This window comes from Micropterus salmoides, unplaced genomic scaffold, assembly GCF_014851395.1.
Source record: "Micropterus salmoides isolate LMB-PRFRI ecotype aquatic unplaced genomic scaffold, ASM1485139v1 Ms_hic_scaffold_8, whole genome shotgun sequence".
NCBI classification, from domain to species: domain Eukaryota; kingdom Metazoa; phylum Chordata; class Actinopteri; order Centrarchiformes; family Centrarchidae; genus Micropterus; species Micropterus salmoides.
In genome coordinates this window covers 11,682,065-11,748,296 of record NW_024044570.1, presented here as the reverse complement: position 1 = coordinate 11,748,296, position 66,232 = coordinate 11,682,065, and the positions used below count along the sequence as shown (strand labels likewise).

General features: G+C 40.4%; 1 protein-coding gene across 2 annotated transcripts; it reads left to right on the top strand.

The window, feature by feature from the left end:
• The first annotated feature begins 14,629 nt into the window (after positions 1-14,629).
• On the top strand, positions 14,630-48,070 carry wnt7bb (wingless-type MMTV integration site family, member 7Bb). 2 transcript variants are annotated; one of them, XM_038707105.1, is made up of 4 exons: positions 14,630-15,186; positions 22,312-22,538; positions 38,615-38,886; positions 46,397-48,070. In XM_038707105.1, exons 1-4 carry the CDS (start codon positions 15,116-15,118, stop codon positions 46,874-46,876), a joined length of 1,050 nt encoding a protein of 349 aa, XP_038563033.1. In that variant the 5' UTR covers positions 14,630-15,115; the 3' UTR covers positions 46,877-48,070. The 2 variants fall into 2 exon arrangements, with proteins under 2 accessions (XP_038563033.1, XP_038563032.1); XM_038707104.1 differs by lacking the exon at positions 14,630-15,186 and adding an exon at positions 17,232-17,715.
• Positions 48,071-66,232: the final 18,162 nt, after the last annotated feature.

The window sequence follows — 66,232 nt, the reverse complement described above, 5'->3', positions numbered from 1 at the left end:
GGGTGAGTCACATTCATGTGGAGAGGGGTCATCTCAGGTAAAGTGATCACGTGGGCTCCCAGGCACATCATCCTATCATTATTGAAAAAAGCTGGCCCATATGTTCTGCAAGAAAGTAAACCTGGCACTCACACAAGGCTAGATGTGCTGTGACACAAACAAGACATGAGACTCCCCTCAATTTACCTGTGACCTGCTTTTTAAGGACAAGCCTGCCCTGCAAGGATGAGTGCATGCTGCCAAGAGTTTTTGTAGGTGTATGTATGTGGGTCTTGTTTGTTCTCCCTCGGAGCACAGTGATAGGCTTAGATAGACTGGCAGACGTGCCTTAACAAGATTGTGGGGCAGGCCCTGATAACACACTCAAATAAGCTGCCTATTTTCGGTCATAGGACTCAACTTACTCACCCCAGCCAGTGCAAATGAAAAACAGTTGGCTGCAGATTCAAATATCAAAATATAGCAGGAATCCTGTTTTGTTGCTGCTGTACTGATACAAATGCATGCAGTGTGAATAAAATTGTGGCTCAAACACATGTACATTTGTGTTTTGCCGTCATATATGCATATATTTGTCTGGGCCGTGCGTTTGCATGTGACAGCGCACAAGTGATTTTTGCAAGTGCCATCTAATGCATACCTCATGTGACTTGGTCCTGTTGTTTGATTGGGCATTACTGCATAAGACTCCTGTCAGTGCTCTTGGATTGTCTCTACTTGAGGGTTTTATCTGTCCAGCTTCCCCAGAAGATCTTTGCTGTTTCAGACTGTCTGTTGAGCCATCCCCACAGCCCTGCTGCGGTTCTCTTACTCAACACGGCATGTGTTATTCATCAAATGCTGTCATGAGCTGTCAAAAGCAGCCATGACAAATGCTGCTTTTCTGTTTATGAAACGATCATGTTGGCCTCACACTTCAAACCACCATTATCATCCACACTCGACTGCTCTGCACTTGCAAAATCTGTTGTGTGGGCATGCGGTGCCATAATTCAAAGGCAGGAGGACATTTCGTTTGCAAAGTCAATGAAATACAATATTCTTCACATGTCAGTGCTGTAAAAAAAGCTGAGAAAACAACAGGAAAGACATGAGTTTAACTGATGGTCAGAGATGTGGATTTTTGCACAGAACAACATACTCTTTTCCCTTACAGTAAGTGACCTCAAAGAACTTACATTATGAAGCAATCAACGGTAGTCACTGCACAATACGATTACTGCATATATCTTAACCCCCCCACACACACACACACAAACTGCTCCGAGAGATGACAAACATGTATTGTCCTACTCCAAGGCCAGAACAATTACTTCCATCGTTGAGGAATGCTCAAGGGTCATGCAAGGTCAAGGATCTTTAAGAACTGGAAACTGGACTGTAAAGGAAAATAGGACTCATTCGCAAGAAGGATATTTATAGAAGCATTTGCAGGGTATTTTACTGTAAACCCCTTATCGTCAGTTGAAATCAAACCTCCCACTTGTGTATCTGTGTTTTGTTTTTGCATCTAAAAGTCTGGCGAGACTGTTCAGACAAAGCCTTCCCTCTGTCACAGAGCTGTGCAGAAGATATTTTGGCTGCTGCACGGAGACAGTTTTGTCCCTTCCTGCATCACTCCTTCTTTCCCTTCACCCCTCCTTCCCCACACCGGCTGAATCAGCACACTGGGCACCTGGTGTCGCTTTGCAATGGCATCACCATTAATTTTCTTTGGTGAGCCGGCCCATGCTTCACCAACAGAGAGCTGTCTCCCCCAATGACAAAGCCAGAAAAGGCAAGGTAGGCGGGATTTGAATTTGAAACAGCCGAGATGGCTCAAGTGAAAGAATTACCAACTAGGAAAAAAAAAGTTTTGCTCAACTGAGATTTAAGGGGAAACAGGCATAATAAATCAAAAAGAGCTCATGGAGCTTCTTTGTAATGGTGTTTTGGCTCTTGTTCTCATTTTGACATTTAAAAGACATCTGTATTCACTTTTTTCTGTGTAAAGACCACAGAGTATTTGTCATGATGGAACACATGGCTAAAGAGTAAATTCTAACCCTGCGTGATAACTAAACATGAAGCAAAGGAAGGAGCTCAGTGTAAATTGGCACATATGAATAATACTCACTGAACTTCTATCTGACCCGTATGATTAGAAGGAAGCTCGAGCAGTGGAGTTTACATGTGCAGTGAGCTGCAGAGTCGAGCTGTTTATGGCTCTGGGGTCTGCTCTGTTAAAAGGTGTGAATTGGCCTGGACGCAGCAAAGATTGATGTATATGGGTAGGAAATCTGGTGCACACTCAGTCAGTATAATTTACTGGATCACTGAATCTTGATTTTTATCTTTCTCAAAATCTTTCAAGCATTCAGGGAAAAGATAATCTCATTAGCAGCGGTATATTTCTAGTAGTTTGCATTAAAATGCCTGCTGACACATGTGGAAATACCAGATGGAGAAATATTGAGAAAAACAAGTGAGTAGTACATACATTCTACAAATCCAAATACAGTGAAAGTAAGTATATTTTCATGTTCTATGATATTAAAGGATAATTATAGCCTGTTACAATATTTTTGTAGATTTGGTCACTTACTCATCAGTGTATTCGGAGATCGTGAAACATGGCATTCCTAGTATGTAAGGTAGTTCAGCAAGAAACACAAGTGGTCAGACAACAGATGGGTTGCAAACAAGCTAACATTATATCCAGATAAAACTGATACTGAGCACAGCCGAAATGTCTGCAATAGTACCTTACTGTGTGGGAAGACTGGACAACTACAGTAAGTATGTTACCGCTAACCGCTTACAATATTTTTGTAATTGTCAATAAATCAGATGAAAAGACCAAAAACAACATTGTGTTAGTCCAACTCCCAATATTTTCTGACTTCCATTTCCTGTCTGAGACCCTCAGCCCTAGCCTTTTTTTTCCCTGCTGAAACATACTTTTTTATAAAACTGGTCATGAATATGTACACTATCCATCTATCCATCGTCAACTGCTTATCCTGTGTACAGGGTCGCGGGGGGCTGGAGCCTATCCCAGCTGACATTGTGCGAAAGGCGGGGCACACCCTGGACAGAATATGTACATTCATTTTCTAAAAAGGATAAATAATTTACTTCAAAAGCTGGACACTGTTTTTTGCTAGTTACTCAAAGAGGAGTAAATGGTGTATCGGTTGGAGATTGGGGTTTTCATCTGCAGATCTGTGCAGATGAGTATTTACAGCAGCAGGATGGTGTATGTGGGATAGACTAAATTACAGTGCATATTGAGTGAAACAATGTGGCTAATTTATGTGTTTTAAATTTTTTTTGATAACAATACAGGTCTATAGCACAGCAGAATAAGATGAATCAGACTTTGGCTACACTGGCAATAAAGTGTGAGTAGAATCACTTCGTTGTTGGTTTTGGTCTTTTCATGGGAATTGTTGACAATTGTTGAAAAATGTAATAGAATGTAATATACAATCACTAGACTTATCCATTAACAGTGGCCGGAAAAAAAATTGGACTATAGACTCTTTGTCTTCAAAGGTAGAGCATAGCCTTGGGAGGAGTGTGGTGACCCACAGTTGGACTGGGGAGGCCCCTAAACTAATGCAAGGTACTGATAAAGACCATGCTGCTCTGCAAGGTTTGAAAAGTTTCCTCCATGCAATCATGGACATGAATGACATTTCCTCACAAGGGAATAATCAGATCGTTCAGTGCCTTTGTGATTATTATTCAGTTTGTGGAAGTAGCGAAGACCACTATATATTCCAGATTTTTTATGTCAATCCGTGCAATATGAGAGGAGACAGTTTTGACAATTCACTCCGGTTGAGATTGGCCTGAGATTGTACAATTAAACAGAATATTTACATATGTTTGATGTTTAAGTGCTTTGTGTTACATGGTAAAACACAAGCCGGCGCTATAATGCACTTTGACTCGGAGCAGTGGGCACAATGTCTATCTTTGATCAAGCTCTTTTTGAATCTTAATAGGGGTACTGTTACTGTACAGTGATACGCCTGGTGGGACTCTGAGCATGGGGTGTCCGAGCCAGACACTGTTTCAATCACACAGCAAGGCTGGAATTGGAGGAGATGAGTTCCTCTGAATCTAGAAAGTGGTGTGCAATCAAGAGTGAAGAAGCCCCCCCCCCCCCCGCCTTTTCCCACTCACTTACACACAGACATGCACACAATCCAGTTGGCAATCTAATCCACTGTAGTGTCGGCTGTAGTCAGGAAGTGCTAATGAAGTTATTAATGATATTCATGTGTGCAGTGGCGTGCAAGCAGGGACTGGGCCTCCATTAGCCAGCTGGTAGATCTGTCTCAACTTTAGTTGATGGTGATTAATATAATGGGGAGGGAAAAAGAGAGAGACTTTCACTCTGAGCTTTGTCAAATGAACATGAGCAGAGAGATAATGAAGTCAAACAGATGATACAGGCAAAGAGTGAATGGTCACTTCAAAAATAAGGGAAATGTTGCACATGATCAGAAATTAGGGGTAAATCTTCTGAAACATAGTTTTGATTGCACTAGATGGCTATTTGGACAGTTAACACTTTTAATTATTTCCTTTTGGTTAATACAGTGAAAGCCATTATCAGTTTGATTTGATCTGGGAAATCTGAACAAAAACTTTCTTATACACTTTCTAATATAAGATGATCATAACAGACTGGTCTTGTCCACAGCGTTACAACGTTCCATTAACACAATGAAACTTTTGAGCTGCGAGTCTCCTGCAAAGATGGCAGCAGTTAAGATGGCGGAGGGACTGGGGGACCGTCAGACCCCAGCTCAGTGCAGGCTGGGTCCACTGGCTCCACTACTAGGGAAGGTTGAAAGAAAGGACCTTCTTCCCACTGCTGCCTCAATTCTTGTCCAACAACTCCCTCTGCTGGGTGTCCACATTGCTCAGAGTCAATGACCAGCTCGGGTCTAATCAGACTTCTAAAAGGTTTTATGGATAGAATGAGTGAAAGTCCATGGTAAGCCCCTCTTTCTAGCATGCTTCCAGTCTTTTTTATGTTTTAGACTGCCTTAGAATCATACTCTTGTAATGGTTGAAATCACTTAAAAATCAATTAAAAAGACCCTTCTAACTTCATGGATTTTCTTTTATGTTTTCATTTCATAGTCAACTGAGGTACAAGTTCATTATGTAGCATTTTGTTCTGCATACTTTGTCTCCATCTACTGGGGAAACTCAGCTGTCACTTTGTTTTCCAAGTTTATTCCAATGTATTTCAGTAGCAGTTAATCACTTTCACAAAGGCATCAAAATGTAGATACGAGAATCTGCGTCACTTTAGGTCTTGTTGATAAGTTTGTAATATTTTGGAATACTTGGCAGCATATTTCATGAAAACAGAACAGTGATGTGTGCATGACTCATAGCTCCAATTGGGAGGTAGAGTCATGTATAGATCACATCACAAAGAACACTTTTTTGAACAGAATGTTTCAGACACATTATAGATTATACTATACTGAGCTGATTGTTTGACATATTGCTCTGATTTGTTATACCACACACAGATGGGCAGTGTTTCCCAAAGACATCATCATTCGAATGGATTCTTGATGACAGCGGTCAAATCTGAATTTCATACAGGAGTGCCAGGATCCAACCACCCATTAACCACCAATATATCCCTCAATATATTTAATTGCTTGGTTATGAATGATTTATCTCTCCGACAGCATGCGGCGCCAGCACTGTGTACGTTTGGGAGCCATTATTCAGTTCAAGTTATATGAAGATAAAGGAAAGACAAATTTATTGCCCGAGTGCACCATTGATCGAAAAAGAGGAATTGCATTGTCCACATTTACTATCTGCCACTTTCTGTGAGCTTTCTGTGCATCTGCGTCTCTGCCAGCAAGCGTTTGCTACAAATTCCACTAGATTCCAGTAAGTGGTGTCAGACAGCTTTCCTGGGCTTAACGGGAAATCTGTCTTTGGGGTGCAAGATTATAACCTCTGCAAACCGCTGGTCAATGGAAAAGTCCTAATCCACTCGCAGGCCAACCACTCCCGAGTGTAACATTGGCTCCAGGAGATATGGAGGTGGCCATTTGACCAAAAACAAATATATTCTGTGAAGAATAAAATAAATATTCAGAAGAACAGCATGTGGGGAACGGAAAAACATTTTGGTCTCTGTTTTCTTGTAGTCACTTTTGGTTATATTACGACTGAATTCGGAGACTAGAAAATGCTGCCATGAAGATGTCGGGCTTCTTTGTCCCTTCTGATTAGCTTAAAATCAATGCAAACTCCTAGATGCTAAAACATTTACATTACAATTACAAATTACAATGTGATCAGTGAATTCTTTTGAGTAATACTAACATCTTCCATTTAAATGCCTTTTGTAAGACCATTACATTGCCATTCCAGACGTCCACACTTCTCATCAGAAGCTGATAATGACTTTTACTCTCACTTGGCCTAATTGTCACGAGACAGTCCAAACAAAGGAGACGTTCTTTTAATTCTCAGAGGGAATGCATGCAGTAAAAAAGTGTTGCACCGCAGCAAAATAAAACCAAATGGGAAGCCTTTCATGTGTCTGCAGCTTTAGTTTATAACGGGGTTTACGCTATGACTGAAAATATCATTGTCATGCTGGTGGAGGCTGAGGTAATGGCTCTGGCCTCAGTGTGGAGGATGGTTCCCCTTCTGTGTCCGCCAGCCGTTGTTGTCATCTTCACCCAAAACCCTAACACCAGACAGAAGGAGGAACTGAGGAGGGTTTGAAGAAGAGACACAGAGGAAGAAGAAGAAATGGAAGAAAGACCGAACCTCCTTCCCTCCAGTGGAACGCTAAAGTGCCCTTTGACCTCAGCTGTCAAACAACCCATAATGCTCTCTGTTTGCAGTTCCAGTGGAGTTGAACCTGCCGGCTGGGAGCTCTAGGTTTGGCAACACTGGCTGTCACTCTTCTGTCTCCACAGAAATGTCTTCTTCCTCTATGCGCCAAGGGGAAGCTTGAGGGCAGACACCCAGACCGACAGACAGACAAACCGCAGGCAGCCCAGCGCTCCGGAGTTGAAATAGCAGTCACTTCACAGGAAGTCGTTGCTCAATGGGATGCTTCGCTGCTCAGACACAACAAAGTGGCCTTTTAAAGACCCAAACACACAGGGAGAAAAGTGCGGGGTTAACTGGAGGCCAGGAGCAGAATGAGAGTTGAAATAGAGTGTGTGTTGACTGTACATGCAAATTGTGTGGGATTCATACACTTACAACTGCTTGGAAAGAGATGACGTTGAAATAAACAATCATAACAGACAAATGGCCTCAGATAGGTCATTCCATAAGTTTATTTCCATTTTGGAAAAAAAAGGTTCATTCGGTGAGGTCTGGTTGCCCTTTGCAACCCGTGGTATGCAAACTGATAGTCAGTAAGCTGCCATCATCTTTACACCAATGTGACCATTATGATTTATTGTACATGCATTGTTCTTGACAATTTAAATGATTCTGACTGTAACCCTCCTGACCCAGAACAATCTGACTGTCCTACTAGCATTTCCTCTCCTCTGGCTGCCTGCTTATCCACTGTCCAGTCTCTAAGCACTACAAGGACCTCCCTGACCCAATTTAGATGTCAGATTACTGTTGTGGAGTCAAACAGGCAAACAAGCAGTGTGTGTGGCGGTGTAACAGATCCATCCAAACATTCCTTTGTGTATGTGAGGCCCCTGCAAGGTTCAGTGTGTGGCTGACACAACAAAGAGAACCTGTGTTTGACAAGCAGCCCGATGCCAGGCCTAACCCAAGACTGCCAGAGAAACCCGGGACACTCTGAACCCACCTGAGGCTGGATGTTCAGCTCATAGACCCAACGCAGACACACACATAGACACAACAAATTAAGAATGTATTCACATGTTAGAAAATGATTACTGGCATTCTGTGGCTTTCTAATTCTGATCTTCTGATCTGATTTTTATCTCTTTTTAAGATGTTAGTTTGTAACTCCTTGTCACTTCAGGAATATTCAGTTGGGATAAATAAATTAATGGACCATGGTCAAACTAAGTGAGCAATTTATTTTACAAGTGTCTGTCTGGTTAGGTATTTTCAAATAATGAAAAGTACTGTTTGCTGAGAGTAAAGCGAAGTGGGTCAATGTCACCTGAAGTAAAGCAAAACTGCACACATTAAGGACGATCAAACATGTATATAGTACTAAGAAAGTTTGTTTTATATAATTTAGCTTAGAAACTTTAATCGTAACATTCCCAGTTGAGGTCTAATATTTTACCACTTAATGCTGAAACTGGACTATATGTCATGCAGCAAACAGAACAGTGGACTTGTCTGATATGTCATCATAAAGAATATGCACTACTCTACTACTCTAGCTCTAAAACAACAACTGCAGCCACATAACACTTATTCCAGAACTTTCAATTGCATCTTATGGTCTTCCTCAGAGGACAGTTGGTCACATGATGTCTTGCGACCCAAATTCCATACTTTCTTATTTTGGTGTTGACAACTGAGCAAACTCTATCCGCTGGGAAAGACTGCGAGATGCGACTGAAAGCTCTGGAAAAAATTCATGATTTCTTGTCAACTTCATAAGTGGTGTTTTTCTTGTGATTTTGTAATGTCACCAGACGATAATTTAATGTTATAAAAAAATGGAAAGAAAAGTAAAAGAAATATTCATCTGTATTTGTGTAATTGACACAAAATAACTAAATGTACCAGCTATTTAAGGTGCTTTAAACCTTCAAGGAGAAATATAATTATTGCATAATAAATTAATAATTGGCATGTGTCACAATGCAATTTGAATGATGACTGGTCAAGCTAATTGCTCCCTTAAAGCAACAGCAAATTTAGCTTGAATATCATTTCACATCAGTCCTCCTGAAAAAGGCAGTATTTTCAGGAAACATTTTTCTGCCATTTCTTTATACTGCAGTCTATCAGACCAGTATTATTAGACCTTACTATACAGCTGCCAAGCCATCAGTGAGCAAGAGTGAACACCACAGATGGCCTTTACATATTACATACCCAGTGTTTGATGTCAGGATGGTATATGAAAAGACACCATGACAGTGCCAAAACAGGAAAACCGGGTTCTTATATCCAAACATATCAGGCCATTGGTATAGAAACCTCAGTCTGCCAAACGCAATGCTGAAGATAAACAGAATGAATGGATTGAGGGAATGGCATATGCAGAGACATGGTGGGTTGAGAATAGCCAAAAACTTTGAAAAATGTATTGCACTTATCCAGAGTGATTTATGCTGAGTTCATCAGCAGAATAATGAAATTCTGAGAAAATTAAAAGCAAGCAATAGTATGGCCTGCTCTTGCTGAATCTGATCTGACTTCAAAAAAATGAATTGTACTGTAATGTAATGTATGATGTGATTTAAGACAATACAATAGATTGCTCTTTTGTTCATTTTGTAAAGACAGTCTGGAGTTCATTGTTCATCTCTGTTTTTTATTAACCTCTCTATAACTGAGCAGAGAGCTAAAGCGAGGAAAACAAGCTGCTATTGGCTTTGTGAACTTGATGTACCAGCTTCTTCCGAAAAAGCAGGTTTGTTAAGGTTAAGGTTTGGCCATTGTTAAGGACATGAAATAGTGCACTACTAATATCTCTGTGACCCTGATTGGAATGCCAAAACATTATCAACTGCCAGAGGAGAAAACACAGGACAAAATGTATCAGGTGCATTTCTGAAATTCTGGTTGATTTCTCAATGAACTTGGCCCCTGTTTTCTTAGTGCAACCCGAGGCCAAGCCTTCCCAGTTTGTGTGTGTGTCTTCACAAAAGTGAGCCTCAGTGTGCTTGAATGGCAAGCGGACGGAAACAAACACTGTTTGAGCTGGGTGCAGTGCAAACACAGACAGTGCATGGGTCATTGTGTGAGACAGAGGAGAATGAACGACCCACTCACACTGCAAACACTCCCAGCTGTTCAGAGTGAGGTTTGCATGAGTGTGTGTGAGTGTGCAAGCGTCCATGCACTTGTGCTTGTCCATAGCTGCGGTCAGATACAAATATGGGGCCACACCATAAGTCAATGCTCTTTGTTTAACTTTCACAGGTATGTAAACTCCATCGCCAAGGCATGCATTTGATGTATCCGCAAGGTTTACTCAAAAGGGGAGGAAAGTTAATATCTAATTCAGTTTTGCAACGCTATCTCATCCATATTCCTGCCTATTGAGGCAAAACATGCTCAGAACATTCACTAATAGCTCTCAGCCAATCAGACCAATGTGTGCTGGAATCAGTGATGCAAGATGGTTATTTAAAGAACTATAGGCCATGTTGGAGTGCTAAGAGCACACTAAATGTCATAAAATTAACCTCAAACTTACTGTTTTATGTCATTTATGCTTTATTAATGCCTTTTTTCATAGTCAAGCTGCCTTTTTGAAAACAAAACAGCAATTATCCTGTTGAATTGTTGCTTCTGGACATGGGGAACATGTCATGATATTAATATTTTAGATGAAATCCCATCCAAAGTGCCAAATTGACGTGGACTCTGTCTGTTCTCAGACCTTTGCTCATATCCCCGGGCTTATTAGAGGCCAACAGAGAGTATTGCTTGTATTCGCTCCACTGCACACAAGGTCTGGGACCTTTGCTACAAGACACAAGCCATATGTCTGTCAGATTTTATTGTGAATGTAAATGCCTTGGTTCCATTCTCTGACCAAGGACACTGAATATGTTTTATGTATTTTTTATGGTAACATCAGTCTTGTTTTGTTGTTTTTAGTGATGAAATGCATTGTTCCTACATTTAGTGATCCCTGTCCACAGTTTTGCAGCATCTCCTTAAAACACAACACAGTCTTATTCTCATTCTAACTGACAAGCTCATCAAACTCAAGTTACCTTGTGTTTTACATATCAAAATGTGGACGAGGGTACAACCATTGATGGTATTGTGATCTCTGGAAATGATATAACTTCAGTTTAACACCCCACAGAGCATCAACTCACTATTCTGGTTATTCAGTCTATTGTTTGACATTTGGGAAGGAAAGATTCATCAAAACATGCTTTTGGAAATCATAAATTCAACAATGGATTATAAATAATTAGAATGAATTGAAGTGTACAGACATATTTTTCTGATTGTACTTCATGCAAAACTGTTGAGCAGAAGACATAAAGTCAGAAAAACAAAGCAAATATTGCTGATGGTGGCACTAGGATCTGTTGTTATGCTGTATTCCTTCTGAACTATCACATACATAATTATTAAGTGTATATTATATTACTTCTGTGAAAACATACATACCCAACTACAGTCACACTCATATACTCATGAGCCAGGTCTAGACACATGGCACAGTAGCAACAAATCCTAATCTCAGTCATTCTCAGGCCTCTCCAACTTGAAACTGGAGTCTTTTCTTTCCTCTAAACCATTTCATTCATTTTACAGAGTGTGCTCTTGAATAGAGGCTACAGCTTTGGCATGGTGTCCCAGACTGTCAGATTTGGGTAAATTGATCCTGCCTCCCTGTTCTGTCTCGGAGCCCTGGCCTGATCAGGAAAACACCCATGACAGTTTGGCTAGCGGCCTTGCTAAGAAGCGAGCCCTATTTAAACTTGCAACATTGCAAATTAGTGTTTGAAGGTTTTAACATGAGAAAAAACATTGCTCTCCCTTTGAGTTTCAGTTCAAACTTTATACAAGCTCCCCAAGTGGTATCAGACACTAGTGAGGCCAACCCTCAGAAAACCTGCTTTCCATTGGGAGGGCATGGCGCAGCATTTCAGCCTGGGCTAATCAGCCAGTAAGAAGAAGGCTGGGATACACGTGGACCGAGCCCTGCAGCTCTGCTTGCAAATGAGCAACAAAGGATCTGATAAATCAACGAGCATGGTGAGGAATTAATCAGATCACACATTGTTTCCCTATCCACAGCTGTGACTGAAAAGGACAGAGGAAAAGGTCAAACCCAGTGGTCAGGATGGGAGGACTGGTAGAGTTGGTTTAACCTCTGACCTCACAGTCAGATGTAAGAGGAGATATTTGACATCCAGGTCTCAAAGGTCACTTTCTCTCAGTGTACCTCTGTGAGTCCTTTTCCTCTGGGTGCTACCTTTCACAGCAGCAGCCCCAGAGGATGAGGTGTTGTCAAACTAAATCTGATTGGTTAATGGTTGGAAGTGTTAAGATCAAGAAGAACATAGTTAGAAGGAGATGCTGATGGAGATGGAGAGGGGGACTTTGCGAGTGCATAATAGCCGTTTCCCCCCTCTTGCCTGGGGCCCAGTGTAGATGTGGTGGACCCAGCCCCAGACGCCACTCCATGGTTTGGCACGCTCTGCATTTCAGCCCTCTCACTGTTTCCAGCTGAACCAGCTCCCATGCAAACACATGGGCAGCCGGTGGGTTTTCTTATTTAGTTGTCGGTCAAGAGTACTTAATAATATTCAAAAAGACAGTGCGACATATCATCCCATGCTTGCCAAAATATGATCCCCTTCTTTTTTTCCCTTCCTTCCCAACATTTTCCCCTCTACACTTTGGGAAGAGTACATGCAGATGAAAAGGAACAGATACACAATGGTGCAATCTTGAAAAAGTTTGGCCGACAGTTGCTAAAGTAATAGAGCAGACTGAGAAGAGGGTAAGTACGGAGCAAGGAGGACAGCGACTGCCTTTCAGTAGACTGTAAGAGGAAGTATTCAAATACAATGGCCTGTAATGTAGTATAAAGTACAAGCACTGATGTGGCGTATGACTTACTCAGATTGATATGTCCTTGCTGACCCAAATGCTCTCATCCCTGCCTCGGCTTTTTGAAGTTAAATAAACAGTGTGTCACAATATCTTCCATATACCACCCAAGTGCTACAGTGTGTGTGAGAGTCTCTGTGTGGGTCCGCAATGCTTGTGTCTATGGTTTGATTTGTGAATCTGTATGCATGTATGTGTGGACACATAGAGACAGATAATGTGTGTTAGCGTGCACAGGAATGTGTGCGCCGACAACAATCGAGCATAAATGTGTGTGACATGTTCATAATGACAATGGCGGGTGACAAATAACGCTGACGCACACTGTTCCTGGTCTTGATCCTGCTTTCATAAAAAAGTGTTGGCTCTTTGAACATTTTAATTAAACTAAACAGGACCATCCCCACCCAGGCCTTGACGATGAGCTATGTACATTTGAAGACAAACAAGACCATCTGTTACATGGTAGACATCAAATACATGTCTTTTTTATGTCACCCTGGACCCGCATGTTGACTTTCATTATTTCTAAAACCCATCTGGAATTTTGATGGGCATGTTTTGAAGGAAAAGGCCTTGAAACCACAATGCAGGGATGTCTTGAAACAAAGGTCTCTGTGGTTTTGTCTGTTTCTCGTGGTCAACAACAGCCCGGCAGTCTCTGTGCTCAGATAGCTCATGTCTGTAATTTTAGTTTATGCCATCATTATTACAACACGTTAGCCGTTTTTCATGCAGTTTTTTTGGAAATATACCGAACTGATGGTTTATGTGTTCTTTTAAGAAATTGAACTAATACCATAAAATTTAGAGAGAAGACAATGGGGTTTCTTAGATGTTTGACGAGCCAGGCAGAGGAGAAAAGTAAAGTTTGTTGCCGAAAAATAAATATAACATATAATATTTATGTTGTGTCACTGAAAAAGTGGTCTTGTCAAAATAACATCACCTTTATTACAATCTTCACAAAATATTAGACTTTCTTCTCAATAACTCTTCAAATGTAGTGACATTTTATTTAAAAAGTAGGTGGTAATTAAATAAACTCAACATTCTGGAAAAAACCCACAACTGAACTTAAATTTGAAGCTTATCACAAAATATCAAGAGGGTGATTTTAATTGTGTGGAGTGTGTGTAAAATGAAAAAGAATTCCCTTACATTACTTTCATTGCATAATCTACTTCTGAAGCTCCCTATTAGTTTGATTTCAGATTTACAGATTACAACTTAAAACTGTTCTGCAGAGCGCCCACTGTTTCACTCTGGATTTTGAAATGTCATACAGGAGCCCCAAGAGGTGTATTTCTGTATGTTTAACCAGATCAGTTCAGCTGTGTTTTGTAGCCACCAGAGGGAGTCTTCATTGTCAAATAAAAACTCTGAAAGGGGATGATTGTATTCTGACCATCTGCTCAAAATTCACATCATGACTCAAACCCAAGTGATGAGAATATTGATGTTTTGTTCATGCATTGCACTGTTAATCAAAGTGACTGACAGCACCTCACTGACAAATATTTATCTTGACGCCAGATCATTATTATTAGTCATTATTAGTCATGCAATGGTAAATTTTATTCATACAGCTGGAAAGCCATTCCTCGTCTGTTTGGCTTTATGGGACTTACTGTTGTGGTGGAGACCATCCGGGGAGCCCACACTGGTGGGGCAATGCCCAATGTTGCAATAGACAAGCACCCGTCTAGCCCCGGTTGCAGGCCTATAAAAGGCCTTTTCATTTCATTCCTTTTAGTTTTCTGTACAACAAATACACGTGTTGAGCTCAGACTGGAAGCCCGTCCCATTCCCTGCATATCCATGCTGGAGGAGGAGGAGGAGGAGGCGTGTAGCCCTTTTGTTACCTGTATTAGAGTACCTGGCTGTTGTAAGTTAGTAACATGTTTAAGATGTCTCCAGAGAATCGAAACAGCGAGCGATGTAGCCTAAAAAAACTTTAAATACAACAAAACCTACAGTGTTGGCACTGCAGTAAGTGCAAGTATTTTTTCTACCTGCAAGGCGCAGCAAATGGGAATTGTTAATTAGGCTCTACCGTGAAGGTAAGGACGAATAGGAGGCACTTCCTCCAAGAACTCATTCACCTTTCAAGTCCGACCCTCTCTCAAGTTTCATTTTGGAGTTCTTAACCACCTTTCAGGTCGTCATCAGCATCTCACCTGTATTGCTGGACCATGGATTTCCCACGGTCGAAAATTTCAAGTGCGCTTCAGCTTCAAGTCGCGGAAAATAGGCGGTTTACGTGCATCTGGAAGGGTTAGGAAACCTGCCAATGTGAACGGAAAGCGTAACCACTTACAGTACATGGCCTCTGGACAAAGTGGTAACGATCATGCACAAACCCCTCCGAAAGTGGAGTCTCTACGTGTTCCTGTGTTTTGGCGTCATATACCTCAGAATTGGGTGAGTTTTTATTACCTGTGATTACGTGCATAGACTGCTTTCTTTACATGCGCAAACCTGAAGATCAAATTCACTGCAACTCTCTGGCAATTAAACTCTTTACAGGAAAGCACCGGCTGCCCTCTGACCTCAGACTTTAAGCGTGTTCTGAAAAATCTGGTTTCAGCAGGTGTATTAAAAAATTCGATTTTAATCATGATATCCAAACGCCTGAACCTAGGGAATGTGTCGTGCGTAAAAGTGGCAGATCAGGTTTCATGCCAACAGACATGATGATCGATTAGTATTCGCTGTCAGAGGGCTATTTAGTTCATACGAGACTCCTGTTCCTTTGTCTCACAAGATAATTTGAGCCGCTGTCTCTGCTCCAGATCCAGCTCACCCCTGCATACCTTCATTAATAGCGGCAGACTGAGTTGTATTTCCACATTCCATTGCCCAGACTGAGTTTTTACCTGTTTTGCAATACCTCACCTTGATGCATAAACACAGAAGGACTTCTATCATTCTTTCTCTGCTGCCCTACCGCAGTGCCTCTCAAGCATGATGCATCATGTTAGGACCCCCAGGTAGACACACGTTAGAATCACGACGAATAATGTCTCTGAATATCCATGTGGGGGGATTTTGCTGTTGTTTTGTATTTTTGTCCAGGCTGCATACCTACATGTGAAGGTTAATGCTGTAAACATTCTCTATTTATGAAATGCATATTCAAATTAAAACATTTTTTATTTGATGGCGACGTCCCTTAATCTACTATTATACTATTATAGCCTACTAATTGCTTAACTTGTAATAAGCCCCAGGGGTCTGCGGTTTTACAAGTATGTTTGCAACAATGCATAGCTGGCAAATGATGATGCAGTGGAGGAAAACCCATATAACACTAAAACAGTGTATTCATCAATACTGGCTAGGCACCTTTTCATGCGCCACTACATCTGCTTTCTTAAATTTTTGCAACTGAACACGAAATTAATAACTGAAATATAAGCTGCCACATTATGATAAAGCCCATACGACTGTACTGATATTATTTCGGAGATTCCTGCAGCTACAATGAACCAAACAAAAAAGCGTAAGCCCTCCCTGTGAGAACCTCATGTGGAGTGAAGCGTGTAACTGACAGATGCTCATATCACATGACAGTAGCTCCAATATGAGTGGAAAGTCACCTCTCTCCGTGTTTACCAAGCCAGAGTAGTTAGCTCATTCCTTCCATCCTCTTACTCTGGCTAAATCTTTCACGGTACCCTCTTCATTTACAATGACTGGAGCCTGCAGGTGTTGAGTGAGAGTCACGATGCTGAGGCGATAAAAGCCCTCCACTCACTAAGCTCAGCGAAAAAATCTCCCCTAGTATTTTATTTCTCTGCTCAGATCCAATCTCGGGCAACAGGAGTGCTATTTTTTATACCTCCACCTTTAGCAGTCCTATACTCTGAGGAGATTATTAAACGATCTAAATAGGGTCGCAAAAATATATTTTATTTTCTAAGAAATTGATCAAGATTTGAATGGTATAGGATGACGGCCATGAAATACCATCAGAGCGCACCAGAAAGGTAGACAGAGCTGAACTATTGTAGACGCGAATATTATAGTGTTACCAAGGGAAATAATAAGGCTACTTAAAGTCATATTTGAGTACCACAAACATGCTTTATGTCTCTAAGGAGATATTGTAGGAAAACGTGTTACCAGAAGGAATACTACTGTATAGTTCCCAAGAATACTATAATATCGTAGGAGATACAAGGAAATTTCTTTTCAGCAGACTGGTGACGCTCTATGCTCACTTTCCCACAGAAATGAGATTAAAGTACTTTTGTGCGTTTATGACAGCGACGTTCAGATTGAGACCGACACATCCTTCCAAAGAAATTTTCAGATTTTTTGCACGTGGAGCTGTGACGGTGGTGTGAGGCTGAAGTAGCGAGCGTCTATGTTTGTTTGTTTTTGGCTGGATGGTGGGGTGGGTTGGTGGTGGTAGTGGTGGTGGTGTAGGAGCGGGGTGTGATGATGAATGAAAACTCCTGCGTGTCCAACGGGGATCGGATCAGTGTCACTATTGTCCCGTTGTGGCAAAGTGGGCGGATAGCAGTATCTCTCCCTGCCCAATGGCAGTCACGACTCTCATGAGAGTGGAGAGAGGCACTTTTCTGCCATGCAAAATCCCTAAAACCATCATCATTCCGGCTCGGGAACCCACAGTACTGTGTAACAGCCTCCGCCGCTGAGAGATGACAGAGCCAATCTCAGCGCACACACGGCCCTGGGAGCTTGGAGCTGCGTAGAGCCACCGCATCAAAGACAAGGAGACGCACGGCACCTCTTTTTGATTTTGGGTGAAAGGGACTTAAAACCGGGAATTAAGGGAGTTTTTTCATCCTGTCCGCGACGTCTCACTCAGTCCGAACGTGGCTATTTGCTCAATGTCATCATGATCATCTTCTCGTCGCGCAGTGTACTGCTGTCAGTCTATTATCCACAGATCTTCCTGATCCTGACGAGTGGCAGCTACCTGTAAGTTTGAGCCAATTAACAGGGTCCTTAATTAACTTCAGAGAGTGTGCGCGCTCATCCTCAGCAACACAAAGACGCACAGGTTTGGTTTTGCTCTCGTGCAGCTTTCCTTACCGGAAAACGGGCTACATTTCCTTTTTCCTAATTATTAAACGCCGGTTCTGAGAAGCATTTCTTAGGTTCTCCGAATTCACAGATTGGAGCTTTATATTAAGTTATTTATGTTGTGTTATCAAAATGCAAGGACACAGGCGTAGCAAAACTTCAAATTACGCAGTAAATGGGATTTAAACCTAGAGTATTTTTCACACAAACTAATGTTATACAAGCAAAAATTCTGTAGAGAAAACTCATCAGTGGAAACATCGCCGGGAAAATGATCCACGTGGTATTAAACTAATTAGGTGAAAACCTGAACTCGCTAATGTGCCGTCTTCAGGTGGAGGAGCACGTCTTACGCAGTGATGGTTTGTATCTAGCTGTCGTATTGCAAATATTTATAGAAAAACAAAACATTTTGCTAACTGCTACATGGATCATTTTGGCCACAGAGTGGCAGAGATGTTCAAGACAATTGGATGCTGAGACTTTTTGCTGTGAGGAGAATTTAACACAATAAGGACAGTCTCTACTCACGCGAGCACAGTTAACCTGTCAGAGTGTGTGAAATATTATCTCTGTGCAGTACCTCATCTCTGGTTAATTCTCAGTATATCGATACTATCATTTGAACCCACATCTTGAAATATCTGCCTGCAACATGCACGTGATTGACGGTATAATTAAATAAAGGAGAATTTCTCTTGTAAAACACTGGCTTTCTTAAAGCTTCCAAAATAATTACTCACCCATCGCTCCTTCCTCTGCTACCCGGAGACCCCAAACCTGATGCTGAAATAGATGTGGTTTTTGGTTTTCTGTGGGCTACACTGCTAAATATAGAGATGGCTTGCACATTAAAACTACATACTATTGTTTGTTTTGATTATTAAAGTATGTATTATGTTAAGCATTAACCAGAAAATGTATTTAAAGGAGAACATTTCAGTATGGATTCAAAATAATACAATGCCTCAAAGCTAGACAACTGATTTTGTTTTGGCATGTTAAACTGTAAAATTTGTAGACCTGTGGGTGGCAAACAAGCCTTCAGCAAAAGACTCTGACCATGTAGAGCTTTTGGGCCATTGCACACCTCACACTCCGATATCCAGGAATTTCACACTTATTGTTCCAATGGCAATATTCTGACCATTTTCACCATATTTTGGACTGTTTATAGCTATAGTTTATAGTTTAAAACAGATGTAAACAGGATTTTGTTTTGAACTAAACACCTTCAGTGCGCTGTTCATCTTAAGCTCTTACATTTGTAAATGACTAGCAAAATAGGAAAATCATATTCAGCACTAAAAACAGTTAATTTCCTGCTCTTGGAAAAAGAAGAGCATTTATTCACTTACTTACTTACTTAAGTTGTGTCTCAGGCATTTTTGTGAGTGCATTCCTCGGTAGAAGATGCATGCCTGAGAGCTTAATAGTCTGTCAGTTAGGTTCAAAGTGTTCCATGTGATGGAGTAGGTGGCTGTGATCACACTGTATGCCATGATGTAGATTATAGTTTCTCTTAAGGCCAAACTACCCTGTGATGGAATCTCACACGGGTACCGATTTGATTATTTCAATTACGTTATTACAAAGAAATTAATTTACTGTGAAGTCTAACTGACAGAGGCCTCTATTTCTCTGACATTTAATGTTGGATGTTAAGTGTAATGTATTTTTCTTTCAGTTACACCACACATTTTGTGATTAATATAACAGAGACAGTAACCCATGTTTTGTCAAAAATTAAAAAAATCAAATGATTAAGAAAAAGGATTTGTGTCACCTCTAAGTGTAGAAATGAAGTTGAAGGTGTCAAAGCCCTTGTGCACAACCAATTTATTAATGTTCAATCAAACATAACATTTTGGAAGAACACACAACACTAATGTGGCCCCCAAATTTTACAGGTTTGCTTACAGTTTTAGGAATGCACTCTACAGTATCTGTGCAATGCTAAACTGCCATCTGTTGCTTAGTAATTAACAAAATAAAATGACTTCATCTCTTTTCCACAGCTGTATTAATGTAGAATGACACCAGTGATCAAACACTGCACACACCAATACATTAGATCATTACTGTAATATCTGATGCATGAAATCCTGCACCATGTTTAGTATAAACACGGCATTTATTGATAGCCAACTGCAGTATCTTAAAAGAGAAATCCTGTGACATTTTCAAGTGTTGTCAGAGTTTCTGTTGGCAGCCTATCCGATGGTAGATCTTTGACCGTGGATGAGCTGTCCCCAAGCTGCTGGCTTGCACACAGAGTATACGATCTATAAACAGAATCGCATTTGTGCACTTTGATGATTTCAGGGATTTAAAAAGCTTGGCTCTGGGATTCTCTGTTTGTTTTTTAACGTTTAACGTTTGGGTTGCCTGTGGTGGTAGACTGTGATTCTGTCAGTTAGCAGGTGAATGACATTAGAAAGAGCGAGGAGGGGAAGTTGTAAGGAGTTCTGTTTGTCAGACTTGAAAACATTACAGTGCTGTTGTATTAGCTTTTAAGCAGTGCTCTGTAATATCAGATAGCCTATAAATTACTCAAATGTATTTTATTGCCTTAGGATTTATATAAAAAAAACTGTTCTATTAACCCATACCATTTATTATGCAACACTGTGAATTTCTCCAGTTGACCATTATTATTATCTTAATGGACATGACCTTTTGGTTTGTACAGACATCATCATTGTAGCCATGAACAGCCATATGTACAGCAGAGGGTCATAGAGGGTCAGAGTTCAAGCCTGTTTAACAGCAGACAGAGTAAAGAGGGTCCCAAAGCAGCATCTGGCGTGAGTGTTTACTGCAGATACTGAATGCACTTTGTTTTCTTAAAGGAGTTGTAATTAGTTTTAGTTGTTTCATGTTTTGGAAGTTACAGCCTTCAGTTGACAGTGTCAAGCATTTTGCAGAGCAAAATTAAGGATGCTTTTTGTCTTGTTAAGATCTTGCTTATGTTTTTTCTTTATTAGAAAAACACATCTTAACATGTTTTCTGTGATTGAAAAAAATCTTCTTAGGTCAGCTACCTGTTGTGGTATTTTTTAGAGCGGGTTAAGTCAACCGTACACAATGGCATTTTCCCTTTTATATATTGTAGTACGTTCCTCTAACTGCATTGAGAAGACCAAGAGCTTGTGTGTAGTCCTCAGTCTGGTAAATTATACTCATCTCACTGCATTTACGATTTATTTGAACTTATGCATTTAAAATTGAGATATTTTTCTGTCTTTGTAGGGCAACTTAAGCAACCAGCAGAAAGGGAACGTGACTGTCCGAGAGCGATATCTAATCAATGACCATATCATTCTTAGTCAGGGGTCTCCTACCAAAATCACTGTGCTGTGACTTAGAATCCACAGAAATTGTTGTCTCTGTTTCTTCTCCTCACTGTCTTTCCCCTCACCCATTCTTCCTTTTCACTCCTCTTACGCCGCCTTCGCTTTTCGCTGACACACAACTTGCCTGCGTTAGTTTGCTCCGTTTGTGGTGAAGCCTTTGGAGGTCGACGTCATACTTCAAAGCTGCCATTTGCCTCCACGCTCATTTATAGCTCCCTGTCCCTGACATGTTTGAAAAGTATGTATCTACATGGTTTTGAGAGCTATAAACAGAGTCGTGGAGAAAGTCAGCACGTTGTTCAGCTGTAATCTGTTTTGGCTTTCTCAGTGGTTACAAAGCCATCTTTAACATGTGTTTCGATATTATCACACTGAGTGATCAGATAGTAATAAGTCTTCCCGAGGAGAACTGAGAAGTGTAACATGTGAGAGGTGTAACATTCACTTTGCAGCACATAAATACTCTACAAATTAAGGTGACTAGTGTTGAAAACCCTAAATATGCTCCATGCAAACCAGTCTTAGGATGTGTCTAAAGTAAAAGCAGTCTCTGGTGAAATTTATAGGCAGCACTTTACACTTTCAAATGCTTAATTACACAAATCATAAGGAATAATATTTTGTGTGACATATGGTTAAACATTTAACCCTGAATTTACATCACAAGACACTCAGCAAGTGTATATACTGTCTGGCAACTATTCACGCCACATCTTACCTAACAATTAACACAAAACCCCCAGATCATTACTCAGTGTCTCATCATCCAAACCAATATGGAATGTTGTTGTCAGTAGTCAAATAAGCATCTTGTTATTTCTCTCTGGGCTATGGTAGCAAGTTTTCCTATATGGTTTTTATGTTTTATGTTGGATTAAGTTTTCACATTTTGATTGACCTATAATCCATTAAGGAGCAATACTTTCTTGCAGTACAGCTTTCACTTCACTACGGAACATGCATCAGTCACTGGTTGAATTGAATCCTGTTGTGGAGAGTCTCACATAACTGAGTCAGTCTGACCATCTTTTGGAAGTTCTAACTGATTCTGTGTGTGTGTGTATGTTTGTGTTTGTGTGTGTCCACTGATGCGTGTGTATGAATGAATGTGTGTGTGTTTCTCTTACTTTGGCAGGGCCCTGTCCTCAGTGGTGGCTCTGGGTGCCAACATCATCTGCAACAAGATTCCCGGGCTGGCACCTCGCCAGCGGGCCATCTGCCAGAGTCGCCCAGACGCCATCATCGTTGTAGGTGAAGGCGCCCAGATGGGCATCAATGAGTGTCAATACCAGTTTCGATATGGACGCTGGAACTGTTCCGCGCTGGGAGAAAGGACAGTCTTCGGTCAGGAGCTGCGAGTAGGTCAGTCTGGGTTCTATCACAGAAGGGAAAGGGCTTGTGTGTGCATTTGTATGTGTGCCCCTATAAGGTGCTTCTCATGAGAGAACCTATTTGAGCTTTAGCTGTTGGAGGAAGGACATGTTTTGCAAAGTGATTTAATTTCTGCCAGTAATCACTTCTTTAATGAACAAGTTTTGTCGGACCTTTTTCAGTTAGAACTTGGATTGAATTCAGGCTTATGTAAATTCCAAGGTTAGTTTTGGGGTATTGCTTTCATTTAGGTTTAACTTCTCCTACCCTAAAGGACTGGGTGGGTAGATCATGATTTTATATAGCAGAGTTTTGTTCAAACTCTTAGACATGGCCGGATTAACCTGCTGATGAAGCCTGGAGCAAAAATTGGACCCCTGTTTCTTTGTGTTAATTAGGTTGTGATAATTTAATTAAACATAGCTCAATTTAGGGATAGCAAATGGCCACAAAAATAGGCATTAATACGGGACCAGTCTTGATTGATATTATACATTAGTAGTGCAAATTCTCAGACAAATTTGCAATCAACCAAAACACTAAAAAACAGTCCACATGCAGAGAAGAGTTTTTGGATCCCAGAGCTCCCAGAAGTCTCCCAAATGTCACATTAAATTTAACATTCATCTTACTTGATGTTGCAGATATAAAAATGGCATGTTGGACTTGAATGTGTCTTCAGTTTAAGCATAATACTTCTTCAGTGACGCACTGGTGCCAACTGAAAGCTAAATATACTCTCTATAAGGTGCTGTGCAGTATGGAATCATGTTTTTGCAACTGTGAAGCTGCTTAAAGGGTAATTTAACGGGAATATCTAGGTTCACGAGGTTAAGGTTTGGAATGTTATGTCCGGACAAGGTCATTGCTTGGGAGTGTGAATGTTATCTGATAGATCTTCACAAGTGTGTGTGTGTTGTTTATAGCAGATCATTAAATTAATAATTTAACACTGAACACATTACAAAAAAGGGATTACAATTTCGATGTTTGTATGCGAGATACAAAGCAGCGGTCATTTGGTAATGATAATGAATTGAATATGAATACCAGTGACTTTCCTATTGAAGGGGGAAGAGAAGTTACATAATGTGTGTTTCAAGCCATCCTATTGTCTCAGTTTTATGAAACAGTACAAAAAGACTATCAAAAATGTGGTACCAGCCCCGACCCTCTGAGCCCCATGAAATATGGCTCTTCACAAGCCAAACCCAAGCTGCACACATCACACAGTCAAAACTCAAACCAGCAACACACAGTCTCTTTGACTCTCTATTGTATAACCATTCGTGTTGGCATTGCTCAAGAGGACTTCATATACTGCCGATTCCAGGCCATCTTAGTTGTCCTCTTTTCAATTGACAATGTTGTATTTCTCCAGTGTGCTCTAGTTTCTGTTGATGTAGGTTCTGCAATGAGTCTGTTGGTTAGCAGAATGTCGACCATTGCTGGCTATGCCAAAGTTATGGAAAAGCTACCGAAAGGCATTGGAGCCCTAATGGGGAAAACGTATGGTTGAAAAATGATATCGCAAATGAGGAGACAGCTAATGGTGTTATTGCAGAGAACGCTTGTCGAACCAAAATAGATGGACACATCTGTTGTTAATCGGGCAAAATTGGTTGTGTCCATGTCTGGCTCATTCATGAGAGTGTGCACATACATGCAGAAAAAGATGTTAAGCAGACAAACATTTACATTTACGATGCTTTTGTTTAAGAGGCTTGGCATTCCGCAAACCTCGTTTGCATCGCTTTTGTTTTACAGGGACTTTTATATATTTCCTTTCATTTAGAAGATGCTTTGTTGCCATTACGTTGCGGTTGGGCTGTGCATTTAATCCAGTGGCTCTGTTAACAATCACTCCTCTTAAGGAGTAGCTGAATTAGCTCCAGCTCCCTCTCCAAAAGCATTTTTTCTTTGTTGTGAATGTGGCGCTTTCTTTTGTAATGGAGCTCTGTTGTTTTCTTCAACACTTAACATCCCGTTTCCTACTCCTTTTGGTGTGTGCTTTTATGACCTTTTCAAGGGCGTAGAGATTTAGGAACCATATTAGACACGGATTCATCAGAAGCATCTGTTTGTCTACTATGCATTTTTGTATGCAAAGTTACATGTATGTGTTCAATCAGGTTGAGGCCCTTCAACACTTTTGGGGCTCATCCACTTGCGTTGGCGATGCGACATCAACATCCCATAATAGCATCATCTGAATTTCGTGCTTGCCTTTGCTCTTCTTGTTTGGTTTCCATAGTGGATCTACACAAATACAAGCTTCATGCGCCCGCACTGAGCACATGACTGTCCAGTTTTGGTCAGAGAGTGATGACTACTGGGCCTGCCATGATTGTCCAATAATGATGGGACTTGGTGGCCTTCTCAATAAAGTATTCCAATGACGTCTTCTTGTAGACCAACGTGGAACTTGACTTTGCTTAGGGTTCCCATGAAAGATTTTTAAAGATGATTTTTGATGAATTTAAGAAAATCACCAGCGATCAAGAACTTCACTTACAAGGACCACACCATCTAAAGTTACGTTTAAATTATTTATTGATGAACAAAAATATTGTGCAAGGCTTGGACTCGCTGGATAGCAATATTTCTATAGCATTGTGGGGAACGCTAGAGTTCTTTTTATTGATCGAAACAAGAACAACCACCCACAACTCCAACTAGACAGTTGTACAGAAAATAAAGTTGTACTGAATTGAATTGAGAACTGCTCTTACCATTGGGCTTTGTCTCATTCTGGAAACATGAAATAAAAATATCTTCTCGGATTTGTCATGTTTTTCAGGTCACACAGGTATGTTAACGTTACCTGATGAGTGAGTTATGACATTTGTTGTTTGATATTGCACATTTTAAATTAATGAAAAAAATAGATTACTGATGATTGATTTCAACTGCCATACTGTTCAGGACTTGACAGCATATTCCAGGGACACCACACACACTCAGATATGTAAAAAAAGTAATCGCACATCACTGATGCTACCGTAGATTTGAAAAAAAATCTGTGATAGAACAAAGGTCTAAATTTTTTATGTTTTGACCATTACTACTATAGATTATTATGAGATCTGATTGATGTGGGAAGCACATTAGGGCTATTCTGTGCAGTACAAATCAGTAGTATAATCATATTTATGATCTTCCACTTAATTGGAAGAGGAAAAGGTGAAAGCACTTGAAATGCTCATCATAATCATCTGCATTATCAACATGCAAGCGTACACAACCGTGGCAATACACCAGAAGAGTGTGGTTTTTAAAAGCAATACTCACTGTTGTATAACTGGCATAGATAATCTTGTTAAACTTGTTTTAAACCAGTGATTGCTCACATTGGACTTGCTGTGTGTGATTAAATTTGGAGGGTGAATCCTATATGAAATAGAACAATGGTTATGTATTGTGACCCATGTTTTAATATATATCTAAAATGTTACTCTACAGCTTCACTGATCTCTCTACTCACATACTTACATGCACACAAGAAATGGACTATTGGGTAGAAATCAGGTTAAATTTTAACATCCACTGCACTTCTTTAGGGTTGAATGAGCTCATCCTGCAGTGTCATACATATTTTTATGTGCAGATCCTTAAATGATGACTGTATTAGCCTTAGCATTCTTAGGCTGCGTTCAGACTGCAGACCAAAGTGACCCAAATCACATGAAATCTGATCTTTTCCAGTTTGGATTTGGGCCTCTTTCATATGTGGTCAAATCAGATACAGGTCAGATTTTTTGAAATGCGATCTAAGTCTGGACAGTCAGATTGGGATTCATGCGACTCTGATATCACTCAGCGACCATCGTCACAATTCTGCATCACGTGCATACTACTTGTCGGGACAGAAACAGTAGAGAAAGAGAGTAGGGCTTATAGGTGATGTACATTGCCAGAAATGAATGCAATGAAAAGGGCATAAATTGTCATAAATTGGGAGAATTGTGACCCTGGGATGAAAAGGGAGAGGACAATGAAAAACGTCTCACATCAAAATAGCAAGTACGAGCTAACCTCTGTGGCCTCCATGTTTACTTCCGTACGATAACGTACTGCATGTGACATTGTATTATTCTTTTGTGCATGCAGGTCTCTTTCAGGCCAGGGTCAGTTCACACTGGAGTCTGATGTGGGCCACATTTAAAAATAATGTGAACAATCAAAAAAATCGGATCTGGGTAATAAATTGTGCCTTTAATTTATGTTTAAGCATTTTCTTCTCAGTACATTCAAAATTATTTATTTTATTTGCATGGGGATATATAATTGTTAAAACATAACAAAAGTTAAACATTGTGTCTGTTCTGTCCCACACTTTAGCATTAAGTGATAGGATTCAGGTGTGTGTTTGGACGTTGCATCTTGAGACAGTGAGATCAAGTTCTCCGTTGCTGTAGGTGGGAAGGCTGTTGCTTGGGTTCTGACAGTGCTTGTTCAGTATAGCAGTGTCCCACTAGGTCATCGTGGGAGACCACAGACACCACAGCTACTGCAGAACTCCGCTGCCAGTTAGACACTGTGGAAAAGTGGCCGATTTAGCGTTTTCTCTCAACACCTTATTGTCAAACTGCCATCAACTCGCACACGACATTTGAAGTTGTGATAGTTTCCAGTGTTTGTTGCTCATGATTGAAGATGTAACCATGTTTTCTGACCATGTCTGTGTGTATTATGGAATTTTTTTGGATGGCATGAAATCATGGAATACACTCTTTCAACAAAATGTTCCAATCTGCAAATTCCCACATCATCATAATCAAGAACAGGGAAAAAGCTATTCCCGTTCCGCTCCCATTTAAGTTTTTCATTCAAATCCCCCAAATTATGAACACTAAACCTTTCCCCCCGCTCTGTGATCCAGTCTTAGTTTTGGACTGGAGGGAGGAGATGTCGGCATTTTTTCAAGAACTAAAGATCAGCCGACCGCAAGTCTAATGCATTCTCTCTGTGCTGCCTGCTCTTGGAGGCAGTCTTTCTGTTTTGGAGTTGCTCCATGGTATTACATTTGCTTTCCAAGAGAGCTCACACTGATAGTTGGGTTATTGAGCATTACATAGCAAGAGATATCTTCATTCAGCAGAGGTGATTCTGTTTCAAAAGCTGGTCATTTGATATTTATTTCACTCTTCTACTGTCAACAGAAAAGTATATTCAGAAGATGGCTTTTTCTGGCATCTTCCCTGTTGCCTGACACTGCTGAACACAAGACCTCAGGGTAGATGAATTGATGGAAAAATGAAAGCATCCCCATTCTTATTGCAGCTTTATCCCTCAACTTTCTCTGTTTTGCAAAGAGCATGGGTTCCTTTATTATACTTTAACTGACAAATTGGAGAACAACACCATAAACTCGCAGTGAGATTTGAAACTGGCAATTTAAGTGTGTCTGTTTCCTCTGCAAAAGCAGATTTAGCAGTTCTCCCCTTGTGCCCTGCTATGGTGTTGGCATGAGTTGGTACCTTCAGTCTGTAAAAATGTGGAACGAATTATCCTGCGCTAACAGAAATGGGTGTTATTGAGTGGCTTGTTGCAGTCTATTAAGAAGTAATAATAAAATTAGAGACAAATCCATCAGCGAGTCAGGAGGAAAGGAGGGGGGGTCAGGAAAAGAATGGCAAACGTGGTCAGTCCTCCAATCATTATACTTGGCCGGGTTTCTGGATGAATCATGATTGGTTGATGCCATTTTATTACGCATATTTAAGTGTGTTCACCCATGCGTAAAGTGCATCAAAAGCCCAATGTGGTTTTTATAAACCTGTTTTAGATCCCTCTAGTTTGTTTCTTTGCCCCATGCCTCAACTTTAACACACAAACAGTATCGAACTAGCACACTTTATTTTCCTGTTGCGGGTATTCTATTAATTCCACTATTACTGGACATTTTTACTTTTTTCCTTCGTTAATGTTTTGACTTGACTGAAAAAGGCCTCATCTTGTGTACCATTGACATTCCTTTGGTTAACCACCTGTAATGGAGATGCCCTTCACTTAAAAGACCTGCTTATGAACATCTTACAGCTCTGTTCAAATCGCAATGCACTTGATGTCGGTGATTAGACCTTGAAAATGGACACCTTTCAATGGCTACACTCAGCATCAAAGGCTAACACTGGCCTCCTTGTCATAAAATGGTCTGCTCCGGTTACTCTCTGTTTGACTTTCTAGCCAGTTTGTCACCGTCCTGATTCATGCTTTTCATCTGAAAGAGCTTTCTTGTTGTGCTGGCAGTGAAATATTACAAAAGTTCAATCATGCTGTCTCTGACTCATTGCACAAGAATAGATGCAGCACTTGAGCAGGTGAGCCTTTTGCTGCAGAAGGAATACTGATCTGAATTATTTTTAGCAGTGCCAAACACCAATTTCTCTGTAGACTCCCAGTAAGGTAGAATTGCATGCTTAAGTAGAATTTCAGGTAAGACATTGTTTTATTCATGGTACATTGACACAAAAAGATTTTTTCAGAAAAGATGCAAGGAAATATCTGTTTTGTTCTGTGACCTACATCATATCTCTCTCCCCTTTGCTTTATCTTCATTTTCTCTCTCTTGCTCTCTCTCTCTCTGTCTCTCTCTGTCTCTCTCTCTCTCATTTACCTTAGATAGGCACCAAGTTGTTGCCCCAAGCTGTGCTTCATGGCTAGAAACTCTTTAGAATAACAGGATACGGAAACAGTAAGAATTGTCTGTCTGAATAGTTACCAAAAACAAAATGTGGATACTCAGACTAAAGGGTGCTTGGAGAATAGAGGCTGTGTTCATGTCTGTATTTTCCCTTGTTCACCCATCTCCCTTTGGAAGCTCAGAATGTGGGCGATCCACCTGCCAGCACTGCAGGGCTGCAGGGGCCAAACCAGTGTCTAGTCAGATAAAGGATGTTTAAGTCAGCAGGTTCATTGAAAACCACTTGTGTGGAAAGAACTCCCGGACAGGCACATACTTGATCAGGAGCTGGAGGTGCAGGACACCTTGGAGTGGAGCTCCCTCTCAGAGGAGGGGAAAGGTCACGACAGACAGATAGAGCCAGACAGTCAGTGCTAAGGTCGGTTTTTGTATCCCCAGGTTAAACAGTGGAGGGGGATAAGTGCAAAGAGGATGTGGTTGATAGACATTTTTGAATTTTAGCTTAGTGTTTTACATTCCACACCCTTTAAAAAAAAGCTGAGTTTGATCAAAGATTGAAGGTTTTGGAGTGCTTTTATTTTGGATGCAGTGTGTCAGAGACAAGAGATGAACAGGATTTTATGACTTAAGCTAGTCTGAAAAACAAAAGTAAATCTATGCTTAGTATATATTTTTACATTCTTAGTTATAGTTAATATCACTCATAAAACAATTGGTGATGGTTATGGCTTTTATATGATAATCAATATTGAAGACACTTCATTTAGAATTTTAGATCACTTTACTAATGTTTTAACTGAGCGCAATGGTCTTACAGCAGTTTTCACTGGCAAAAATCTATGAGTCACAATGATTTAATCAGAGGGAATAAAAAAAATTACAGTGGCAGTACAATCGTAATTAATGATTATGATCCTTGCATTTATGATCATTTGCATTGGTTGTTGAAGGCTTAAAGTAGCCATCAATTTGCTTTCTCCCACATAGCTAGGATTTCTCATACGCTGCACTACAAGCTCCTGGTTTGAGGACAACAAAATACTTTCAGATTATAAATGCATTGGCGGCGCTCCTTCCCCTTCTCGGAATCAGTTGATGGTCATTTGTGGTGAAATCATATCCCTGCAGAATGCAAGTACAACATCACAGTCCAACCTAAGGCTAATAATGAACGGACAAGAAAATCTATTCAAATGACCATGTGGTTCCATTTGTGCTTTGTTTCCTCATTTTGACAAAGTAAAAGAAAATGCGAGTTGAAATATTAATTTCGACCAGCTGAACTTTTTCAACAAACTCCTTTTAAATCATGTGGTGATGCCGTCTTAAAAGCAGACATAGAAGTTAAATATCAACTAAAGGATAAACATTCTTTTCTTGAAAGCAAATATGTAATTCATACATTGTAACTGTAGCCCCCTATATGGTCACTGATTCACACACTGATTCTTCAAAATTTAAAAAAGAAATAATTAATCTATAAACTCAACACATTTCATCATCATTAGGGAGTGAAGCTTCACTGTTATATCCTTGCTTGAAGAAACTATAAAGGGACCTTGTTTGACACATGAGCTTAGTCAGTTAGCTATGAGTGTTATACCCAGGAGTAGCTTAATAAATACAGTCAAAAAGTCATTCTTCAAAACTGGGTTTTTTTAAGAGCACAATAGATACTTTGACACGGGTGAACCCTCCCAAAATTCCATCAATCATCTCACTGCCTCCAAGGTTTTGCCTTTGTGGGATTAGTTTCTTGTTGGTTGTACACTCTTTAGGCAAATTGTGGTTATCAGCTCAGATATGTAATCATTCACCCAATTCTCTTATGCTCTTATCCCATTTAGATCGTAAAAGAACGCTATATCAAGGCAGCTACCGCAAAAAATATCTCTGATATATTGTTCTGCCAAGCTACCAGCAAAACTTGAGATTCACTCCCAGGCAGCCAAGTACTTGATACCATGTGGATAACAGAATGGAAATGATGCGTGCATTGTGTTATGGTGGAACGGTGGTGGATAAAAGACCTATTTTTCAGCCCATCATCATGTGGGTAGCCGTAATCCTCTCTGCCCTCCTCTATGTAAGTCCAGAGAAAACAGAGCAGCCGTATATATGTGTGTGTCCCAATGTGTAGGATCTTTCCCCTAACTTTATCAGATAGGGGAGTCTGATGTTTTGTTGTTCTACAGTGTGTGGGCTGTGGTCATCACGTCTTGGTAAAGGTCATCGCTTACTCTTTTTCTCCCTGTGTTTCGCCTCACATCCCCTGCCCACAACATCTGTCTGTATCTAGGGTGGGGCCTCTCGTCCTACGCGACCAAACAGCGCTATCATGGCCAGGCCCCTTTGCTTGTTCATTCATCAGCTCTGTCTCAGACTGCGTGGGTGTGTCGGGACCTGGGGTCCCTCTCCTTTTCCTCACCCCTTTCTCACTCTCTCTCTCCTGCCCACCCACCGACTGTCTGCTGACGTGGCCCGGGGTCGTTCTGGGCCCTGGCCCTCGGGCCCCTGTGTGTGTGTACGTGTGTGTCAATCGCCCCTCCCCTCTCAGCGGCACTGTGTTATCGGTGGGATCTGCGTCTGTCTGTGTCTGCCAGTGCTGCTAGACGCAGGAGGAAACAGGATGCTAGAGGATCAACTGTAATCTCACAGGGCGCTTTGTTCCACACAATCCCAGGCCGATCACTGTATTCTCTACACGCAGGGCCGCCACTGGACATTTACATGTGCCAACAATCACACCGCTACTGGCCCACTTAGGTGAGAGCGCAGAGAGATGGAGAGTTAGTGGGTTTTGCAGCAAAGAGACACTAGCAGGAGGGGGAGGAGGTTAAGAGACCTGGAGCTTTATTTGAGGGTTAGATGAATATCAACGAATATGGAAATGTTAGGTCTGGAGGTTTCTTTTGTAATGAGAAAGGAAACATGTCATCAGTGGCATATTTGACTCGCTGATTATAGTGATGATGATAATGATATCTTCAATGATATGATGTGGGATTGATATATATCTCAGTAAATATGTTTCCATTGAAGATGAAACAAAGTCAAATGGGATTGAAATAGAGGAAAATCCTCAACACCGTCCTCAAATGAACTTGATGATTACCATGTACAGCACATACAGGCCTACATTTCCCGATCTGAGCAGGTGAGGTCCTGATTCGTTCTCATTATTAGGATGAAAGGGTGGGAAGAAGGATTTGTGCCTGTTTTAGCAAGTCTCGGTATTCAGTCAAAAAGCTTTATCTCCACCTCAGGGAGATCAGGGAAGAAAAAGGATGCTTTTGAGATGTTTTCTGCCAGCCCAATTTTCTATGCCTGGGAGGCAGCTTACTTAGATTCTCAGCATTTAATACCAGCAACGTTAAATACCCTCATAATTGTTTTAGCTTTACTTCTCTAAGCCCTCGTTATTATATGAATCAAACTCAGGACCCTACAGTAAGTGGTGTGCCAAAGCGTGTCACTTCCCCAGCTCCATGATGTGAGTACACTGAGAATGTGGAGCCTAGTTCTGGTAAAACAATATTATTTTATTGTACAGGAACACGACTGTGCTAATTCCTCAAGCTGCAAACCTCACGGACCACAACTTTGTCTATAATTTGCTGGGAGCATATGTTCATAGCAACGGTACATAAAGCGGAACGGAAAACAGTAGTAGAGAGCGCATTAGTCAGTTCAGTGATTGGTATACAAAGCAAGGGGTTTTCCTCCAACTTTCTTCCCCTTCCATGGGGCCCTGGAGTCACAGTCCCAGTGCCGGTACAGTTTTGGTTAGAGCTTGTTTTTTAAGTATTTTGGGCGTAATAACTTTATTATATATTTACAGCATGAAAAAAAATCACCGTACATGAACTTATATTCAGTGTTGAAAAAGCATGAAAGTATATGACATTTCTATATGATTCACTCTTTTCGGTGATATGTTTAATATTTTGAATTTATCTTGTACTTTCATGTGTGGTTTTTGCTTTTTTTAAATCAAGAGTTTGAAGCACTTTCTTGACTTTAGGATTTTCAGTTTATTTGGAAGTGCAGCAAGATAGAGAATGGGGAATTGGTAGAAAAAATTTCAACAACATTTAGTTTAAAGTCAGCAAATCTACATGCGGGTCCAGAAAGAGTAATCTTAACAACTTAGGTTATCTTCCTTTCCATATAGTAGGCTGGTAATTGAGACAAAGAGTAAGCTTTGTCCTCTTGATGAAAAGAGTCTGTAATATACTGTCAGTGAATATCACCACAAGTGTAAAGACCCCTGGCCACCAGCAGGTGACACTTTTCCCTTTGTTCACTCTAGTGCCATTTGTCTGTGACAGGATGTCCCTAATGGACATAAAGCTCTAAAACTCCACGGTATCGTTGTGTGGTTGAGATGTAATTTCTTATGCAATCCAATCCTTCTCTGTCCCTGGGGTGTGAGTGCATGTCCGGGATGAGGGGGCCTTTAAAAAGCTTTCCCCTTCACTGCTCCACCAACAGGCTTGTCTTGTGTAGAGAAGCCATTCAACTGCACTGCTGGGCTCTGCCGGTTTGTGTGTCTTTGTGTGTGTGTGTTTTCCTCTTATTTGCCAAGCCCCTGACCAGGATTCCAGCTTAAACTACTTCTCTCCAGCCCTTTTCATCTCCTATCCTCTTACTATGTCAGGTCCTCCCCACCTTTGCAGTAATTAAGTCGTATCTGTTCTGCAGTGCTCTTACAGCTCTATGTCTGCGTGCTTCACTGCTTTGGCCACATACCCTCTTATGTGTTGGTGCAACCCTAATTGCCAGAATCAGAATTACGTTTTGCTGACACAAACAAGGAATCTGACTCAGGTTGTCAGTAGCTTTATAGTAACCTATAATAGTAACCTGTAATAGTATACGGAAAGTAAGGTATAAGATGTATTATGGCGCTGTTTGTTGCCCATTTAGTATCTCACTGGCTAGAAAACTCTATCCTTCAGTTTACATTTCAACCCAACATCTGATGGGATAGACACACAACAAAATCGGCGTGCCCTTCCCACAGGCCCTTGTTTAAGTCCCTTTGAGTATATCTTCTCCCTTTCCTCTCTTGTCAGCAACATAGCCTAACCATAGCCTGTAAATGGTGAAGGAAGCGAGGCCTGTTGAGGTCAGCGGGAGTGTCACTCCATCAGCTAGCCTATACTACACCAGCACTGGCTGTATAGTGTCGTCGGTTGTAAATCTCCTGTGCTGTGTCATGTGAAATTTGTCTAGCGGTGTGCCTGCCTCCGGCTCTAAACACAGATTGCCGTCTTAGCGGCGAGCCACTACATCCAGAGATTTCTTTTTGCGTCCTACTTTCGGGCAGATGGTCAAAATACACGACGTGCATTGCAGCAAGTGGTGTGGTCAGTTAATGTGAAGGCCAAGTCAGTAGCCTTCACTACATCTCTGGGTTTGGTCCCTGACACATGGATTTAACAGGCTTGTTTATTAACCCTTGTATCTGTTCTGAGTGAAGCAGGGCTGATCTTCTTCTTCCCTACTTTCTTGGATAGTGTAGCAGACACTTGCCACTAAACTCCATTAGACATCTGGTTTAATATTCCCCCATTCTTCTCTCCTGGATGTTTCCAAGTTCATTGAGGTTTTTCTGGTCACTCCAATTTTCCACTGGCAGCTAGCGAGGCTATCCCAGGGTGGTTCCTCCTGGAGGGCTGTCAGGACTCTGGGGCCAGCCTCTGTAGGGCTTTCTGCTGCTGTTAAGGGTGCTTTTTCTCCTCCGCATATCATCAACCACACGGCTGTTCAGCAAAGCAGGGCCTTTCTTTCTTGAGGGCATGGGAGTACAATTATGTTGTTGCACACACAACTTTCAACACAAGACAACAGAGCATTGTTGTTAAAATATGCAGTTGCCTGGTTATGGTTAGATTAGTAAATATGTTTTGTTCAGTGCACTCACTGAATTGTAACCCGAAAATGAGTTTTACTGCAGTACAAGTATAATGCTAGGTTTATATGGAGTGAATAACTGTGATTTTAGTTTTTACATTTTTTATTTCATTATTCATCACACATAATATAATTTCATTTGGATTGAATAAGAAAGAGGGAGATTGAATGCTCCCTACACTTAGATATTTATAACCAGCAGCAACATATTTGAAGTGCTAAAAATCTGATTTCCGATGTCTTATTTGGTTCATTGCACAAGGAAAAAAGAGGGTCTTGAACGCCACAGTTCCATGGCTTGTGTAATTGGCTTTCATTTTGGCCAGGCAGAGCCTTGGCAGTGCCAGACCCACCAGGGGGTGACAACCAGTACAAGCCCCATCATCATCATTTTCCCCATGAGCAGCACAACTCAATGGGCCCAAAAATGGGCATGCATCTAAGGCTCAGGGAACCACCCTTTCTCTGGAAACTGCCTTTATCCTGTTTTAAACATTACAGTGACGCTCTGTTTGTTCGTCTACTTGCAAATGTGTTTTTAACAGTGTATGTGTGAGGGTGGAGGGCAGTGTGAGCGTGTTGTGTATTTTTATTATGTGGCCGGTCACTGAGTGTTTGCGTGCATATGCATGCGTGTAAGGTGAGGGCAGCAGAACGTTACCGCAAGCTGGTGTGGCACAGCTCTGCTGCTAACCAAAGCAGCAAGTGGTTGTGAGTCAGTCCCCACAGGGGCAAACCTGTGGCCGTGGTATTAGCTCTGCAGCACCAGTGCCAAGATAGGAAATTAACAGTGGCTTTGGGTGAAAATTTCTTTGAATGTTGAAAATGCCCCTGAGACTAGAATAAGAGGTGCAGAAAGTCCCTCTGAAGAAATAAGAGGAAATTAAATGAAAAGCAGCTGCAAATGACTGCATATAAGCAGTTTATTTAAAGTACTTAATGAAAATTACTTTTTAAATGCTTAAAAAGCTCCATAAAATTAGGCAATAGTCAAATGCCAACAGATAAGTACATTTTACTGTTCTCCTTTATGCAACTATGTTTGGTCAGGTAAAATGACATAGGCCATACTATATTTTCTTCTCTCATGTCGGATGCGTATTTAGTTTCCTCTGAATTTCCACTTTTTTGTTGTACTTTGTAGCTGCAGATGTAAATTTTATTAAAAAATTACTTCTGTTTTTGGTGGACACGCCTGTAGGTATGTCTGCAATAGAGCAGCAATTATTAGTCGATTAGTCAATCAAAAGAACATTGATCGTCAACTATATTGATAATTGATTAATTGTTTCAGTCATGTTTCAAGCAAAAATGTAATATATTTGCTGCTTCCTTAAATGTCAGGATTTGCTATTTTGGACTGTTGGTTGGACAAAAGAAGCAATTTGAGCTCTGGAAATTTGTAATGAGGGTCTTTTAAAAACATTTAAAAACATTTTATAGACTAAACCATCAGTTGGCAGATGAAACGATAAGGAAAATAATCGTTAGTTGCAGCCCTAGTCTGCAATTCTTATTCTTTTTATTGTAAGTACTAAATATGTACAAAATGTACTTCTTCATTTGGTGTGTCACCAGATTTAAAACTGTTGTAGCTTGATTTTGCAGAAAGTTTTACATATTTGTTTGTTGTTGTACATACAGTGCACCACAATTTAACTAATTATTTACTAATTACTCATAATTCATCAAAACTGATTACAGTTCTTCTTACTGTTACCAGACTTTACCTACTTTATAAATCTCTCCGAGGAACCTCTGACACTGCAAGCAACCGCTGGAGTTGCTGTTTAGATCAGAAACAATGCAATGAAGTTTGTTGCCAAACTGATCTGACAACCTTCTTGGCTGTTTCTCTGAAAGCCACTAAGGAATGATAAATCATCAAGGAGCTTTTGGCTGAAGTGCAGAAAAAAGGCATTTTACCTAGAGACGTTCAAATAATTGCAAGTACATTACACAACATACATCAAAAGACTTACGAAACATTCCTCTTTGCTCTGCGGTTAGCCTTGTTTCTGCTGCACGGCCCCTTCCAGATTACTGCCAGTTGAAGGGAGACTGCGTTTGTAATAGCCCACAGTCTGTTTGAGACCAGGGGAGGCCTTTTAAGCCAGCCCTTCCGTAGCCATTAGGAGAGTAGTAGAGGACTCTGAGATGTTTAGAAAGAGAAAGGAATGGTATGGCATGGTTGTAGTCATCGACCTTTTGGCCAAGTGTGTTGTTTGGCCCCGTTTTTATCTTAAAGCCATCAGTGATACTTCAGAGAACAGTTATTTAATAACATGATTCAAGCAACAGAAAATTAACTTTAATTTTGATAACCAATTAATCATTTAAGTAAAATATCAAACTTCAGCCCGTTTCACCCTTTCAAATATGAGTATTTGCAGTTTTTCTCAATTTTATATCATTCTAAATGGAATATGTTTTGGATTTGGACTGTTGAAAACACTGTTGAAAAAATGTATCAACATATTCATCAACAATCAAAATAAGCATTAAGTATAAAATGTTAATATTTTTGCTTCATGAATGCATTTTGCATTTTATCCCATGGCGTAGCCCAAGCAGTCAAATATTTTTCTCTCTTCACAGAGTATAATGTGATCCCTGAGAGGTTACGTTGTCAGATGGAAGTACAGATGCAACATAATTGAATTTTTAAGATTTTCACACAGCAACAACATGAAACATAACACACAGCACAGGTAAAAGTATCTCCTGTTTAGGTTTAGCTACTGCTAATCTTATATTGTGCAGTCTTGGTACCATTTGGCTCCTTTCTTGTCAGTGAGCAGTGTGAGGCAGAGAGACCTGCAGACCCCAGCTGTTTGCAGTGTGGGCAGCGGTACAAGGTGCTCCTGTAGAGGAATTCAGCACTTTGGACAGCACCTAGAGCTCTCCCCACACTGGAATTCCAACACTGCACTCTCACAGGCTGGGCCCAAGGACTTTGCGGTCAGAAGTGTGACCACATTTCTACCAAGGTGCATGAGGGTAGCTGTTTAGGAGAGGAAGGAAAAAATTGGTAGCTTATCAAGGTGGTGTAGCAAATTTAGAGTTTCTGTGCTGTTTATCGAGGTCATACCCTCTACTGCATATCAGAATGTGACTGGACTTGCTGTGCAGGAGGCAACAGTATTAAAGCTTTATTATAAAAGCATGGGAAATTCTCATTAAAACAATTTAGAAAGCTGTTTTGAGCTGATATACAAATATATATTTTGGTTTAAGGTTCACAAAACAAAGGTATAACTGTCCGATCTGTCATTTTCATCTGACATATGTTTACATGGGTCTTTAGAGCTTGTGTTGGGTGCTAAACATGTGCTGTAACTACAGTAACTGTACTGGGTTCTGTATTTTACTAGACTTTTTAGTAAAAGTAATAGAAATACAATAGCTTCAGAGTGGCAGTTATCTAAAATGATCTACGAATTGATTAATATCTCATCTCATTCCAGTATTTCTTAACAAAGATCTCTTTTCCTTCCTCCAGGCAGTCGGGAAGCAGCGTTCACCTACGCCATTACAGCGGCAGGGGTGGCCCACGCTATCACAGCAGCGTGCAGCCAGGGCAACCTGAGCCAGTGCGGCTGCGACCGGGAGAAGCAAGGGTATTACAATCAGGAGGAAGGCTGGAAGTGGGGAGGCTGCTCGGCTGACATCAAGTACGGAATCGAGTTCTCTCGACGCTTCGTGGATGCCCGCGAGATTAAAAAGACCCCACGCCGCCTGATGAATTTGCATAACAATGAGGCAGGCAGAAAGGTAAAGTGGTCTTTCTCTCAGATGCTTTGCCACAAGTCATTTTCCAGAGCTATATATATATATATATATATATATATATATATATATATATATATATATATATATATATATATATATATATATATATATATATATATATATATATATATATATATATATATATATATAAGCTAATCCTTAGCCAAAGTGGACATATGTGAAAATATGGCAAAACATTTGACTATCTTCTTCGTAAACAACGGCACAAGGACTTGTCCTTCTGATGGCACTGACAAGTACACTAACCTAAATATTCACTTTTGAAAGATAGGAGATAGGATTTTAAGCAAGTTATGGGCTTTTGCAGATAAACCACTGTGTTGTGCTGTTTGTACTACCTGTTTCGAGAAATGCACAAATTTTAAAGATGATTCGAGAAATGTACCAAAGCGACTGAGAAAAACTGTAACTATCAGTGAAAACAATGCAAGATACATGTTTCACATCACCTTAGATGTGCTGAAAGTAGTACGCAACAGTGTACTGTAAAAGATAGATTACACAGTTTTCACATTAGACAATACAATTACATTATCAGAATCTATTGTTTCCATAATATCTATTATATACTAAACAAAATTACTTTTGTTTTTGCCCCCATTCATCATGAGCTGAACTCAAAGATCTAAGACTTTCTCTATGTACAGAAAAGGCCTATTTCTCTCAAATATTGTTCACAAATCTGTCAAAATCTGTGTTGTGAGCACTTCTCCTTTGCTTAGATAATCCATCCACCTCACAGGTGTGGCGTATCAAGATGCTGATCAAATAGCATCGGTATTGCACAGGTGTGCTTTCGGCTGGCCACAATAAAAGGCCACTCGAAAATGTGCAGTTCCATCTCACAGCACAATGCCACAGATGTTTTCATGCAATTGGCATGCTGACTGCAGGAATGTTCACCGGAGCTGTTGCTCATGAACTGAATGTTCATTTCTCTACCATAAGCTGTCTCCAAAGGGGTTTCAGAGAATTTGGCAGTACATCCAACCGGCTTCACAGCCGCAGACCACGTGTAACCACACCAGCCCAGGACCTCCATATACAGCATCTTCACCTCCAAGATTGTCTGAGACCACCCGGACAGCTGCTGCAAAAAATCAGTTTGCATAACCAAATAATTTCTGCACAAACTGTCAGGAACAGTCTCAGGGAAGCTCATCTGCATGGTTGTCATCCTCATCGGGGTCTCGACCTGACTGCAACTTCGCACAGCCATTGAAGAGGAGTGTACCAACATTCCACAGGCCACAATCAACAACCTGATCAACTCCATGCAAAGGAGATGTGTTGCACTGCGTGAGCCAAATAGTGGTCACACCAGATACTGACTGGTTTCCGGACCCTCCTGGAACCCCTCAGTACAGTGAAACTGCATATTTTCAAGTGGCCTTTTATTGTGGCCAGCCTAAGGCACACCTGTGCAATACCCAGGCTGTCTGATCAGCATCTTGATATATGCCTGTGAGGTTGATGGATTATCTCGGCAAATGAGAAAGGCTCACTAACACAGATTTTGACAGATTTGTGAACAATATTTGAGAGAAATAAATAGAGAAAGTCTTAGATCTTTGAGTTCAGCTCATGATGAATGGGGCAAAAACAAAAGTGTTGTGTTCATAGTTTTGTTCAGTATATATGTAATCAAGTTGTGATCAATGGAGACATCCTCTACAATCACTGATGCAAGAAACAAACTTACTGTATTTTACTCTATTGCAACATATAGGTTTGTCTAATCAAATGTAACTCTCAGCCTGTGCTGTTTGACGGGGGCCTTGCTCACCTCTCTGAGCCTGTCCACAAGCTCTCTGATTGATTCCACTGCCTTGCTGTGTATTCTGCTCCATGTTGTAAAGAACTGTTTGTATTTACACCCCTTTTTACAGTATATGGTTACTAATTTAGTTTACCACCAATGAATTAGCAAAGTAATCATGGATGTTAACCATGTATTTTATTTCACAATATTGGATTGTACATACTATAATCATTGCAGTGGACCTTTGTGGCTCTGTTTAGAGCACTAAGCTACTTGCACTAAGATTGTAGGTTTAAATCCCACTGAGGTCACGCACAATGAACATCTCATGGCTTAGGGTGGTGATTCTGAAGTTTTCAATCTGAACATATAAGGCAAATGAAACAACAATACATACATGTAAATTAAATAGGTGGTATTATGCTTTTTGGCTTTTTCCCTGTCCTTTATTGAGTTTATATCCTTTTTGTGCATGTATTACGTTTGCAAAGTCAGAAAGCCCAAAGTCCAACCCAAAGGGAGTTCCCATCTCCCACAGAAAACACTGCTGTGAACTGCCTGAAAACAGCTCGTTTGTAGGCCAGCTGAAATGCGCGTCATATAACGCTCGCCAAGCGGGTACTCCGACACTCTGGAAAAACATTGAGCTGCAGCACACACCTCTCCTCTCCCTTCCAAATTAGTTATCCTCCAGACACTCAATGGACATAAAGTTGTTACTGTGATGTAGAGACAGAGCTCAGTTATAACTTTATGAATGAAAGATACTATTGTTACAGATTAATAACTCACCAACTCTTGCTCCAGTCCATGTTGATGAGCTGGTAACGGGAACATATACAGCTAAACTGAAGCCGTGTTTACCGGCTTCTCACTGACCCGCCCTTCTCTGCTTCTGTTGGGCTAGTAGTCCTTAACTAGAACTGCGCATGTGCAACTCCCAACAAAGATCATGTAAAGACAAGATGTATCACTCCATAGCTAAAACGAAGGGTTCAACACACAGGGTAAAAAGAGGAGCTGCAGCATTTTTGCAGTATGACAAAAAATATGGTGTTAAAATTAGGGCTGACCCCTAATAGTCGAAGATTCAATGCTTTGATTGGCGGAGTCTGATTCGACTGTCAATCTCACGGTCGAAGCTTCGCAGCGAAACAAGGATCATACCATTTTGGCGATATGGGGGTGCTCAACGTCTGATTTTACATAGAACTACCAGTTTTCTCCCAATAAGTTAATACAGCCTCTTACAATATAAATTTCAACGTTTAATGCTGTAAATAAACATGTAAAAAGAATAAAACTTTGAATAAATGTTTTTAAAAGTGCATAAATAAATCCAAAATTGTAACCCTAGGAACACTTGCTGAAGAGACTGAGCCCCGGGTTCACTGGTGTTTGGCCAAGTTGTCCGCACCTTGCAGGACTTTCTGAGAATTTCTCACGTTGATGAACCTCACAAAGAATATTTTACCATTTTTAAATAGCCGGCTACTTGAAATAGACCCGCGGGGAACCGCGACGTGCATGTAGTTGTCGGCAGCACGGCATGCACGCAAAACTCACACAAGAGAGAGAATGACAGGCGAGAGAGAGAGAGAAAAGGGTCTTCAAAAAGCCTCAGTTTACAGTGTAAGTTGAATGAATAGAGACTGCAGCTCTGCAGCTTGTCAAGATTAAAGCGGAGCTACCGTGTGTACTTACGTATGAAAATAATGTATTTCAATGTGAAACATGTCTTTCTGCATGTTCTTGTTTTACAAGTCAATGTCAGATGTACTTATTGTTGTAAGAAAAAGTCCTTTTTGATGATCTGTTGTTTTTATGTACTAAGAGTGGTGAAATATTACATATTATAGTTGTGTGAATAGTACCATAGCGACAGAAAAAAGTTTATTTGTAACTTACTGATGGTTTTACTGATCATGTTGCCTCCACTTTGTTGTACTTCCAGTTGCTGTACTTCCAGAGCCCAGAAATTATTTGTCAATAGTATGATGTTATCATAAGCGATAGATATGATGGCTAAAACGACAGAAATCAAACTTAAGTTGGAATTAAGTAGAGTCCTTGAAAATAGATAGCATGAAATGGTCTTCCTCTAAAGAAACAAAACATTTTATGACTCATTACTTGACAAACATGCATGTGTTCATGCATGGGTGCAGAAGAGCAAACAGTCCCAGATAAAGAGCTAAAAGTCACACAGTCATGTGACAAAGGACTGTGATTAACCAAGTTGCTGATTGATTGATCACCCAGTTTGCCTTTCAGCGGCTTGTTTTGCTTCAGCCAATTATTGACATTTCTTTCCATTCTAAGAGGGCGGCTTTTATTTCTGAGAGAGTGTGTTGGCAAACTTCATTATGGACATGTTTGTTTGCGATTAGTCATCCAAGAACAGTCATGGGGGAAAGAAAAAGAGAGCAAAAGAGTGTGAGAGGTAAATAAAAGAAAAGAGATGATGTTATATTGACAAATGGATCTAATTAATAACTTGGGCTTTATCGTGTCCACTGGGAAAATAGGGCCTGGCCAGTGGTTGCCAGATGGAGGACTGCCATCCCCTCTTTCCAGTTCCTTTCATGGAATTATGAAGTGTAAAGTCAGTGACAGGAAATTATTGCAGTTCTCTGCACAATACCAAAACATGTCACTGCCATTTGACTGCGTCTATTCAGGGTGTGAAAGCAGGCCGACAATGCCGGTGTTAACACAGCAGACTGATAGGGTATGTGCTGCATGCCAGGATGCTGGCTGGTTGGAGTTGGCACTGTTGCTGTTGTCACGCTGGGGCTTGGAAACTCAGATTCTAGAAGGATGTGCAAAAGTCAGATTTCCTCTTTCCTGAGACAGTAGGAATCCAAAATATTTCTCAGACTGGAAGAGGTTATTCAGGATACAGAGGCCTGAACTTTCTCTGTGAATACACTCACTTTGTTTGATCCCATTATGTGCTGGCATGCGTGTCTTAGGTGGATAGCAATCAGATATCAAACAACTGGTGTAAAAACATCCAAAAAGTATTTGAGACGGGTTGAATCTGACACTTTTTGTGCTTATGGTATTTCTTAGCTAGCTCACCATTATTGCTAACTGTTTATTGTTGTGACTAAACTGCTAACGTTATAGTTTTTCTAACATTCTTGACAGTTATAGTAACATCTAGTGGATAAAACTACCCTCTTAACTGGAGTGCAGACTGGCATTTGCATGTAGCTGGTGAAAACCCAGATTCCCTTCAGATTCATGATCTAGCCAACAAAAACACAAATACTAAGTGTGTAGACCAAGGTGTATTAAGTCACATCTAAATCTAGATACTAGACTTGACAAAGAAATGACAAATGTAACTGGGACCTTTGTTAATTATTTAATCATAATTCACTGTTGTTTTTTTTATAGAGAAGAGTATCTTCCCCTTTCTGCTGGCTTTCTTTATTGTCAAAAATAGATCAGGTGTAAGTTTATAGATCTTGTTTGTTTTCCCTGTCCCCTGCAGGTGAGCTCAGTATGTTTTAGTATTATGTGCTAGCATGATCCATGACATTTTGTATAAAAAAAGAGTCTGAACACCAACATATACAAGACAAATGAACTGATCAAAATTATCCTGAGTCTGATGAGAGAGGAAGTTGTGCCTCCAATGAGCTTCAGCTTCCAGCTGAGATTTTGTTTTCACCAATAAGAAGCATCACTGAAACAGAAAACTATAATTATAATAATTCCGTGACTAAACCGAATGTATAAAAACACCCAGTTAATCACCAGATCTCTTTCATCTTGCGTCAGGGCTATGTGTTCAACAAGTGATCTGGTCATATTGGACTAATTAGTCACAGATCAGAGGCTTTGATGGACACAGTTTAAGTAAATGTTTCCATGCATCTGTCAGAGTCCTTATACCAGGCATTCCTTGTGGTTTTTGTGCTATACATTTTTGGAAATCCTCATTCTGAATCAACATCCGAGGCGAGATTGACCCAGGCTTTTATGATGTCGGGGGAGCTCATGTTTTTTCAATCAAATGTACTTACGTAGGGAAACTGGTACCACATGAGTTCATGGACAGACAGAGATACTGAACAACTCTTGTGTACACTTCATAAGTGTCTGATAGATTGATGACTTGTGCCGATTGTGAGGTGGGTTGCCGGGAAAAAGTACACTGGAAACATGCCATGCCAACCAAACTTACATCTACAACAATGACACATGCTTCATTTAACCAAGTCGGGGGTTCCTAATTTGGTTAAAGGTGCTAGTCAGGACTATTACAGACATGTTAATATGACCCATTTGAACTCCATCCCCCCTTTCCTCTCCTCCTCAGCCTGTGACAACAGTTCGGCAGAAAATGAAGGGGGGTACATTTTTTATTTTAAGGTTTTTTAGTTTCTTAGTCTCACGGGGCAAAATATTGAGTGAAGACATTCTGTCCTCTGTACCACATTTTGGAGATAGCCTCAAAGACAAGTTAAGTCCATGTCTTACTAAGGGCACAACCAAAAAATTCTACATTTTTGCATTGAATGACTTTGAGTAAAAGCATCTTAATCTATAACTGTGATCCACTTTCAAGCATGTGGCAACATTGCTTTCTTCTATTTATCACAATGTTGTTTATGCAGTCAAATAAACCTCAAGTCTCTTATCCAGCTGTAAACAATTAATTGAGTTTGTCTTTGTTTTGTACTGCATGTGCAACACATTTAATGACACAATAATCTGGACTCAAATTATCCAAGATGACTGATAGCTATATGAGATCCATGTTTTTTTCTCTGCCATTGATGTGGTTTAGGGAAGGTAGACAAAATTACAGGATGGAATATTATCAGTAACAAGTGCAACTGCATGTCATCCATGACTGCAAATTCAGATACGCTTGGATTTGCCTACTTCTCAGAGATCTATCACTATGCACTCAAGCCAGGTTGGCAAATTCTGACAAATTAAAGTACCTAAATATCCTGAAGTCTATTTGATCTGACATACATGTCAAAATAGGTAGTTTGTCATTGCCTCCCAAAACAACACATATGTGAGCATTTCCCATACCAGTCCAGTGACTGAACCTTACATAAGTCATGTGACCTAAGTCACATGCATGGTTAACGTTGCCCAATGGTTGCAGTTCGGTTAGGTTTAGGCAACAAAACTACTTGGTTAGGTTTAGGAAGGCATAGTGGTTTGGGTAGTAAGTAGGTAAGTATGTTAACTCACGTGACGGAAGTCAGTAATGCTATTAAACTTAAAACTCAAAATAACTTTTACTTGGTTTCACATGGGATGTTCTCCTATTTACTATTTGTAATACGTCACCTCCTTTGCGGCCACTAGATGTTGCAGCCACAATAAACATAAATATATTTAATAGTGGCAGCCTCTGGGTAAAACCTGGTCATTCATTAATAAAGCCAATGTTTAGTGTCCTTTTCACTTAAAACAATTGTCTGTCAGTGTTTATGGAATGCAGAAATAGTTAAACAGTTCCTACACCAATACAAGTTTTTGAGAAGTCTTACTGGTATGTTGTTTTTGCATTTGTAGTGACCACCAGATGTCATTGAGAAAGTATTCACAGGTGAACTGACTTTTTAAGAGAGACAGGGGTTTGTCCTTTTATTAATTTGGGGTTGGGAGTCTAATTTCATGTCTATATTTGTTGCAATCTACAACTGTTTTATTTTCTCTATTACTCTCCAGGTTCTAGAAGAAAGGATGAAGCTAGAGTGCAAGTGTCACGGTGTGTCAGGCTCCTGCACCACCAAAACCTGTTGGACTACACTTCCCAAGTTCCGTGAGATTGGCTACGTACTTAAGGACAAGTACAACGAAGCTGTGCACGTGGAGGTAGTTCGGGCTAGTCGACTGCGCCAGCCCACCCACCTCAAAGTGAAGCAGACTCAGGGCTACCGCAAGCCCATGGAGACAGACCTTGTCTACATCGAGAGGTCGCCCAACTACTGCGAGGAGGATGCAGCCACAGGGAGTGTGGGCACCCAGGGACGACTGTGCAACCGCACCTCGCCACATACAGACGGCTGTGACCTTATGTGCTGTGGGCGGGGCTACAATACACACCAGTACACCAAAGTGTGGCAGTGCAATTGCAAGTTCCAATGGTGCTGCTTCGTCAAGTGCAACACGTGCAGTGAGAGGACGGAGGTATTTACCTGCAAATAAGGACCAGAGGAACTCAGTGCCAGGAAGTGAGGCACCAAGGACTAGCTGAATAAGGAAGAGTCAAGCGAGCGATAAATGTGTGACATGGACCAGTGAAAGATTTTGAAATAAAGGAATGGAATTTACACTATCAGCTCTTCATGGCATCGTTTTGCACAGCAGAATCTATCTAATTTCTTTTCAGAAAGTAAATGCTAAATATCAGTAGGTAATACCCATGAGCTTTACTGTCACATAGAGATTGTCCTCCTGTACTGATGTATCCACAGTGAAGTTGGGACTACAGATAATGAATGAGACCCTTAGTGGGAACTGTGCTTTGCACTCTGGGATTGTAATTGTTGAATTCACAAGAGACTTGTGCATGGAGAGAAAACAGAGTAAACTGGGAATTGATCAAAATGACAGCAGCTGATGAGGTTGTGACTGGGAGAGATTTGTCAAGTTTTCGATAGAAAACTTTTAAGGGTTTTGTCATATTTTCACTAAAGGGGAGCAAAAGTGAATCTTGGCATGAATGACCCCCCCAAATTGGCTGGGACGTATGTTGGAGGTTTGTAGAAATGAAGAACATTTTGTAAGTATGGTGCGTTGGGGTGCGCCAAAATCTGAGTGGAGAACTCTGTTAAACCCTCTGCTGCCAACTGGAATATGGTGGAGTATGTTAGTTTTCCAGTCACACTGGAACTGTCTGTTCTGAACACTGAAAATAAATTGTTTATTTATGTTATAGTATCTTAAAACGAAGCACTAACGGGTAGAGATGTCTTTTTTGTACTAAGTGTAAAGAAAAATACTTTTTAGAAACTCTGACTGAAGATGTGTGTCCATCAGAAAATTATCCCCCAATCCCTAAAACACCTCATCTTTTCATAAAAAGAAAAAAAAAAGGTTACATTTCTACTGGTGTGTTGACAACATCATTACAGTGTGCTTTCACATTCAAACACCTTGATTCTATTTTACTGTAGCATAGTTTGTGTGCAGTCCTTTTCTCCAAGCGATCGATTTGGATGATTTTGCAATTTCAGTTAAAAGACAGTAGCAAGAAAAAAAAATCAGTTAACTGCAAAGATCCTTCCTCAATTTATTAAACATGAAACTGATATGTTGCTGGATGTGTTTTGAGTGCTGCACTGATATTTTCTATTCAGATACAACTCATAAAAACTAAATAAACTCCCATTTGACTCAGTTTGGCAGTTCATTGCTAAAATAGACGATGATTACAACCACACACCCAATCATATAATAGCAGAGGTAACAAAACTTAAAGAAGAGATTATTATTATTATTATTATTATTATTTAACCTATTATTCTGCTGGACAAGAGTTTATAGTTTTTTCACTTGACACAAGGCTAACTTTGGTCTGATGATTTACACTTGTTTTTTCTCATTAGGGCTACAGTGGATATTTATATATGGCTAAATTAGCTCTGCTCTTATTTTAGGAGTTTAGGATAGCAGTTATAATAACCACAGTAATTGCTGAGATCCGGGAACAGTGATACAACAAAGTCAGACACGTCAAAAAATAACAAGAAGTCGGATGATGAGAAATTTGAGAAAGGTTGTAAAGACAATAATGAGCAGACCCAAAAACTAGGTTATAGTCAATGCACAACGACAGCCAGTATAATCGGTCAAAGTTGAACCAGTCCGTCACCTGTGATGGATGGTCTGAACAGACAGTGGGAGTAATACTTTTACTGTTCGCCTTTATTTTCTCTTCCTAAAAACTCAAGTTAACTTCCATTTTTGCAATGTCTCAGCATTCCCAGAACATTGCAATTAACTTGGTAAGAACAATGTTATCATAATTGATAATAATTATGGCCAAAAGGAAAACTATTTCTTGACAAACAGAGGTACCTTTGTGCAGTGTCAGCGCTGGTGACTCCAGGAAGTCAGAGCGCCATGATGTTGTTCTCCAAGAAATTATTACAGCATTTAACACCCCTTAAAACCATAAATTATCCTTTTTACATCTTTGTGCTAGAGGTGTTGGTTGGCGTATTTCTGTATATTTTTGTATATCTTTGGAGAGAGTCAAACTAGTTGTTCCACCCTGCAAAGTGAAGCTCCTTTCTTCTGGCTCTACCTCCAAACTTGACTCACAGACACAAGAGTGGCCTATCTTCTCATCTGGCTCTTGGCAAGAAAGTGAATAACTGAATTTCCCAAAATGTTTAATTATTCTTTCAATTCATGCAGTGTGAAAGAAGAAAACCACAGGCTAAACCTTGGCTTTGGGCTGGCAATGGGCAGTGCTTTGTGGCACTTGTTATAACCACTTTTTGTTTCCTTGGCATATTCATGTTGTTGCTGGCTATTCAGTTTTAATCTATAATACCATATTTTTCAAGGTCATGTGAGGTTTACAGACTATACAGGCCAGTTCATATGTTGGTTTACATATTAATTAATATGTTTAGAATGTATAATAACTTTTGCACATTAGTAATTACCACACATTTAAGTGATAAAGACTGACGTAGCCTAGTCTTACACTTTGCATGATTAATCATCTAGTGCAGTTAAATATGTTGTATATGCATCAGTCTTTAAATTATTTTATTTTATTAGAGGTGCTACTCAGATGGATCACAGTTGTCATGTAAATAGATTTGCATATTTTCTCAGTTAAAGTAACTTATCTTATTATATAACATATCTAGCATATAGCCTCATTCTGACATTTATATTGTCTTCTGAAATAGATTACAATAACTCCAACTTGAGGCAACTGAAAAGAATCATGTTTCCTTGACAAGGATGCAGATTTCCACACAAAAAGCTGATGTGTCTTTAATTCAATGATGAATTGTATTATGAAACATACAAGAAAGCTTATCCTTGAACCCAGGAATCCACATTCTTCATTTTATTGCTCAACACATGTTGGTACAAGAATGTTCCCGTTCAGCATTCAGTTGCCCATATTGACTGTTTCAACAAATATCCAAAGCTATTATTTTCATAAATTCTCTCCCTTTAAGAAAAACACACACATTAAATCTGGTCATTATGTGTGTCCAGAGTAGTAGTGTGTTTGAAGCCAAACATTATGTAGAAGTCTGTTATTCAAACATTCTAACCACGCTTAATATAGTAACTGGCAAATGCGTTAGGGACCATAAATCATTAAAAATCAAAAATAAATAAATCACGCAGTGTGCTGACTTTGACGTTATTTTCTACACAGCACATTTTTGTAATATGCTGTGGTCTTCTGTCTTGATTGTGGCACGCACGGAACAGAAGTCAATTATCTCTCCCAGCATGGAAAGGAGTGTCTTCTCCATGTCTGTGTCAATCAAGCAAGCAGGAACAAGGATTATGGAAACTGTTATTTTCCATTGAAAATTAAAAAGCAATGTCTCCCAACAAAATGAATCCATATAAACTGTGCAAAATGTCATTATTCATCAAGGTGGAAATGTTTTTAGTTTAAGGATGAAAAGCACCCATGCTACTTATTCAGGGGTTGATTGGGGTTGTCTGGCTTGGGTGGTCACAGCCACCTGTGACACCCACATTAACTCTTCTGGCTCATCACTTCGCACATTTGTTTTCTGTTGTGGTTGGAATGGCAGATGATATTAGCAGTATTTTCTGTTCATGTGGTACAATTCATGATACTCAGGATAAAATTAATGGGGATTTAGGAAACAGAATATCTGGCTCAACACTCGAGCCTATCCTCATGCTTTCTGTGTTGGCAGAGACATTAGGAGTCTGTAAATTGGAAGAGGACCTACATGCAAATGACCTGATGTGAAAAGGAAGTGGCTCAGTGTGCCTCTTGTTTTTAGACACACAAACAAGAGTGTAGTTCTTTTGTGAGGGTGTTTTTGAGATGGATGAGATGGCTTGATGAAACAAGGAGGTGCATGTGTAGCCGGAAACTGCATGTGAAAAGAGTGGTTATTTAGGAGAGGAGCTAATTGAGAGTGGTTTGGAGAAAGAGTGGGTACACTATATAAGTAGGAGCAGCTGTCGAACCAAGTGTGCAGAGCATGGTAAAAGATTTTTCAGCAAACATTTAATTAATCATTTTCACTTTATCTAGCCTTTGAATTGATGTACTCTGTGGAATATTGCTTATCACAGAAAATCAAAAAGCATAGAAGTTTTTTTTTTGTGGCAGTGAGGGATTTTGAAATCCAATACTTAAAAAATAATTCATATCATTCATAAAATACCATTTTTGACATGATCACTGTCAGTTGTTCCATTCGGTGCTTTCTATGAAGTGAAAGACAGCCATGCTATTTCATTCATTTGCTGGATCCTCCTGTATGTGAAAAGCATTGTAGGCAGGCAGCAGAGCAGAATTAAGATGTGTTTTGTTAGTTGTCTGAAGCCCTGGGGACCGGAACCACATAAGCTCCCTATACTATGCCCTGGATTGAGAAAAATAAATCCATTTGTTTCTGACAAACATTTTGTCATTAAAAATATGAGATAGAAAAACAGAGTCTGCTGTGTGTGCCTTCTTCTAAAGCAGCTATTGTTTAGGTGTCAGGATCATTAGTTCATTGGGATATATTCTGCAAGCTAATGCTTCTGGTCTAATTCACACTGGGAGTGACGCACCCAGTTTTCCAATTCAGGGCCCAGATGGGAGGAAAGACAGTTGCGAGGTAATATGACAGCTAACATCCCTAGAGAGGATATTAGCTTATCTGCCAAGGCCATGCATAAACTTTATGCAAATGTATCATATGATTCTGCTATTCAGTTCAATGGCAAGACATTTCAGGGTCTTTAATGCTTTGGGAAAGCAGGGTACATTCAATTGACTCCAAAGAGGATGTGAAGGAGTCACAAGACTGCCAGTTTTTATTTAAACAGATTAAAGAGAACTGGAAAAGAATATGACAGACAGAAAAAGAAAACTGAAAGAACTTGTGTACGCTAGAAGTGGTCATTGATTTCCTTGTCCTGTGAAAAATTAAAATGATTTGAACCAATAAAGTAGCCCAGAACAAGTCAATCCTCATGAGTAATTTCCTCATTTGGCTGATAAAACCACTTACTCTCTGCTGTAAAGATAATTTATAAAGGCTGTCTAGGTATGTGAATGGAACTTAGCCAAGGGCATATAAAACAACTTTTAGTTTAGATTTTTATTTGGTGCTTGTTGAGAGCAACATTGCTTCAAGTCATTTTTTCTAATTTTCTTCCCTGTTTTGCGAAGTGACAAAACCCCTCCCAAATTCCTTTGAATTAGCTCCAACATTCTGCCTCTAGTAATTTGTAACTTTGGCAAAGTGAGACAACAATGTTCAGATCAGAAGCTTGGCTTCTCACAGATAAGACACATCTGCAAGAGTGAGGGAAGAGAAGCACGGGTGGCAAAAGAAATAAACTACCCAAATGGGGGGATAAAATTAAAAATCGAGGAGTCAGAGGTCTTCTGAGTTGGTGCTTGAGATTAGCCAGACACCAAGTTAGAAGAAAAGGATTGCTGTCTTCCACACTTCAATTACAGACTTCTCCTCTGTTGAGTAAAGGGAAGTTTAACAGTCCTATGGATGATGGATTATTCTGGGGCAATCCTTTAAGTCTTGTTTGTTATTTCAGGATGTGAAGGCTTTGGTTAAGGTGATGCAAAAACATGTAAATACTACTGTGCTTAAAACATCTCTTCACTCTCCAACAGCTCCCGTGGACAAAAATGTAATTACTCTTTATGCCATGATAATGTAGGTTCAAAATGTTAAAATTCTCAACAAAGCAGAAGAACACACAATACAGTTTAAAGCTGCCCGCAACACAGCCTGCAGCAATTAAGAACGTATAGTCGCTTGGTGTTTTTCTGTGTTCCTTTAACTTTGTTTTGACTGCTTGTCTTAGTGAAAGACCATCATTTGGAGGTTTCTCATCATCTGTTTGATATTAGTGGTGAGGAACATATGGCCATTCAAAGGCAGAGCCCTGTGTGACATCATAGACCACAAGGCAAAGTGGGGATTGTCAAGACCCCAGACTGAGGACTCTGAACACTACCTGACTGCCTCCATCCATCTGCAACTGTATAGTCCAAATAATGTGCCAGCGTGGGTCTCTGTTTCTGACGCATGCTTGGGGTTTTTGCAGAACTGTGTGTTGTCTATTCTGCACAGTTGATATCTGAGAGGCCGTTTTCCAGAATATCTTCAGTGTCATATAAAAATAACATGCAGAGCGCAATAAACTCAACTGAAATCAACTGTCAAACTTTACAGCAAAGACTGCATGATGGAAAGAAAAAAAGAGGCAAGATGCAATGCCTTTAAATATAGAGTCTGTATAAATATAAAAGGTTCTTTTCTCCTACTTATGGTTCTGACTGAACAAGTTCAAAATATCTGTTACGGGCAATGTAAATAACTTAGATTCACAGATAGCAAAGTGAAAGTTCTGACTACAGTATACATATAAGCACACAAGACATTAGCCTGGGGAGTAATGACGCCCAAGTTGGCGAGCATACCTGTTTATGTTGGACTGGGGCAGTAAGCGGTGCTTGTAAAATATGAGCGAGGTTAATACTTATGCGGTGACGCCCTCAGGCCTCACAGCTACACTAAGGACAGCATCAGCAGTCTGAGACGATGGGATGGGTCTAACCCCAGGCGTGTGTGTCTGTGTTCATGTGTGTGCAAAGCTCATTCTGTAGATTTAAAGAGCACTAAGCATTTATTCGTCTGCTCACCTCACCTTCTGTTTCTGTCTGCATGCCACTTCTTTATGTACGATTGTGTGTGTCTGCGTCTGCCTGTGAGTGTGTGAGAAAGGCACATCTTGATGGGAAGTGGGTTTCTACGTGGAGACATTTGGCAGAGGGAGTTCGAGGACAGCCCACACGCGCTTTTGTGCTGCTCAGTGTCCAGTGGTTGGCTAGGCCACGGCTTCTCCTTGAGGTTATTTTTCTCCTCACGTTTTGTTTTCATGAAGTGAGGTCGGGGTTCTAAAAGCAGACACCACCTAGGGAAAAACTACAAGACCCTTAAGGGCCCTTTTCTTAGCACTTCACCCCTCACCCACCATGAGACAAAGCAGAAGATTGAACATTCTGGAAGGAGCAACGTACAATTCACGAAGATGATCACATGAAAAATTATATCTGCTTCTAAGCATGTTGCTTTTAACACATACGAAGGTACTGTGTTTCCATGGACACAGTATGCATTTTACAGCTAATTGCTAAACCATGACTCATCTTTTTAGAAAATTGAATTTGGCATTTAATTTTAATGCTGCAAATAATAAACTGAACTTACTAAAACTGCAAAGAATTAACTCAGTCCAAACCATAAAAACTCAGAGAGTGCCATATTCTAAAATGATCCGTTCTGATAAAACTGCATCAATATGCTACACAGCTGAAACCACAGAAGTTGACACTTTACAGCTGCCATTCGGAAAACATTGGCATTTTTCATTACATTACATTTATTCATTTAGCTGACTCTTTTATCCAAAGCGAGTTACAATGCTATATATGTCAGAGGTTGCACACCGAGCACCTAGAGGTTAAGTGTCTTGCTCTCTCACACCAAAGGCACGTGTCTTATCCACTGCTCGATCACCACTCCGGATTATCTTTCGCAGCACGCTTTTTTAAAAACTTGTTGTTAACAAGTTAAAAATCTGTCTTGAAATAATTAGCTCACCTTGAGCAAGTTCTTCACTTCAATCTCACTGAGAAGTATTTTGATTGAGCAGAGTTGGGTACTTTTCCACAGTAACAGTAACTTGTTGCTGGTTGGAGCACCAGTAACAAGTCTATAACTCTTTTGCTCCACTAAAGAGTGACACTAGAGTCAGGTCCAGAGAATAGTCCAGGAATAGCCAACCACACTACACAGCAAGTGCCAGTGAGATTCTGTGCCAGTGTATCATCCTTCCCTGTCTAGCCTGTGGAAAGAGCAGTGGTGGAGGTGAAGAGGTTCCATGATGTGGGTCATGTACATGGAAAGTTCTGCTGAATCCTTTGCTTTTCCATGGGAATGGAAGGTCACCGGAACAACACACAAACAGCTCCAACTCAACATGTGGCTAAGAGTGCTGCGAGAAACACTGGGTTCTGTTGTTCAAACTAATTATCCTAGTGCTTTTAATGGATTTTACGGCTGTGTCAAACCAACAAATACTTCAGATTCTAAGTGTTTGTGGCAGGTAATGATGAGCAGCATGGTGACAGCGTTTGCTTAACACAAGTGAACTTGTCCATCTCCTGCTCGGAGAGTTGATGGCTAACTCAGTCTGTCAGCAGAGCGCACCACATGGAAAGCAACATCAGAGAAACTGGTTGCCCAGCGCTTGTATATTTCTGTCTCCATCTGTGTCACCGGCTGGAAGTGGGCTAGTGTACATGCCTTTGAATATGTAGGGCATTGGACACCAGCTCCATGTGGTTTGGGAGAAGTTAAAGGCTGGTTGGGGCTTTAATCCGCCAACCCTCCTCCCAGTTTTTCCCCTCTTTTTCTTGACTCTGTGGATCCCGTTTCCCCTCACCAGCTCACCATCTACCACACAGGCCCATCAGCACCCTAGCTCCAAAAGACCCTCAGCTCCCTGCTGCCCCCCCCCCCCCCCCCTCCACACCAACTGGGCCTTGCCTCACCACAGTCCTGCCGTTCTACTGGCTGATGGATGCACCGAGGTCACACTGATGATCTAGAGAAGTCCTTTGGTCCATCAATGAGCCTTTGATCAACATACTTAACCCTTTCTTCCTAAGAACCCCCCTCAGTGGATGAGAATGTGGGGAGATTGAGTTACACAGTGCTGGGGAGCGGGCAGGCTGACATCCCTTTGGTAACACATGTCTTTGTTTAAGGCAAAGCTCTGGCAATGACAGTCCTCTTCCAAGCTCCTCTCCTTCTCTTAATACCCCACCAGAGTTACCAGGGAGAAGATGTAAAGAGGAGTTCCAGCCTTTAGTCTATGAAAAAACCTGCAGTTTATTTAAATGATCTGTCTTGTTGTTCATTCAACCATACTGTTAAACCAATAGAAAGCAATAGTAAGACATTTGGGGAAATACTTCTTTCTTGTTGAGAGTTAGATGAAGATATCAGTACCACTGTCCCTTAAATATATGGTTAAAGCCAGCAGCCAGTTAGCTTAGCTTAGTATAAAGCTCGGAAACAGCTAGCACAGCTCTGTCTGAAGGTGACAAAATCCTACCGGCACCAATGGCTCTATAGTTCTCACGTTATATATATACACGTTATATCTCATTTGTTTGTTCTGGAAAAAAATGTTTAAAAATGTTTCTTACCGGAATTATATGGAGGGTTACATTCTGGAACAATTTAATGGCCTTTATTTTTTTTTTAATGATTAAAAAATGTCTAAATGAGTGATCTTAGATGCAGGTAGGCAGATTTAGTTTCCTTTGTACAGAGACAGCTAGCTGTTTCTACCTGTTTCTAGTCTTTGTGCTAAGCTACGCAGCTGCTGCAGATCACTCATTTAGACATTGCTTTTCAGCAATGTTAGTAATCATTTTATTTGTCGTGCAGGTGTCAACTTGTTCAGCAGGAACCACAATGGCACCAAAACAGCACCTTGTTTTTGGATGCACAAAGCTGTGTGCTACCACAAAGTAATTCAATTTAATATTGCTTCTTACAATCAGGATACAGGTTTTGCTTAAAGCCAGACCTTGGTCTTTATAATTATTTATAGTTCATCTGAATGATATTTTCAAGCCATTCTGTGAATAACTCTTGTTTTTTTTAACCAATTAACTTCTGTGGGTGGGAGGTTACAACACAACTATGAAGTGCCATATGTGTTGTAAATCTCATGAATGGATAAAACAGCGAATGGTTCATTAGATGATGTTAGTCAGATCTTTTGTTTTGAACTCTGTAAACACAACAAATCAAATTTATGTCCTCACATTAGCAAAACAAAATGTTTAATTTATGTTTTGAGAGAAAAAAATCTTCACTTTGAATTTGCTCAGTGATGATTTTCATTTGCCATTCACAACATGTGAAAAAAGATTTGGTTTCAAAGAGTAGTTGCTCAGTATATTCATTTCAGGATCACCTTACCAGTATTCGGATATGTTCTATCAATTAGCGGGCTTTGGCAGAAAGCAGAGGAAAAATGTTTCTAATTCTGAGTATCATGGTTTCTACATATGGACCTGTATATCATCCTTCCAAAGTAAACTTCTACCCTTACATTTCTCTGTTTTATTGAGCAGAATTGCAATAAAATTTTATCCACAAATACATAAACGCATTAGACCTCATTGGGAAGTGCTATTAGGTCTGTCTTGAAGCAGCAGTAAAATCCATTTTTAACTCCTGCCAGTTTGCTGGCCTGCGACCTGCAGTTACACCTCTCATCACTCAGGCCATTTAAGAATACTGCCTGCACCACGTTGAGTCAAAGTGGTGGGGCACGCAAACACTCTTGTCATGTCATGTCCCAACTGTCGACTTGGCTTTCTTTGGACTTTTCCCATACGCGCAGGTTGGTGAGGCAACAGCAGCTGTCAGACAGTGGTTGCTGGCAGGGCGTGGTGCCTGACCAGTGGGTCTGACCAGACACTTCTGCTGCTGCGCTGAGCCACAGGCAGAGAGTTGACCCCAAAGTCTGCCTCAGACTACTGGTTGTCGTGCTGTGGTCGTCGGGGTCCATGACAGCATGGATGAAACTCGATGGTGTGGATGATCTGGACTTCATAAATGTGCTTGGTCGTATCACGATTGGTTAATTCTGACAGTAACTTCACAGCTAAACAAACTATGATTTGTGACCCACAGTGATCCTGTTCTTGGGTCATATGCCTTCTTTTCTCTTTCCCAAAATATGTTACTTGAAGTTCCCTCAGAGAGATCTTTAGATCTGGCTGAAGAATAAATTACGAACACAGCTTGAAGTTGGTTTGAGAAGAATATGAGTGATGACTGTCACTATGGCAACCTCCTCATGTTTTCAGTTTGAAGCTGACATCTCAATAGGTCCTGTTGTGTGCTGATATGTGGGGATAGTAAATGTTATAAATGTATGAGGTGAGTTATTAAGAAGTCTGTTAATTACAGGGGTGGGCCAAGGTATAAATCTTGCAGATTAGAGGCTGGATGTATAAGCAAAACAATCTGCAAGATCAGCACTTTGTACTTTAGAGGCCCCATGATGGCAGTGCTGGATAGCCGCAATGTAAAGACATGAATCGGAAGACTCAGTTATCGAAGTCAAGCTGAGTCTGCATGAAACGGAAGCTGATGAACATAGATTCATTATAAAGGTACGGGTGGACATATGTAGTGAAAGAACCAATGCAGTTCATTCCATGTTTTTTTATTTAATTACTGCCATACGTTTATTGTGTGACCTTAAACCCAATTTTGCATTTTCATTTAAGGTGCTGACATAATGGCAAAGGAACACAAGCTTGATGATCTCAAGCTCAAGATCTACTTTACACTATTTCAGTTTATCAAGCCTGTAATACCCGCTACAATATGTGGCTAGTTACCACTACATTAATATTGAAGGATAAAGGTGTCCTTAATTTAAAGGACAAAGGTTTATTACAACTTTGTTCTTTGCACAGTTTTGGCCATCATTTCTGTTAGTAATGACAACATTGTCCTCTGGTTTGTAACTGCTGAGATCTGGGAACAGAGACTACATACATACATACATACATACATACGATATTGGTGGTCACATAATGTCTACAACAGCTATAGAAGGAGAAAATTATCCCCTGTGAACAATGTCACCACTTGTATCCTGGTGAAGCAATCCCATAGATGTATGGACTACCTAAGATACATAAAGAAGGACCCCCCTCAGGCCCACCATCAGCAGTATCAACATGGTTACATACAACATTGCAAACACTGGTCTACGTCCTGACCCTCTTGGCCAGCAACATGTTTCACCACATCCAAAACTCCATAGACTTTGTGACAAAAGTATGAGAACTGAAACTGGACTCAAGAGAGTTCACAAGAGAGCATTTCAGCAACAGCAGTTTGGCCTTCTTGGACTGTGCCGTACACATTAAAGTAGACAAGAGCAAGCAAATTGGACCAATATTTACTTTTTGATTCTTACCACCCTCTGGAGCATAAGCTAGGTGTAATCAGAACCTTACACCACCGAGCTGACAACATATCAACAAGTACCTAAGCCCAACAGAAGGATCTTAAACACTTGAAGGAGGCACTTAAAGCATGTAGATACCCAAACTGGATCTTTGTGAAAACAGCAAGCTCCAGGAAGAACACCAACAATATGGCTGATAAGGAAAAGAAGAGTAAACGCAACAACATTGTGATTCCATATGTGTCTGGAGTATCAGAGAAACTGATTTTCAACAAACACCACATCCCTGTGTTTTTTAAATCCAAGAAAACTCTAAGCTAGATACTGGTCCACTCGAAAGACCTATATATTGGGGAAACCAAACAACTATTAAATTCAACTCCTCAGGTCAAGACACAGCAGTTTACCTACATTTGAAGGGAAAAGGGACACTCTTTCGATGACAACTGTTACGTCCCAAGGTCTAGGGGTGTCCTGGAGGTAACATAAATGTGTGGCCTCCCACTCTTCCCATTCCCAAACAAGGCCAGTACACAACAAATACAATTTAGCAGTTTTTATTATACCTCGGAGATGAGCAGTGCCCAAAACAACAACCAAACACTAAGAAAAAACCTAAATCTTTCCTAAACCCAAAACCAAAAGGTAAAGAAAAGACAAAGCTCTAAAACTAGGCTTCTAAGTCCAAAAACAGGAGAAAACGGTGCAAACAAAAGAAAGGGCTTCTCACTCCTACTCACTGCTAGTAGCTGACACAATATAGCTACAACAAAAGGAAATTGCTTCCTAGAAACAAAAATGGCAAAGCCAACAAAACCAGGTGGTCATAAGACAATCAGAAGGACTACGTTACTACTTACAATCTAAGTTGAATATAGTCACAACCGTTCACTATGTACAATAAACACAGACATAGCACACAGTCCTCAGGCAGGTTGGGAATGGCAGAGAGAGGGGCAGAGTTCCTGTCCGTAGGGCTTAAGATGGCTGCTGTCATCCAGATGCCCAATCAGGAGGCTCCAATCAGCTCAACCAGACCAATCCAGTGTGTCCACCTGTTCTCCAGTACCTGCATACACTCACACACTCTAATGGAGGATAACAGCTGACAGTGCCAGGAGAGATAAACAACAAAATATGACCCCAGGGTCATAACACAACCATGTACATATTTTGAACAGGGAGGACAGATGGTTAGAAAGACAAGTGAAAGAAACTATTTACACTAGAAGAGAGAGACTATCGCTAAATAGCTCAACTACCACAACGTTACAACAGGAGCACTAACAAACCAAGCGGTATCCATCACCTAGATAACAAACCCACAGAGGTTTCTGTATCAGTTACTATAGCTCCATTTCAGTTGAAATCACGAACACAAGGCATTTTTTTGGTTCCAGGCATTTATTTGCACATCCATGTCAAACATGCTGTAAGAACTAGATACAATAAAATTCACAAATCAAAAAAGGAGTCTAATGCAATACAAAGCATTCTCATAGAGTATAACCATTAAAACAAATATCTCACAAACAGAAAATATAGCTTACAACGCTTATTTGAAGGCTATAAACTGTTAATGTTACTTATGTTCTTAATAGTATTTATGTTAATATGTTAATTAATTTAAATGTAAATTATTTTTATAGTTATCTCAAAATTGGTAATGACTCTAATGACAGCTTCAGTAACCTTAATTAAGTCAACAACCAACTTTTAGTGTCATGGCTATATGTAGCCTCATGTTACCACAGATAAAAACATTCTCAATGAGTTCCACAGTGCAATGCATATTGATTTAGATGTGGGAAAAAGATCACTGATATCGGTAGTCAATGAGTCCCTGAATGAGGTATTACAAACAAAATGGAAAGTGAAAAAGAAAGTACTTAAGAAATATCACAAATGCTCCTTTTCATCTCAGCTGGCTGTAAGGGTGTGTTGGTGTCTGTATAAATTGACAGCAACTTTCAGGCTGAACAAACTTGTGCTGTAGCCTACACATCATAGGCAGACATCCAGCATGTTGTTAGTGGTACTGATGAGTAAGGACAATAGCATCTAACTGATGTTTGCAGCACACATTTTCCTTTTGAATGTTTGTTTGTCACTCATCCAACAAACTAAGGTTGAAGAAAAGAAGTGTGTAAACATTTGTAAGTTAGATGAAATCGAGACTTTAGCAGGAAAGCTAAAGTGGGTCGTTGTTCAAAGTCTGTGGCTCTTGTGTTGTGGCGCAACCCATTCTCACTCCCAAGTCTTCACATATGGACGCATGGTCAAGATCCCTTGGCGTCAGTATGTAATGGACTGTGTAGCCCTTGTGCGTCATAGTTCAACACACTGTGGGAAGCCCTGAAGCATATTTTTTAATGCTAAGGGTTGGTGTATGATATTTAACAGAAAAGTTTGAGTAAGGAGGTGGTTGAGGTGGACGGTGGGCCAGAAACCAGACTTTCAGTTGGGAGACTGGAGTTCATTCACCATGTGAAACAAAAAGTCAACATCGAATATTGTTATTTAATTTACGTAAGTAAGCAAGTAGCGTTACTTGACTTGCGTAGCTTCCTAAACCTAACCAAGTAGTTTTGGTGCCTAAACCTAACATTTCACAATGTTAACTACGTGACGATTCAAAAAGCTAAGTACTAGTTTTGTTTTGAAAGTTTAACTGGACGTTGCATATTTATTACTGCTAACATGACCAGACGTTGCATCCTTTTGTCGCTAACTTGACTGCAGAGCCCTACACGTCAAGAAACGAAGCTTAAGTGGTCAGAAAGTGATGCCAAGAGGGTTGACCAAGCGTCCATATGTGACAAGTTGGGAGTGAGAATGTGTTGCGTTGTAGGCTGCTGTTTGGCTCAGTGGCATGCTGACATTACTGCTTTATGTAGGATTTGGCTGTATCAAAATTTGGTGTCCATCTGTTTAATTAATGCAAAACTAGGATACGCCATCATGAAACCAAAAACTATAAAATTTAAATTTCTCCTTTTTAGTGTCAGGTGTTTTTCGCAAACCAAAACACAGGACAAATTATTTACGGAACATATATGTATGCTCTAGGAAACAAAAAACTTGGACTTTAACTTGGTTTGTACAATGCTATGAGTACCATTAGAAATTATGGCCAAAACCGGGAAAATATGACTTGAATTATGATAAACTGGACTTATCCTTTAAAGTAGTGTGTGTGTGTGTGTGTTTGTGTGTGTGTGTCTTTGTGTGTGTGTGTGTGTATGTGTGTGATTTTGAGACAGTTTTTGTCCTTTCTCGATATTCAGTGTAAAGGTTATATGGAGAGGTTTGCAGGTCTGAAGTCTGTGAGGTGTCAAATAGGTCTCAACAGAGTTGAAAGACAGCGAAAGAGATATACAAACAAACACAAACATTCCTATTGGGTGAGAGCAGGGTAAGCCCGGGTAATGAGAACAGGTCAGGAGGGAGGCTGATGGCTGGAGACAGGTCTAGAGGTTGGAGCATTCATGCACAATGGGCCATGAGAGGCTCCTTTCTCCCCTGTGGCAGGCCCTTTCACAGGTTCCTCCTCCATAGTCATGAAAAGGACCCCACATGCGTCCCCACTTCCCTGTCAGTCTAGTTTCCCATCATTCCCCAACAGCTGTTTCTGGGTGGCGTTGTGTCATTATTGGGACTCATTTACAGCCTCCCAAATGTGAAGAGCTTGGTTTTGTTAAGGTTGTTGTGGTAGCTAGCTCACATTTGGTTTAAAATATGTTACATGTAAGTTATCTGATGGTTTGGCTGTTGACAGCACTGGTTAAACTAATTGGGTGGTCATAGAAAAAAACACAAGCCTCCAAAACGAGTGAACACTTAAGTACATTTTTCAAAAGTGACGTATTTTTTCAGCGCTGCTGTTTCGACATAGCAGGAATGGTTTCCTTTAACCATAATATAATATTGCTGGCACAAAATGTTTGAAAGAGATATTTCTTAATTATGACTGGTGAACATAATCTGTGATCAGATATCAAATGAAACCAACAGGGCATGTTTTCGTGTGGAGAGCAAAACTCTGCTCTGCAATTTTGGCGAAGCAATGAGATGTCTCCGACACTCACTGACACTTACTCTGAGTCGAAAAGACAAGGCATCATCTACCACAGTAGCTCTGACATTTTCTGGGCTTTGGATAAACAGGTGCACCACCGCGACCCTCATGGAAAGAATCTTATGTCTAGAACTAACCCACTATCACTCCCAATCCACATAAAGACCTTGTGGATTGCACAAGAGGACAGTGGTGGATATATCACGTAAAAAAAGTGATATGGCATACTGTTATGGTTCTGTGCCAGAAGAGTTATAGGGGAGTCATGTGTGGTCAAAGTGGTGAAGTGAGGCCTCACAGTGTTGGCAGCCATGTGTGCTGTACTCAAACAGATGCTACTTCCACTATCATTTGTTTGAGGCAATTACACATTTAAGGGTCTACCTGCTTACATTCTAACCAGACTGCAATTTACTTTCAGTACTTTCATGTTATTATGATTATAATGTGAAAAGTTGCAACAATCATGTGTGAGACTAAGAACTAAACTTATTAGTCAACACAGGCCTTCTGAACTGGCTAAATAAGTTTTATAAATGTCACAACTTTACTATTCATTTAAAGATTGTCCATTGCCATACATTTTACATTGTACACTGCTTGTGGCTTATGGAATGCTTTTAGTGGTTGACATAATTAGTTGCTGCATAAACACGTGGAATTTGTTTCAAGGATTTCAGTTATCAAAGCTGTTTCCCCCAATATTTTTCATATTTTCATTGCTTTGTTGTTGACTTTGTGTCAAGCTGTGTTTTGTGAATGAGGGTCCTGGTATGGCCTCCAGTTTGATCACTAATCTTAATATTTTGTGACTTACAAATGTTTTTCATCACAGTCAGAAATGAGCTGTAACATTATAGAGGGAAAAGCCTGGAAGTTGTGTATTTAGCCATGAAAATATGTTTGTAGCACAGTAAGCATACAAATGAGAGCAGCAAATTGGATAATATTGCAGGGGTGATTTGGGAGGTTTGTATGAATTTTTTTTTCACAGTGAAACATGGTCAGTGTTATTGAATAATGTCCATACTACAATTTAATTTTGTTGGTTTATTCTGTACACATGATATCTATTGCATATCTGAGCATCCCGGGAGAGGGATCCTGAGTTTTTTTCAATTTTTTTTTGGGAGGGAAGTATGCCTTACCCATAGATTTGTAAATAAGTTATACATAGCATGCAACGATTCAATCCAAACCAGGGCTTGGACTCATGTTACCTACATTGATGATCCCAATGAATTCAACACAATCAAAACTGTATTGGATCAGTATTTGGTAATGCCAGGTACCCTAGCTATGGTATCGGAAGCGGTGTTGGGAAAGAAAAAGTAGGATTGATGCATTTATAAATATAGACCACACAAAACAGAATAATTGCAATAAATAAATGTATTTGTGCGGTTACACCAGACTTACAAACTGTTTAATCATCACACCAGATCCTGACAGAACATTACCATGGTGATAAATCATCAATTCAGAAGCAGCTGACATCTCAAACAAAATACCTCCCAAGCTTCCTTTACATCATTGTAATAGAAAGGTCATAGCTAATGGTGGATTCAGGACCATAGGATTTTCCTGCCTGTGTATGTAAGTGGCCATGGCAGTCATGAGGCCTGGGTCACAACAACCATTCTAGTCAGCGGTCGCCATGGTCCAGTTATTAATGATTGAGTGCGTTCCCTGTGCTGACACTAAGTGGTGAGTCAGGTCAAACGGCCATTCAGAGGAATTCCATCTCGAACATTCCAATGCTGTTCCTTCAGGTTCACATCACGGAGGATGTAAGGGAAAAAAGGTCGAACAATGTGATCTGGAATCTGGGAGGGAGTTGGCCACAGTTCGTTCACAGCTTCTGAGATATGAGTTAAACATGCGGAATGTTAATCTGTCAATGTGTGGTCATGGTGCGTTTTTGTAAGCGGTTGTGATTTGAATCACGAGGCCCTGCAGTTGTGCCCAGGCTCTATCCGCCTATCAGGGGCGATTAGAGGTAACCAGTTCTGACACCCTGATGGCCATGAGAGACATCCCTCGCCCATCAACAAAGCCACATGTCACACGCAGCCATCTTGTTTTCTCCCAGCAGCCCTGTGGAATGTAGTTCATCCCTTCTGTCTCCTCAATAAGGCCATTCTGCAAATTCAGGGTCAGAGGCTATTGAATCTTAACTCTTCAGGGCGATGCAAAAAAGCCCTCAGCATGAAACTATGTAGAACAAATGCATTTTGTCCTGAATCTGCCCCTCAATAGACAGAGGCATTCTGAAGCCTGTCTTGGTAAACTTGTCTCCAAAATGAAACGGTAAAACAGCAGGGAAGACATATGTGATCATCAACTCATGCTCTAGCAATGGTGACAATACTACAATACTCCTCTACTGGAAAGTTCACAAAAACAACCAACATTGTTTGAAATTGTTTGCATGAAGTGCATCTGAGACCCCAAACCCTGAGTGTACCAGTCACAACCTTCTTTGGTTTCTCATTTTTGATGGGAAGTAAAAAATGCATTTTTCAATCTCAGTATGCAGGGATATATCCATGCCATGTTGGAAAAACATTTGCACCACAGCTCTGGTTTGTGGCTGGCTATTGTACAGGGAGTGGTATTTCACTTATGAAGTGATTCCGTTACAGCTGTCCCCTCAACCATCCCCCCTCTGCACGCACTCACTTACTCCCATTCAACCACACACACACACACACACACACACACACACAGGCAGAACCATTTAAACACAGTTCTCCATAAACACGTACAAATCAGTTCCAACGGGTGCTCCAGCAAAACTCAGACATGGACCCAGACCCACAGCACTCAAAAACAGGTTATTTTGGAAATGACATGATATGCCAAGTTGCACATCTGCAGTCAGATCCTGCCAAGCTGCCATGTGAAATATGATCTAATGTTGGTCTGCTTGATTCCAATGAATGACATCCTTACGCTCCTATCTGTTGAATAATGCATTTCACTTAAGTCTTTGTATAGGGGGGCTCTCTTGCTGGCTGGGGGGGAAACAAATCTTGAAAGGATTATTATATTTACTTTCTTTGGCGAGGCTCTAAATTGGTATGGGAGGTAGTTGTGGCTTTTGTGGTCACGTGTTTATTGTTTATGCTTTGTATTTATCCTTAATTAATGCCGCGCTGATGAGTGCTGTCACAGACACCAGGGAACAACGGTTGGGT

Bases quoted from the DNA above. Each gene is read 5' to 3' on its own strand.
- wnt7bb (XM_038707104.1), top strand. From the start codon at position 17,633: ATGATCATCTTCTCGTCGCGCAGTGTACTGCTGTCAGTCTATTATCCA. The intron at 17,716-22,311 runs GTAAGTTTGAGC...TTACTTTGGCAG, and splicing joins CTGACGAGTGGCAGCTACCT to GGCCCTGTCCTCAGTGGTGG. The intron at 38,887-46,396 runs GTAAAGTGGTCT...ATTACTCTCCAG, and splicing joins ACAATGAGGCAGGCAGAAAG to GTTCTAGAAGAAAGGATGAA.